At 44.7% G+C, this 72,089-nt stretch overlaps 1 protein-coding gene across 1 annotated transcript; it reads left to right on the forward strand.

Annotated features, from left to right (window-relative positions):
• The first annotated feature begins 15,962 nt into the window (after nt 1-15,962).
• Nucleotides 15,963-45,731, forward strand: COPG1 (COPI coat complex subunit gamma 1). Its single transcript, XM_058566363.1, has 24 exons — nt 15,963-16,084; nt 17,038-17,090; nt 17,565-17,645; nt 17,896-17,967; nt 18,152-18,231; nt 19,396-19,471; nt 19,711-19,803; nt 20,243-20,329; nt 21,654-21,811; nt 21,909-22,042; nt 24,025-24,092; nt 24,347-24,535; nt 26,661-26,756; nt 31,349-31,592; nt 32,838-32,913; nt 34,963-35,066; nt 35,542-35,667; nt 35,982-36,050; nt 39,532-39,674; nt 40,010-40,181; nt 40,862-40,959; nt 42,767-42,905; nt 43,118-43,216; nt 45,253-45,731. The coding sequence occupies exons 1-24, from the start codon at nt 16,048-16,050 to the stop codon at nt 45,381-45,383; spliced, it is 2,625 nt and encodes an 874-aa protein (XP_058422346.1). The 5' UTR covers nt 15,963-16,047; the 3' UTR covers nt 45,384-45,731.
• Nucleotides 45,732-72,089: the final 26,358 nt, after the last annotated feature.

Below are 72,089 nucleotides of genomic sequence, written 5' to 3' on the forward strand. Positions count from 1 at the left end.
CCCAGGTCTTTTCAATGGGAGATCTGGGTGGGAGCAACTTGACTGAGGAAGGAAAGGAAGCTCTAGCAGGAGGAAATTCCTTGCTGTGTTAAATTAATAAAGAACGTGCTGAACTAATACTTCACTCTTCCCACCTCTGCCGGCTCCGGCCACAGGGGAGTCTTCCTGCCCTGGAAGGCTTTTGCAGAACCCTATTGTGCATTCTCAGATAGGATGGTGGGCCCGCCCTGTGGTTTAGCGGCTGAGTGCGCACGCTCCGCTGCCGGCGGCAGGGGTTCAGATCCCAGGCACGCACCGATGCACCGCTTCTCCGGCCATGCTGAGGCCGCATCCCACATACAGCAACCAGAAGGATGTGCAGCTATGACATACAACTATCTACTGGGGCTTTGGGGGAACAAATAAATAAATAAATAATTTAAGATAGGATGGAGCCCGCAGTCCTAACTCCTTCCTCCTACTCCTCTCACTCCCTCTCCACCCCCCCCACAGACTGTTTTTCTTTATTTGAGTCCCTAAATGTCCTCATCCGTATACTGTAGCCCGTGATATCTGCTTGCAGGGCAATTCTCAGGCAGGGCTACATGGAGTGGTGGGGGTGAATGTGTCTGACACAGTGTCAGGCAGTTAATTACACGTCCTGTAATTAGAACAGGCCCGAAGTAAATGGTATCTGAATCATTTCCTGAGGATCCCCTGCTCTTGAGGAAACTATATTTCCGAGGCTTGCCACATGGCTCATGGCTGGGTTCAGCCAATGGGAGATGCAAGTGGGAGATTGGCAGGTAGGAGGAACGGAGGAGGAGGAAGGGTATTTCTCCCTTTCTCCCTCTTCTAGGGGGTGGGATGGCTGCTGACCCTCCTCTGTAGTTCTGGCTCCCGCCAGACAGCCCCTCCTTCTGTGGCCCCAGTGTCCACTGGGGTGCCCCCACACATCAGTTCCCACAGATGACTCCAGCCTCTTGGTCTGGTGACACCACATCTAGCCCTAGAGGCAGCAGAGGCTTCCTGTTGCTGCTGCTGGTTTCTGAGTTCCTTCACTGTCTGCTGCTTAGCTTCCCAGCTCTTCTATCACCTGTGGAATCAACTCCTTCTATTAAATTCCTCTCTTTTAAATAACTACAGTGGTTTTGATTTTCCTGACTGGACTCTGGCTGACACATATGGTAATTGTTCAGACCAAGTATGCAGTGAAGGGATAACTCAGGAGGCTTGGAGTGCTAAAACCCTGTACATTCCAGAGAAAGGACTGGCCCTTGACTGGCTCCTGGGAGATAACCTACAAACCTTTGGACTAAATGCCTGATAAGAGTGTCTTTGTACACCTGGGACCTTGGGCCATGCCAGATAGCTAACACTAACAATGTGATTTATGGTGAATACCTGTTTCTATTTGCCTGGTGCCTTGCACCATGATGTTTTAGTTTGACTTGGTTGAGGGGGGTAGTAGTGGAGACTGAATACCTGTGGTCAGTCATGCGGGTGCCCCATGCCTATGTGACTGACCCTCAATAAAGACCCTGAACAGCAAGGCTCAGAGGAGCTTCCCTGGTTGGCAACATTTTCTGCATATTGTCACACATCATTGCTGGGAGCATTAAGCACTGTCTGGAGGACTCCTCTGGGTGAGGACAACCGGAACCTCACATCTGGTCTCCCCTGGACTCTGCCCAAGGCACTTTTTCCTTTGCTGATTTTAATCTTTATTCTTTTGCTATAATAAACTGTAACCATGAGTATAATAGCTTTTCTGAGTTGAGTCCTTCTAGCAAATCATTGAACCTAAGGGTGGTCCCAGGGACCCCCAACACACCAATTAAAAAGGAAACTTTTTTTTCTTTTTGCAGACAAAACGTCTAGGGCCCCTAGAATTTAAGTAACTTAGCTGAACTCAATGCAAGTTTTACTTGATTCTAAAGCCCTGGCTCCCATCACCAGGCCACAGTGCCTTTCATAAGCCTTTCATAAGGACAGAGCAGGGGGGTGAGGAATGTGGGAGCAGAAAGACCACTGGACTGAAAATTTGAAGTAGATGGCTGTTAAGGCCTCTTCTGGCTCCAACAGCTTGTAAATCTGTAAGTCAATAAACACCTATTGAACTCTTAGACTAAGCAATTATTTGCTTGCCAGGGAGTGACTGGAGGTCTGCGCGGGCAAGGCCACTCTAGCTGCAGAGTGAGGGAGGACTGACGAGGAATGAATCAGGGTGGAGGCTATTGCAGAAGTCCAGGGAGACAGGCTGGGAGCCTGGACTAGGGGTTGGCAGTGGGGAGGGAGACAGGGTGAATTCAGCGACTGGGCAGGAAATGGGCTACTGAACAGCTCCACTGGGAACCTTGTTTTCCACCTCTCCCCCATACCAGGTAGTGTCCTAGGCGTCCCCATTTCAATAAATAATATTGCCTAATTAAAGCCAGAGACACAGCATCCTCTCTGATCCCTCCCTTTCTCTTGCTTCATCCACCCGCAGCAAATCATGTCAATTCTACTTCTGAAATATATCTGACATGGGTCCTCTCTTCTCTCTCCCCACTTCCTCCACCTTCATGCAGACCAGCCTTTGTCTTTGCACTGGTTGTTCTCTCCCCAACTGCCTGCCTGGCTGGTCCCTTCTCATCCCTCTGGTTTCATCCAGAACATGGCCTCCGCACAGAAGCCTTCCCTGCCCACCCCAGTGAGAGGAGGAGGTCTGCTCTCTTCTTCTCTTCTACAGCATCTTCCTTTTGCTCTTCCTTTAAGGGTTTTCTCACTCTCTCTAACAATAACAATAGCACTGGTTGAGCACACTTGCAGTGAGCCAGACACTGTTCCAAGCATGTTACATTATATTAATTCATTCAGCCCTCACTTACCCAACTCTGTTTTAAATTAATTTTAAAGCTAAGGAAACAAGTTTTAAACTATTGCCTTAGCTAGACTGTGGGCACTATGAGGGCAGAGATCTTGCCTGTCCTGTTTGTTGCTGATCCCCAAAAGCCAAGCATACAGCCTGGTCCCTAAGGAGGAACTCTGTATGTACTTGCTGAAGAGACAAAGAAGAATGTAGGTGGATTGGACGTGGAGAATGAGGGGAAAGAAGACGTCAAGGATGGCTCCCAGTTTCTGCATCATGCAACTGGGTGGTGCCATTAACAGAGGTGAGACGCTCTGCAGAGGGAGTCAATGGGTAGACTGGAGACAAGGCAATGCGTCGGGTTAGGGTAATGTGGAGTGGAGACGTCAGTTATTATGTTGCATTGGGCCTGGAGCTCAGTTTGGGGTGGTAGTTCTGGATTTAGGAGTGGTCAGCATGTAGGTAGGTATTTCATATAAGTGGAAATATACTGTATTTGTCTTTTTGTGTGTGTGTGTGTGAGGAAGATCAGCCCTGAGCTAACATCCATGCCAATCCTTTTTTTTAAATTTTTTTTGCTGAGGAAGACCGGTCCTGAGCTAACATCTATTGCCAATCCTCCTCCCGTTTGTTTTTTTTTTCCTTTTTCTCCCCAAAGCCCCAGTAGATAGTTGTATGTCATAGCTGTGTATCCTTCTAGTTGCTGTATGTGGGACGCCACCTCAGCATGGCCGAATAAGCAGTGCGTTGATGCGCGCCCGGGATCCGAACCCGGGCTGCCAGTAGCAGAGCACGTGCACTTAACCGCTAAGCCATGGGGCCGGCCCCTGTATTTGTCTTTTTGTGACTTGCTTATTTCACTTAGCATAATGTCTTCAACGTTCGTCCATGTTGCAGCATGTGTCAAAATTTCCTTCCTTTTTAAGGCTGAATAATACTCCATCGTATGCATAGAGCACATTTTGGTTATCCATTTATCCATCGATGGACACTTGGGTTGCTTCCACCTTTGGCTACTGTGACTAATGCTGCTGTGCATACGGGTGTGCAAACACCTCTTTGAGACCCTGCTTTCCATTCTTTTGGATATACACCCAGAAGTGGAGTTGCTAGACCATATGGTAATTCAGTTTAACCTTTTGAGGAACCACCATACTATTTTCCACAATGGCTGCACCATTTCACATTCCCACTGGCAATGCACAAATGTTATAATTTCTCCATATCCTTGCCAACAGTTGTTTTTTTTTTTTTTTTGACTGTGGCTATCCTGAAGGGCATGAGGTGGTATCTCACTGTTATTTTAAGCAGCTAAGTTTTGGGATGATTTCTATGTGCCAATAGATAAGTAAGACATCATTTCATTTTGTGAGTTCCAAGAAGGGAGTGGTTATTGGTTTCAAATGCAGCTGAAAGGTTGAGCAAGAGGAGAAGTGAAACAAAAGTCCTCTGGAGTCATCAAGGAACAAAGGCTGAGGACGTTAGGCAGAGCATATCCAGTGGAGGTGGGGGTGGGGGTGGGGTAGGGGAGTGGTGGCAAGCCTGGCGGCAAAGAGTAAGGGCAACTTTTTCAAGGAGTCGTCTATATAATCTTTATGGGTTGTCTATATTCTTTCCTGTGAGGGAGAGAGAACTGGAAGGAGGGAGTAGTCAGATGGTGGGTTTTATTATCTTTTCACTTTTAAGATAGGAAACAGTTGATCACGTTTAAACACCTACGGCACCTAAGCACCTTTGGCAGGGCGGCCAGAGCCCAGGCTGAATGGCTCCTGAGCGTCCACCGTCACCAGACTGTGTTGCTGGCTTGCCCAGTTCTGAGGCAAAATAAAACCCAAGTCTAATACAAACCAGTAATACGCTGATTTTTTTCCCCTTGATGACTACTTTGAATCTTCTTTGGGTGGTAAATATCAAATATTTAATTATTTCAAGTATTCTCTCTCTCTCTTCCTCTCCCTCCTTGATGCCCCTGCTTGGCTGGGGTGCAGATACATGTTTAATCTGTCTCTTGGGCAATCCAGCTCCATGCCCTTCCTCCCCCATGCACCAACTCTTGTTCAGGACTCTTCTGAGCAAAACGCAATGCATGGTGGGTCCCTAATGACGTTTTTTGAAAGAGAAAACAAAATCACCCCTATGGCTAAACTTCCTGGGGGTTTCCAAGTCAAAGGCCCTTTACAAACTGTACCATAAACACCCTCCAGGGGGATGCCAGGACTGGGTCCTTGCACATGAAATGTGTTCTTGCTTTATTCATACAAGTGTGATTTGTGTACACTCTACCATATCATGCATGTGTATTTTAGCTGTTCATGTAAAGGCAGACTTGTTCTGGGGGCCTTCTGATTACAAAATCCCCAGACCAGGCAAAATCCAATGTTTACTGGGCCCAGGCATTATGGTTTGTATGAAGAAGCTCACGGCAGGGTTAGTGCAGGCCTCCAGGCTCATCACAGACACTCCCTTTGAGTTTATTGGACCATCATTATTCTGCAGTCTGCTGGTGGGTGGAGATGTTCTAAACCCTTTCTATTCATTGTCACCAGCTCCTGATGAGTCACTAATAACTATGCAGCCACACCACTCCTCCTGGAGGGTGGAGAGCGCCTGTAGATGGCTGCTTCTCCTCCTACTTTGCAATGACAGGAAAACCGTCTCTCAGGAACCTTGAAGCTTTCGTGCAGGCCTATTCGACTCACAATCACACTCGGAGAAGAGCAGAATGGGTGTTAATTCTGCTGCTTGGGAACTGAGGGTCCCCAAGAAGCAGAGTAGTGCCCTCAGACTCCCAGTCCAGGGCTCTTTCATCACAGACAAGAAAATCACACATTTGCACAGGGACATTGATTTGACTTTAGCTGTTATGTTCATCTTTTCAGTAAACCATCAGTGATCAACATGAAAGAATTTCCTATTGCAGAAAAAGGATAAACGTGGAGTTGCTTAGACGAGGGCCGAAACCTGGGTTTCATCACTCATTCATTCAACTACTATTTACTGAGAACCTACTATGTGCCAGGTGCCATGGATATGGCAGACAAGGAGCTGCCTTAGCAGCTAAAGGTGGAGAGATGACAATAAGCAAGTGTGATGATTAATTTTATGTGTCAACTTGACTGGGTCATGGGGTGTTCAGATATCTGCTCAAACATTATTTTGGGTGTTTCTGTGAGGGTGTTTTTGGATGAGATTAACATTTATATCAGTAGACTGAGTAAAGCAGACTGCCCTCCCCAATGTGGATGGGCCTCATCCAATCAGTTGAAGGCCTGAATAAAACAGAAAGGCTGAATAAGAGGGAACTACACCTGCCTGACTGCCTTCAAACTGAGACATCAGCTTTTTTCCTGCCTTTGGACTCGAATTGAAACATCAGCTCTTCCTGACCCTTGAGCCTGCCAGCCTTCGGATGGCAACTACATCGGCTCTCCCGGTTCTCAGACCTCTGGACTTGGATTGGAACTAAATCATTGGCTCTCTTGGGTCTCCAGATTGCTGACTCACCCTGCAGATCTTGGGACTTGCCCTCTTCCAAAATCCCGTGAGCCAATTCCTTATAATAAATCTCTCTCTCTCTCCCTCCACACAAACACACACACCCACACACACACCCTCGATAGTTTCTGTTTCTCTGGAGAACCCTGACCAATACAACGAGCAAACAAATGATCAATCTGGACAGTGATAAATTGCCATGAAGAAAATAAAACAAGATTGTTGAAAACAGAGGTGGTGGTAGCAACAGAGGTTAGGATTTCCTCCCTGAGGAGGCGCCTTTCAGCTGAGCCAGAGCGGGAGAGCAACAGCCATGTAAAAGATGGGGGGGATGGCTGGGCAAAGGCCCTGTGGTGGGCAGGATTGTGGATAGTTGGAGGAAACAAAAGAATACCAGTATGGCTGAGGGGAGAGGGAGGCCGGATGCAGGGCATTAGGGCCTCACGGGCCATGAGGAGGAGTTTGGATTTTATTCTGAGGGCAAGGGGAATCCTTTGGAAAGTTTTAACAAGGCGTGTAACCCTCTGGCTGCTTTGCATCCCTAGCTTGCTATGCAATCTTGGGCAAATGAATGTAGCTCTCTGAGCTTTAGTTTCCTGGCACTGCAGTGAGGATCAAATGAGACAACATAAGAGAATGAATTAGTACCGTGTCTGGCCCAAAGAAGTGGCTGTGGAAATGTCAGTTTCTTTTCCCGGTTGTTCACTAGGGGCAATGATTGGCGAATGCTGACACTAAAACAGGCTGGTGAAGTGGAACTGACATGAAATTTCTGGAAGGCAGTATAAGCATATCCTCTAACAAGCGACTCCTCTGCTATGATTGTAGCCTAGGGAAACAATGGGAAATAGGGACAAAAGATATACCAAAGATGTTCATCACAATGTCATTTACACATGGAAAAACTGGAAACAACTGAATGTCTGAGATAAGGGATGGTTTAAAGACACTTGGGTACATGAAAACTAGAGCTTTGGAGTCAAAGGGACTTGGGCTTGAATTTTGGCTCTTCAACTGCAGCCCCTGGGTGATTTCTGGCAAGTCATCCAATTCCGTAACCCTCAGTTAACTTGGAAAATGGGGATGACAAGAGCAACCCCCACCAGCCAGGGTTGTGTGAGAACTGAATGAGAGTGCATGTATAACCACCACACGGCACCCGACCCCAGCAGGCCCCCAATCCAGGGGAGCTGCCTACTTTAAAAAAGCAGAAAGTCATATTTATATAATGATGGTTATGCTACAGATTGCTTAAGTTGATCTATAGATTTAATGCAGTTCTAATTAAAATCCCACAGCTTTGTTTACGGAACAAGCTTTATTGGGAGGATTTGTATGGAGGAGTAAAGGCCAAAAGAGGCAAGACATGCTCTAAGAAGAATAAGATGGAAGGACTTACCCTACTAGATATTGATATCAAGCCTTATTCTAAGACTATGATAATTAAGACAGTGGCATTGAGGGGCCGGCCTGGTGGCATAGCAGTTAAGTGTGTGCGCTCTGCTTCAGCGGCCGGGGGTTTGCAGGTTCAGATCCCGGGCGCACACCGACGCACCACTTGTCAAGCCATGCGGTGGTGGCGTTCCATATAAAATAGAGGAAGATGGGCACAGATGTTAGCCCAGGACCAGTCCTTCTCAGCAAAAAAGAGCAGGATTGGCATTGGATGTTAGCTCAGGGCCAATCTTCCTCACACACACACAAAAAAGACAGTGGCATTGACACAGGGATAGACAGATTGACAATGATACAGAATAGGCAGCCCAGAAACAGACCCATTGAAATGGGCCTTTGATATAAGACATGCAAACAGAACATAAATGGAAGTTTGACATAGGACAAAAGTAGCATTGCAGATCAGTGTGGAAAGAAAAGATTATTCAATAAATTGTGTTGGGGCAATTGATTATCCACCTGGGAAAAAAATGAAATTGGCTCCTTACTTTACACCATATAAAACAAACTTCAGATGAAGTCAGAACTTAAGTGTGAAAAGCAAAATTTTAAATCTTTAGAAGAAAACATAAAACTGTAGGCATTAGCCAAATGTGGCTATTTAAATTTAATTTAAAAATATAAAGGGGGACCGGCCCCATGGCCTACTCTCCACTTCGGCAGCCCGGGTTCGGATCCCAGGCGTGAACATACACCACTCATCTGCCATGCTGTGGTGGTGACCCACATACAAAATAGAGGAAGACTGGCAGGAAGATCTTCCTCAAGCAAAAAAAAAAAATTTATTTATTTATTTATTTATTTTTATTTTTTGTGAGGAAGATCAGCTCTGAGCTAACATCCATGCTAATTCTCCTGTTTTTTTTGCTGAGGAAGACCGGCTCTGAGCTGACACCTATTGCCAATCCTCCTCCTTTTTTTTTTCCCCAAAGCCCCAGTAGATAGTTGTATGTCATAGTTGCACATCCTTCTAGTTGCTGTATGTGGGACGCAGGCTCAGCATGGCCGGAGAAGCGGTGCGTCAGTGCACGCCTGGGATCCGAACCTCGGCCGCCAGTAACAGAGCACGCGCACTTAACCACTAAGCCACAGGGCCGGCCCCAAAAAAATTTTAAATAAGTAAATAAAAATAAAAAATAAATTCAATTTTAAAGTAATTAAATTAAATTAATAAAATTCAGTCCTTAAGTCACACTAGCCACATTTCAAGTGTTTGGTAGCCACATGTGGCTAGTGGCTACTGTACTGGGCAGCACAGATAGAGAACATTTCTCTTTTTTTTTTTTTTAATTTTTATTTATTTATTTTTTTCCCCCAAAGCCCCAGTAGATAGCTGTATGTCATAGTTGCACATCCTTCTAGTTGCTGTATGTGGGATGCGGCCTCAGCATGGCTGGAGAAGTGGTGCGTCGGTGGGTGCCCGGGATCCGAACCCGGGCCGCCAGCCCCAGAGCACACGCACTTAACCACTAAGCCACGGGCTGGCCCGAGGACATTTCCATCATTGCAGAAAGTTCTACTGGACAGCACTGATATAGAAGAATATCCTTCCAATGTTGGGATAGGGAAAGATTTTTTAAAAAAAACAAAAAATGCTATCCACAAAAGAAAATATTGATAATTCAACAATATTAAAATTTTAAGTTTTTTTTATTTATTTATTTTTTCCCCCCAAAGCCACAGTAGATAGTTGTGTGTCATAGCTGCACATCTTTCCAGTTGCTGTATGTGGGACGCGGCCTCAGCATGGCCTGAGAAGCGGTGCGTCGGTGCGCGCCTGGGATCCGAACCCGGGCCGCCAGCAGCGGAGTGCGAGCACCCAACCGCTAAGCCACGGGGCCGGCCAAACAATATTAAAATTTTAAACTTCCATTTATCAAAATATACTATAAAGAAAATGAAAAGACAAGTCACGGACTGAAAGAAGATAACTGCAGTAAATGCAATCCTCAAAGATTAGCATGCACAGTACATAGAAAACTCCTACACATCGGCTACTGGAAACAACAGCAACACACATGAATGTCGGAGAAGGATCATGATTGTCCAATAAACAGATAAAAGATTTTCAAACATCAGGGAAAAGCAAATTAAACCCCAATGAGATTCCATTTATAACCACTAGATCAGCAAAAAATAAGTTTAACAATACCTAGTTGGAGAGGATGTGGATTCACACTGGGAATATAAATTGGTACAAAAACTCTGGGAAACAATTGGTATTATCTTTTGAGGTTGAATATCCTAGCCAATTCCTCTCCTTGTGTATATCCAAGAGGCATTCCTGCATTTATGCATCAGAAGACAGGCACAAGAATGTTCCTAGCAGAATTTTTTTTGTAATAAAAATACCAGAAACAAATTAAATGCCCAGCAAGAAGAAAACAGGTAAATACATTGTGGTATATTCACAATAGAATATTATACAGCAGTGAAAAGGATGAACTTCAGCTACATATCTTCAAGATGAATCTTAGATAATGCTGAGTACAGAAATTCCTTGAATGCTACCTATGGTGAGACACTATTTTTATAAAGCTCAAAAACAAGCAAAAATGACAAAGTTCATTGTTTAAGCCTGCATACATACATACTTTTTTTTTCAAAAGGCAGGGAGACAACAAACTAAAAATTCAGGATGGTAGTTACCTCTGGGGGTGGGCAGGGCATGATAATGCAGGGGTACTCTGGTTATTGGTAATGTTCTAGACCTGCATTTGGGAGGTGAGTTCATGGGTGCCATTGCATTATCATGCCCTAAAACTTACACATTACATATACCCTTTTCTATGCATCAAATATAAATAAAAATGTAATAAAGCCAAAAAAAGAATGGCTGATTTTCTCCTTTTCTTTTTACTTTGCTGTATTATCCTAAAGTTCCCTCCCCCTAAATATATATGCTTTTTTTTTTTCTAATCAGAAAAAAAGAAATATATTAAATTACCTGGGAAATGTCTCTTGCTCAATTTGGGAATCATTTACAAGCAGAATTGTGTTAGGACGCTCAGAAGAAAAGGTATAAGGAAAGTATATTTAGGAGGCTGACCCAATTCCCCAGGTCACCTACTACCCATGTGTTCAGCTCAAACCTTCCTGGAGATGGCTTCACTCTCAGATTGCCCTTCAGTTAATGGCTTGTGATTCAAGAGAAGCAGCAGCCTTTGGAAACCTGGAACCCTAGTTCTGAATGCCAGCTCTGTCATTCAGTAGCTCTGTGTCCCTTGGCAATGTACATAACTTCTCTGAGATTCAGTTTTTGTGACTGTAAAAAGCACAGTGATGTTTACTTTGAACTTGCTTTGGGTGGGTTAAGGATAAAATACATAAAGTGTCACCATATACTCCTGGTGAGTCCTTGATAAATGTCAGCACTTTTATTGTGATCCCCCTGCCCCAATAATGATCATACCTTATTACAGTGTAGCCCTTTACAGTTTGCAAAGGTGTGGGGGGGTAACATTCAGTATCTGATCCTGAAAAAGTCTCATTTTTATTAATAATAATAGCTTACATGTAGAGTACAGGTACTTGCTATGTTTATAAGAATTATGTAATAGTGGGTGCTCAATAAGTGCTGAATGAATGAATGAATGAATGAATGCTTTCAAACGTGGATGTGAGCAGAGAAGAAATAGAGGACTTCTTCTTTGACTGGAGAACTCATTTTACAAGGCCAGAAGCTGCCCCTAAAGCAAAGGTAGCCCTGAGTCTCTCTTATATTGCGAGGACCCTCAGGGCCGGCCCAGGACTCTGAAACTGCCCTGAGTCATCCTGGTGGACCGCCAGAACCGGGCAAGGCGCCCTGCTCTTGGCAAGATGCCCTGGCAGAGCCTCTTCCTGCTCTGGCTTCTGAAAAACTAGAGGTAAAAAGAGAGAGTTGGTGCCACCTGGAGGGCAAGAGTGGGTGCCTCAGATGAAGGCTGGAAAAATTCTTAGAACACAATAGTTCTTTTAGCTGGGGGCGTTGGGGTGGGGGTGGTTGTGGTGAGGGTGGTGAGAAGGTACCATAGAAATAATCTCTGCTTTTTTTAAATTAAAATTTTATTGAGATAATTGTAGATTCATGAGCAGTTGTAAGAAATAATACAGAGAGATGCTGTGTACTTTACCCAGTTTCCCCCAATGGTAACGTCTTGCAGAACTATAGTATACAGATCAACGGAATAGAAGCAAGAGTCCAGAAACAAACCTATACCTTATGGTCAATTGATTTTTGACAAAGGTGATGACACAATTCAATAAGGGAAAGAATAGTCTTTTCAACAAATGGTGCTAGGACAACTGGACATCAAGAAGCAAAAGAATGAAGTTGGACCCCTATCTCACACCATATACAAAAACTAACTCAAAACTGACCAAAGACCTAAATGTAAGAGGTAAAACTATAAAACTCTTAGAAAAAAACATAGAGATAAATCTTCATGACCTTGGTTTAAGCAATGATTTGTGTGTGTGTGTGTGTGAGGAAGATCAGCCCTGAGCTAATACCTGATGCCAATTCTCCTCTTTTTTTTTTGCTGAGGAAGACTGGCCCTGGGCTAACATCCGTGCCCATCTTCCTCTACTTTATACGGGATGCCGCCACAGCACGGCTTGACAAGCAGTGCATTGGTCCATGCCTGGGATCCAAACCTGTGAACCCCGGGCTGCCAAAGCAGAGCATGCAAACTTAACCACTACGCCCCGGGGTGGCTCTGAAGCAATGATTTCTTATATATGACACCAAAAGCACAAGCAACAAAGAAAAATAAATAAATCGGACCTCATCAAAATAAAAAACTTCTGGGGGCCAGCCCTGTGGCATAGTGGTTAAGTGTGTGCGCTCTGTTGCTGGCGGCCTGGGTTTGGATCCCGGGTGCGCACTGATGCACTGCTTGTCAGGCCATGCTGTGGCGGCGTCCCATATGAAGTGGAGGAAGATAGTCACAGATGTTAGCCCAGGGCCAGTCTTCCTCAGCAAAAAAGAGGAGGATTGCCATGGATGTTAGCTCAGGGCTGATCTTCCTCACACACACACACACACACACACACACACACACACACAAATAAATTAAATAAATAAATAAATAAAACACTTCTGTGCTTCAAAGCGCACTATAAAGAAAGTGAAAAGACAACCCATAGAATGGGAGAAAATATTTGCAAATCCTATATCTGATAAGGGTCTAGCATCCAGAATATATAAAGAACTCTTACAACTCTAAGGTAAAAAGATAAGTAACCCGGAGCTGGCCCTGTGGCACAGCGGTTAAGTGCGTGTGCTCCGCTTCCGTGGCCCTGGGTTTGCAGGTTCGGATCCCGGACGTGCACAGATGACTGCTTGTCAAGCCATGCTGTGGCGGCGTCCCACATAAAGTAAAGGAAGATGGGCATGGATGTTAGCCCAGGGCCAGTCTTCCTCAGCAAAAAAGAGGAGGGTTGGCGTTGGATATTATCTCAGGGCTGGTCTTCCTCACACACACAAAAAAGAAAAGATAAGTAACCCAATTTTGAAACGGGCAAAGGATGTGAATAGACATTTCTTCAAAGAAGATATACAAATGGCCAGTAAGCACCTGAAAAGATGTTCAACATCTTTAACCATCAGGGAAATGCAAATTAAAACTACAATGAGGTACTACATCATACCCACTAGGATGGCTATAACCAAAAAGACAATAACAAGTGTGAGCAAGGATGTAGAGAAATTGGAACCCTTATTGCTGGTGGGAATATAAAGTGGTGCTGATGCAGTTTCTCAAAAAGTTAAATATAGTTATCATATGACCCAGCATTTTTACTCCTAGGTATATACTCAAGAGAAAACATACGTCACACAAAAACTTGTACACAAATGTTTGAAACAGCATTATTCACAGCCAAAAAGTGGAAACCCAAATGTCCATCAACTGATATATGGATAAACAAAATACGGTACATCCATAAAATGGAATATTATTCAGCAATAAAAAGGAATGAAGTACTGATTCATGCTACGACATGGACAGACCTTGAAAACATTATGCTAAGTGAAAGAAGCCAGACACACAATAGGCCACATATTGTATGATTTCATTTATATGAAATATTCAGAATAGGCAAATCCATAGAGACAGAAAGTAGATTCACAGTTTTGGGGGTATCAGGAAGGAGAGTGAGGAATGGAAAAAGACCGCTAATGCATACAGGTTTCTTTTGGGCATGATGAAAATGTCCTGGAATTAGTGATGACGGGTACACAGCTTTTTGAATATACTAGGAACCACTGAATTGTATACTTTAAAAGGGTGAATTTTATGGTATGTGGATTATTTCTCAATTTTTAAATACTAGTAAAATTATTAAATACTATCATAACCAGGATATGGATATTGGTACAACCTCCCAATCGTCTTAAAATGTCCCTGGTTTCTCCTGTACTTTCAGTGTTCTCTGTTTCTACAAAGGACTTAGTGATTATCTACAAAGGACTTAGTGACTATCACGAAGAATGTATATTACATTTAAAAAATAATAAAAACCCTACAATTATACATACTTAGAGCTGGAGTCACAACACACAATTCTCATTCTCAGAAAGGTATTGTCAAAATTGTCCTTGGTATCTAGTTTTATAGAATTAATATCATAACAGGATATTTTAACCTAACACAACTCATCTGTATTTCATCATCTTAACACAACAATCCAAATCTCTGGGGTTCTTTTCTGGTTTTTAACCACGAGGCATCTTTATTTCACCTTAATTATGAATACTTTTACACTCTGCTTTTCTTGTTTAATGTCTCATTTATTATAAGAAGTTTGCATATTGCCTCCCAAGTGGTCAGAAATTCATTTATCCCTTTATAAAGGGTGTGGAATATTTCATCCAATAGACATACCATAATTCCCTTAATCATCCCCTTATTGCTGGGCATTTAGAGTGTTTTCAATTATCTTGCTGCAAACTGCTGCAGTGGGCACCTTTATTTTCTTCTTTTGGATGATTTCCCCGGATAAGGGGTGGGGTTTCTGGTTAAAGATTTTGAACATCTTTCCGGCTCTTGACAATTTCACGTTGGCACAAGATCTCCTCTCCCCATCCCCTGCTTTTCCCCAGCCACCAGACTCAGCCTCCGCAAAGTCTGACCCCAAAGGGTGGCCCCTCTGCCATCACCCCTCCTCCCACTTTGCTGTCACCCCCTTCTGCTTCACCCGCCAGCCTCTGCCCCCGCCTCCTGCCGCGCCTCTCCACCTCTGGCTCACCAGGGCTCCTTCTCCTCGTCGCTGGGCTTCAGGCTGCCCTCTCCCCAGGAAAGCTGGTGCCACGCGTCGCAGCGCTGGGTCATCCTGACTCGGCTTTGCCGTAGCAAATGCAATTTGGCACGTCTGCACGCACCGTCCTTACCTTGGCCTCGAGGTGTTCTGCGTAGGTCCCCAGGAAGATACACCCTGCGTGACGTTTCGTTTTCCCCTTCCAGTCCCTTCCTGTCCCCAGCGCTAAGCGGCGGATCTAGTAAGGTGCTCGATAAATACCCAAAAAAGCAACATTGAAGTCTCTATGCTGATCTTTTATTTTAGTTGGATTCCTGAAAGTCAACAAAATACAAAACAATTTGCACCAAGAGCAGATGTGATAGGGAGTGGGCAGATATGAATTATAAGAGCAAGTTCATGCATTAATTCGCTCAAGAATTTACTGAGCACCTGCTACATGCCAACGTCATCCACGGCAGAGAATAAAAGACAATAAAAGCAATAAAGTAAGAATACAGTGTTAGGTGGTGATTCGAGCTAGGAAAAAAAATCAGGCAGGAGAAGGGGACTGAAAGTGAGGAGTGGCTAGCGAGAGCTCCCGAGAATGTGACAATAATAACAACCACAGGTATCATTAACTGGGTGTCTGCTCCGGGCCGGTGTGCTGCGGGGCCTCACCTCCGAAAGCCAGTTTAAACTCCCGCCACAACGCAGTGAGGCAGGGACGACTACTACTCCCACTGTACGATAAGGGGGGCTCAAGGCGCAGAGTTAGGGTGCCCAGTCTGAGGCCTCCACCTGCCTGCCGCCCCCCCCAGCCCTCGGCCCCGGCTCCCCAGCCTCCCCGGCCGGGACAGGGTTAACGTCGGACGGGGCTGCGCGTCCGGAATATGCGCGTGCGCAGAGCTCAGAGTGCGCGTGCGCAGAGCGCAGGGCTACGTGGCCAGCCGGAAGTGGCCTGTGCGGAACCGCCGCAGTGTCTCTGTTGGTCGCTGCTACGTCCCAGGACAGAGTTACTGTGTTGCGCCCTCGCCGGCACCACCATGCTGAAGAAATTCGACAAGAAGGACGAGGAATCAGGTGAGGAGTCCCATGCCTGTGCTTAGGCCTAGGGGAGGCCGGACCCCCGCGCAGGCTCTCAGCATCCTCCCTGGGAGCCCTCCGTTGGGGCCTCTGTCCTATCCGAGGCCGAGGCCCAATGAGGGGGCCCCCTCGGCAGGGGCATGTGCGAAGGTCCACCGCTGGTCAGTGGCAGGCCTCGGAGAGCCCGAGCATGCTCCACGGCCCTTCCACTCGCAAGCTTGGGCTGCGATTCTCTGGGTGACCATGGGCGCGTCACGCGCCTCTCTGGGCCTCAGTTTCCCCATCTGTCAGGGGAGGGGACCGAGCCAGATGCTCCTTTGTTGTTTTCTCCATCCGAACTCTTGGGATTCGCCGGGGCTGCGTTGGTGTTGTCCAAACTGGGGCGCAGTCTGCGGAGCCGGTGTCCAGTGGCTGAGAACCCTGACTCTTTCATTCTTTTACTCAGCAAACGTATGTTGAGTGCTTACTGCATGCCACGCACGGTATTGTGTCCTGATACTGCAGTAGAACAAGTGAGACACTCAGTGCTTGAGCTGGGAATTTTAGAATGATAGCAGGCATAGTGGAGAAGGCAGAGATGGATCAGATAATCACACATGTAATTAATTACAAATGTGACACGTGCTGTGAAGGAACCCTAGTTACTGGGGAGATGGTGGTCCCTGCACACAGTAGGGACTCAGTTAGGTACCAATTGCATAAATGAATGCAAAGCAGGACACTATGAGAGGAACAGAAGGATGGTCCCAGGGCCGCTAGGTGACTGTGAGTAAGTGGTTTGGGGTAGAGTGGAGCCCCCTTGCAGGAGAGCTGTTGTATCTATAGGCAGATTGTAAAGCTTTGATTGCCATGCCAGAGGAGTTGCAACTTGACTAGGTAGACGATAGGGACATCTTGCTAGAATTCAGGGTCATAACCTGAATTTGGTCTTCTCTGTTCTCTGACTGTAGGTGGAGGCTCCAACCCATTCCAGCACCTTGAGAAGAGTGCAGTACTCCAGGAGGCAAGTGTCGTTTGCTCCCCTGTATCTTCCATCATAAATGTTCATGATTGCATAAATGTTCATGATTGATGCGATCGAAATACTAATACATTCAAACTGCTGGTTTAAAAAACAATAGGAGAGAAACCTGTTCCTGGAAAGACAGAAAAACTTTGTTCCTGAAGAGAGTTCGTTATGCTGACACTTTTGTTGTTGTTGTTCTTCATTTCTCTTTCTAGTTAACAAGTGTTTACTAGTATCTGTTAGTCAATAAGTCAGCGCATTCCTAATTAATATTTAGGGAAGATTTCAGGAGTTGTTAATAGATGAATTAAGAGGAAAAAACCAAAACTCTTTCCTTATGAGAATAAGCTTGTCTAGGCAAGTGTATTTATGTATTCCAGGTCTTCTCAGACATTGAATGTGCTTGAGGGGAGTCAATGGAAGGGAAATAAGTTGGGCTGGAGGTTAATATCCTTGGTCACTTCTTCTCAGGCCCGTGTATTTAACGAAACTCCCATCAACCCTCGGAAATGTGCCCATATCCTCACCAAGATCCTTTACCTCATAAACCAGGTAACAGGGTGAGACTTGAGGTTGGGGAAAACGGTATTGGGGGATGTTGGGAGTTGCCTAAGGGCTGTTTGACAGCCACCGTGTGGTTATAACCAATGGCCCAGCTCTGGGTCCCCTCAGCGTCCAACTCTGATATGTTGCCTTTAATGGAACCTCTGCACGGTCTGAGGATCCATCCTGGGCTGATTTGGCAGGAAGGGCCTTCTGGCCCCTTTGTCCCAGGCTGAGACTTCTTTCTTGATTAAAATAGGGGGAGCACCTGGGGACCACTGAAGCAACGGAGGCCTTCTTTGCCATGACCAAGCTCTTTCAGTCCAACGATGTAAGTGCCCCACCCCCAGATTTCCTCAAGAGGGGACAGCTGTGACAGGGTGGTGGGAGGGCCAGGGGAAGGTGACTCCATCTGTCAGTGTGGACTGCCTTTGTGTCGATTGGAGTTTTCTTTTCCTTTCCCTGGCCCTCATGCTGAGCCAGGGGTCATAGGGCTTTTCCCATCTCTTTTCCAGCCCACCCTCCGTCGGATGTGCTACTTAACCATCAAGGAGATGTCTTGCATCGCAGAGGATGTCATCATTGTCACCAGCAGGTGAGTCTTGGGTCTGTGGATGGCTCCTCTGATGGGTTCCATTGATACAGAGGCCATTTTTTGCCATGTGTACCAGGTCATGAGACTTTTGTTTGACATATTGCCAGGCACCCTTTCCTCTTCTGTCTCCCTCATCCTTCAGTTACTGCTGTCCATCCCATAGCAGCCTCCAGAGTGTGTGCTGTTTCCCTTTTCATTCTCTGGTCTTAACTTGGGAGCAAACCCTTCATTTACTTGATTCCTCTTAGTCAACTGAGCCAGCGTGGAACTTTCACAAAGACTTTAGTGAGTGTTCAGAGAGAACACAAGAAAAACAGACATAGAGAATGCAAGAGTATACAATTAGGCTTGCTTACCCAGTACTGGTTTCTGCATTAGGCTGAGTGATTCAGGGGACAGATGTGACTGAGGTATAGTCCCTCCCCTTAAGAACTGGGGCTTAATTCTCTTATTTCTTCCTGCAACATGTTTTGTGGGGGGATGTTATATATTCACTTGTAGGTCTATTTACAAAATAGTTATTGAGTGTTTACCAGTCCCTGTGGGTAGCTCTGGGAATAGAGCAGCAAACAAGACAGACATGGCCTCTGCAGCCCCAGAATTTACAGAGAAATAAGCAGGCAGTGGGCCCTTAAGATTGAGTAGATTACGGTTTATTGTGGGAAGTATGATGGGCTGTGAGAGCAGACCACGGGGCTCCCCAACTTGAATTCGGATCAGGAAAGGCCTCCTAGAACTGTCTGAGTGGCGTCTTGAAGGATGAGTGAGAGATAGCAGGACGGTGGTGGAAGTGAGGGGTAGGGTGTGCTCCAGGCTGAGGAAACAGCATGTGCAAAGGCCTGGAGAGGAGAGAGCACAGCCTGTTTGGGGACTTCTCTGTCAAGGAGTTTACACTTGAGGGAAATGGCAGTCAGAAGCCTCGGAAATGTTTTAGTCAAAGCAGAGGAATGACCTGGTCAGTTTTGAGTTTTATAAAAATCCCTCTGGCTGCTATGTGGAGTTTGGCTTGGAAGGGTTAAGAATACAGAGAAAATGCTTGCTAGGAGACTGGTGTAGTAATCGAGGCAAGTGAGGGGATGGGAGCTGGAGAGGAGTGGGTGGGGATTTGGGCTTGGGGAGGGCAGGCTTCCACATGTGGACAACGCCTTCTCCCCCACCCCACAGCCTGACAAAGGACATGACTGGGAAAGAAGACAACTACCGGGGCCCGGCCGTGCGAGCCCTCTGCCAGATCACTGATGTGAGTCTGCTGCCCTGCTGAGCCAGTCCTCCCTTTCCCTGCTTCTTGTCAAGGCTTCAGCTTATGCTTTGCACCCTTTAGGTGGTCCCATCTCCTGGGCAAAGCACTGAGCGAGGTGATGGGGTGGGGGGCGGTGCAGGAACACAGGAAACATGTTTGCTTCCTTTCTCCACGCCCCATCACCTGCCCTTCTAAGGGCTGCTGAGGACGGGTTGGGTCCCCCCGCCTTGTCCCCACAGAGCACCATGCTGCAGGCTATTGAGCGCTACATGAAACAGGCCATCGTGGACAAGGTGCCCAGTGTCTCCAGCTCTGCCCTGGTGTCTTCTCTGGTGTGTAGCTGCGGCCGGGGCCCTGTGAGGCAGGGGGCAGGGGGAGATTGGGAAACTGAAGAAAATGAGCTGGTTTCCAATAGAGAAAAGAAGTGCTTCCGTATCCCCAGATCTGAGAGTCCTACCCACCTTCTCAGTGACGAATGCCTGGGGAACTTTGGGTTGATTGAGGAGGGACTGGTTGGACAGCCTTCACCCGTACCTTGGGGTGACAGATTGTTGGAGTTTGGGCCTGGCGGGAAATCTGCCAGGGCAGGGAGAGTGAGGGTGGGAGCCGTCCTGAGTTTATGCACTGTCTCAGAGGACCAGGCCAACGGAGAGGCCCTAGGCTGTGTCTGAGGGAAGACCTAGAGCTGGGCTGAGCTGAGAGCTGGGCCCAGGAGGTGTGAGGGGAGAGCCTTCTGCTTGCCTGGTCCTTAATGTGCCCTGTTGCCCATAGCACCTGCTGAAGTGCAGCTTTGACGTGGTCAAGCGCTGGGTGAATGAGGCCCAGGAGGCGGCATCCAGTGATAACATCATGGTCCAGGTGAGGTATGAGTGGAGCAGTGGCATTTACAATACTGAGGCAGATAGCATGGCACTGGCCAGTTGGAATGGACACTCACCATGGAGATCCTGGTGGCCTCTAGCCAAAGCAGGCTTTAATCCTTTTTTCATTGGGTTGTGAGGAGACTTGAGCGTTTTAGTAAAGAATCCAGGGCACCACTTGGGGAAGAAGGGGGCCTGGGGGAGATTGGGTTAGAGACTGCTTACCACCTAGTGCCGAAATAGTCAAGTATGTTGATAACCAGCTGAGTATTGTTTTGAGTATGTGATGTAGCATACCTGGCCCAGGCAGGCAGAGGGCCTTTGCCAAGCTGGTGGTGTTGGTGAAGCATGGAGATAATCTTGGCAGGGCTTTCATCTACATTACTTTTCTTTAGTGACTCAGGCGAGGAATTCCTTTGAGCTCTCTGAGTTGTGGTTTCCTTGTCTGTAAAATGTGAATGAAAGTTCCTGCCTCACAAAGCTGTGAGGATAAAATGCAACGGCATCTGTAACATCTGACCCATCTGCTGCACACCTGTAGGTGCTCCTTGTGTGTTTATCTGCTCTCTTTCTCCTCACCCTTTATGCTGATTCTCTTCTCCAGGGCCAGCTGTGGCCCCTCAAAAGACTTCCCAGGGTAAGAGAAGCTTCCCACATAGAAGGCCCACATAGCTGCCATGTCTTAGCCTTTGAATGCCACTCTGGTAAGGAAACAGAAAAGAGCAGAAGGGACAGGAAATAACTCTGTGCACTTTACATCTCCAGAGGGGCAGTCCCTGGACTTCAGGCCCTCCAGACCTAGCTTTGCCAGTACCAGCCACGAGGCCTTGGGCAAGTCAGTTGGGATAAGAGTATCTACCTTCAGGGTGTCATAGGGTTTACCGTATGTAAGGTTTATCCTATGTTGTAAGGTCTTGTGTCTGAGGCACCTTACAGCACATGTCCATGCTCAGGGCCTGGCTCCCACTTTCCCTTTCTTGTCAAAAGACACCTGGTCTCCTCCCATTGTTTCCCTCTGTGGTGTCTGTGGTCCCCCAGCACATCTGCACTCATGATGCCCGTTAAGGCCCTTGCTGAAATCGGGTGGTGAGAATGACAACTACAGACATACTCATGTGGTTTGTTGAGCATTGTGCCGGGGGCTCTCTATGTAGAGCATCTGGGGGAATTGTCACAGCCATTTTGTGAGGTAGCTGCTACGAGGCCCATTTTAGAAATGAGAAGGCTCAAACCCAGAGAGATGCAGTGGCCACCCAGGGCCTTATTGCTGGAAGACCTGGGCTTCACATGTCTATGCTCTGCTGCTGTCTCCTGTCCTCTAGTACCATGCCCTGGGGCTCCTGTACCATGTGCGTAAGAATGACCGCCTGGCCGTCAATAAGATGATCAGCAAGTTCACCCGGCATGGCCTCAAGTCTCCCTTCGCCTACTGCATGATGATCCGTGTGGCCAGCAAGCAGCTGGAGGAGGAGGACGGCAGGTAACGGCTCTTGTCTCCTCTGGCTGGATGATGCCTCATTCAGCCTACCATGCTGGGCCATCACCAGCTTCTACTTGCCGCCCATGTTCTTTTGTAGCCGTGACAGCCCACTGTTTGACTTCATCGAGAGCTGTTTGCGCAACAAGCACGAGATGGTGGTGTATGAAGCTGCCTCGGCCATCGTCAATCTGCCAGGCTGCAACGCCAAAGAGCTGGCCCCAGCTGTGTCAGGTTACCAGACATTCCTTCACCCCAGCCTTACGTTTGTGTTTGCTGGGAACTAGGCTCTGGGCTGCGGGTCGGGGGAAGGAAAGAAAATGTCCTCAAATAGGCCACAGTCTTATGGTAAGAAAAGGCATTAGTACCTGGTAAGCCCTGCTCTGTGCCCAGCACTGTTCCGGGGCCTCTCCCATGGGTTACATATTGGGGGATGGGGTACTTTTAGTCCCATCTTAACCACTGACGAGGCTGAGGCTGGTGAGTGGCAGAGATGAGGTTCAAAGCCGTTCTGTAGCCTGTTGGGCTGACTAGCCATGGCAAGAGGGCCTGATGGAGGAACCCAGGATTTATGGCCAGTGCGTGCTCACTAGGGCCTGAACCATCTCAGGTCAAGGAGACAACAATACATAGGAGTCATTTGGATCCTGCATGCTGGAGCCCGATAGCCCAGGTTGGAGTCCCGCCTCTGCCACTTACCAGCTCGGTGAGCCTGGGCAAGTCATCCACCCTCTCTGTGCTCCACCTTCTTCTCTAAAATGTGCATAGTAATAGCGCCTGTTACGTAGGGTCATGGTAGGCAGTAAACTCGTGTGATCTATACAAATGGCTCAGAACAGTGCCTTGCACAGTGGTAAACTGAGCATAAATGTTCTCTGCGGTTATTCAGGAGGATCCACCAGGCTCGAGTTGTTTGGATCCAGTGCGTAAGTAATCAGGGCCTTGTTTATGCAGGGCCCTGCACTGGGTGTTGAGATCTCACCACGTATAAGAGTAGCAAGTATGTGATGATATGTGAAGTGGGTGGAAACTGGAAAGTGGGTACATTGAGAGGTTAGAAAATAAGAGATTCTTAGGGGTACTAAGCCCAGTTTCAAAAAGTGGGAGATAAGGGGAGAGCGTTCTAGAAGGACAAACCCAATGAAAGCCAAGATTTTATGTCAGGAGCGTTCAAGTTGCAGATTTTTAGGAATGATTGGATCTCCTGTTTTTCTAATATTCTCCATAATAATGGTATTGTAAACCTGCTCAGGCAGAGAGGGGCTCGTGTTTGAAGAGAGAAGTCTCCCTTCCTCCGTGGAGACAAACACAAAAGAACTAAATGAATCCATTCGCTGGTTTAGATGGGTGTTTTTTCTCATTACAGTCCCCATATTTCCAGAATAATGAAAGACAAAAGTAAGATAGAGCCTTTGAAATAAGGGTTATCTTATTTAAGGAAAACAGAACTAAGTGCTGAAGAAGTATAAGAGAATAAAAGCCAAGTAACAAAGCAAGGAACATGGATCCTGCAGAGAACAGCAGTCTTGTTCACCTCACAGCGAGTGTGGATTGGAGCCATGGGCTTCCTGATGACCAAGGCGAGGGAGGCATGTGCCGCCTGCCGTGAGCTTACATAGGAGGGCAACTGAGGCAGTTGTTTAAGCCAAGACTGAGGAAGTTCTGCTGCTTCTGCACGCGCCCCCGGAGAGAGGAGTGGAGTTTCATGTCACAGGGTCCAGGGCTCAGGCGTCAGATGTGGGCAGTCCTGGACTTCAGTCCTGCTCCTGCCACTCACTGTTTGCTAATCCATTACTCTGCCCCTTTGTGCCTCAGTCTCTGTATCCTTTCAACGAGGATAAGAACAGTAGCTGCTTCATGGGCTTGTGAGGAGGCACTGAGGTGAGGCGCAGCAGCTCCTCCGCATAGTGCCTGGCACCCAGCAGCTGCTTACGAACAGCAGCTGTCCTCACTCCTGAGAACCACTGGGCTCTCAGGAGCATATTAAGGCCTCTCTGCTCTGGGCTCCGGTACCGGGGAGAAGGGAACTCTCTTTCTTGGTTGGGGTGGGGGTGCCAGCAGGGAAAGGAGCCAAGCAGAGAGTTTGAGTCTGAGCAGCTTCAGAGCCCTTGCATGCCCTTGCAGCCCTGTTCCTACCCCTCCCTGGAGGCCTCCCTGGGTATTCCCACCTGCCAGGCAGTGAAGCAGCCTGCCTCGTGGCATCTGTCTCCCCACAGTGCTCCAGCTCTTCTGCAGCTCACCCAAGGCCGCTCTCCGCTATGCTGCCGTCCGCACCCTCAATAAGGTAAGAGTCCAGGGGTGGGCAGAATGGGGGCCAGGCCTTTGGAGAGGGTTGGGGGAGGTGGCCTGATCCAGTTAGAGGTATTTCCTAGCCCCTGACCTGGGCTGCGAAAGGTGTAGCCCTGGTCACTTACTTCTGGATGTTGAGATGAGCTCATCCAAAGGACATCTGACTGGGCCAAACCTATCCAGTGGAATGACAGAAGTCTTTTTTTTTTTCTCGTCCCTGTCCTCTTTATCTCTTTCCTCCTAAAACAGGTTGCCATGAAGCATCCGTCAGCAGTCACAGCCTGTAATCTGGACCTGGAGAACCTGGTTACAGATTCAAATCGCAGCATTGCCACACTGGCCATCACCACCCTCCTCAAGACGGGCAGTGAGAGCAGCATTGACCGTCTCATGAAGCAGATCTCCTCCTTTATGTCAGAAATCTCAGATGAATTCAAGGTACCTGGGGCACCTCTGGAACACCCACAGTTCCGGGAGTAAGGAAGAGGCTCTGTGCCTGCCCTCTGTGTCCCCCAGCCACCATGCTGGATTGACCTGAGGAGCTGGTTGGGCCTGAGGACTCATGGAGAAGGCTGGCACATCGCCCTTCACAGGATTTGGTCTTGGGAGATGCGTGCAGTCCTGCCTCCAGGCCTTTGTCCATATTGTTCCTTTGTACTGCCAGACCAGTAGCTTCCAGATCATTTGGATTCATGTATTAATTCCTGAAGTATTTTTGCGCACTTGCTGTATACTTTGTAGAGTTTTCAGAAGGGGGAACATAGCAGTGATCAAGACAGGGACCTGCTGTCATGGAGCTTACTTTCTAGTGAGGGGAGGTAAACGGTAAACAAGTAAACAAATGTGCAGATGAGATAATTTCAGACACTGGTGGAGCAGAGAAGAAAATAGAAATGCAGTAGGGGTTCCCAGGAGGAGCATGGTCTAGGAATGTGAGAGAGCCGGCTGTGGGAAGATCCAGGAGAAAAGGCAGGAGCACAGTTGTTGTGAACAGGAGAGAGAGAGGCAGCCCGTGAGGGGGTTGGGAGCTTTGGGGCTAGTGGTAGGCCATGAAGCCAGAGAGTAGGGAGGAGCTGGGTCATGTAGGCCCTTGTGGGTTATGATAGAGAGTTTTGATTTTAAGGAAGATATTGCAGAGTTTTTTGGTTTTGTTTTGAAATAATTCATAGGAGGTTACAAAGAAATATACTGAGAAGTCCTGTGTACCCCTTCCCCAACTCTCTCCTCCAGTACCCACATGACCACAGTACAATGTCAACCAGCATTGGCACAATCCACAGTTTATTCACACAGTTATACATGTACTCATGTATGTGTATGAAGCTCTGTGCAATTTTGTCATATTGTGTAGCCTTGCAAAATTACCACCACAATCAAGATACTCAGCTGTACCATCACCAGAAGACTCTGTTGTGCAGTTACCCTATATAGCCACACCCATTCCCTCCTCCTCATCTGTAACCCCTGGCAACCACTACTCTGTTCTCAATTGTATAATTATGTTATGTTACAATTGTTACATAAATGGGATTATGTAGTATGTCACTGGAGAATTTTAATCATGGCAGACAGTAATATGAATAATTATAGAGTGGTAAATTCTATAGCATGGATTATGCAAAGTAGGCAGAAATAAACTCTCCCTGTTGGTTATAAGAATGCTTTGTAGACTGTGAAATGACACAGTGATATTTGCATATTAGAAAGATCCTTCTGGAGCAGCTTGGAGGATCGACTGGAGTGAGACTTCGTTGCAGGAGTTCAGAAGAGAGATGATGGCACCTAAACCAGGCTGTGGAAGTGGGAGAGGAGGGATGGTTTGAGAGCTCTTCAAGGAGCAGAGCCAGCTGGCAGGGCATGTGTGAAGGCTGAGGAATTGAATTTTGTCAGAGCTGACACTGTTTTCTAGTTTGGGCTGATGTGGTGATCAGTTTTGGGAAGGAGGGAGAGGGTCAGGTCTTGGATGAGGGAAGAGGGAAGGTAATGATGGTGATTACAGACGTGTTGAGTTTGAGGTGCCTGTGGGCACCAGGTGAAGTTGTCTGGTATAGACTTTTGGAAACACTTGTCTTGAGCTCAGACAAGAAAGATTTGGGAGTCAGTGGCACAGAAGAGGTGATTAAAACCATGGGAAGAGATAAGATTGCTGAAGAGACTATGAGAAGAGAAGAGGGCCAAGGACGGAAAATGCAGAGGCAGGCTTGATGAAAGAGGAGCCAGAAAAGCTGGAGGGTGGGAATCATCGGAGTGGGGGGAGGGAAGAGAAGTGGGATGGAGGGGGCCTCATAGACTTACGTTGAGCTCTGAGTAGAAAAGCAGAGTTTGGGCTACCCAGAGTCTAGATCTGGGGCTGTTGGGACTGCTGTGCATGCCACCCTGCCCTGGATGGGCTCAGGTTGCATGCTCTCTGAGGGTGGGCATGGAGCTCCTCTCATCTCCGTACCCTTGTGTCACGTCCAGGGCCTGGCCTTGCCTAAGGGAGGACTCCTTTGGCACTTAGTGAACTAAGTGACTTGATCCTGGTGGCAGGGGGCTGCTGCTCATGCATGTCTGTTTGACTCAGGTGGTGGTCGTCCAGGCCATCAGTGCTCTGTGTCAGAAGTATCCTCGCAAACACGCCGTCCTCATGAACTTCCTGTTCACCATGCTGCGGGAAGAGGTAAGAGGAAGGGGCATTCGGGGCATGCCAGGTCTCCTGGTGTGGGGAGTGACTTGGCTCCTGGCTCCTGGCTCCATGCTCAATGCTGAACTTGGAGCCAGGAGCCTGTTCTTGGGTGAACTCAGATCAGCCTGTTAACCGGGTGGATTTCCTGGTGCCTGCAGCCGTTTAAACTTCTCATGGACCGACAGTAAAAACATGCAGTGGTTACTAGTAATTACAGTAATAACTATAATGACTCACCACCCTGGCTTTAAAGACACAGCAGGTTCCCTGAGGCAATGCTTGTGCAGAAGATGGGAAAACACATGTTCTGTACTGGTGTCGTGTAGCATAGAAGTATTCTTGGCCATTCCAAGAGCTCTAGGGGTTATTTCTTGTGAATCTGGTGCTTATACTGTGACATTGGTTCTGTTTTTGTTCCTTGGCATAAGTTCACTTATGCCACTTTTCTTGCATGTCTAAACAAAACTGGCTAATTCAGAGGAGCAGAAGCAAAGTGTTCAAGGACTAGCTTTGGTCCCCAGATATTCGGTGCTCTTTTGCCCCAGCCTCAGAGTGGCCCTTGGCCTGAGGCAGGAGAGGAACCGTTGCCTTGGGTGTCTTTGGGTTTCCCAGGAATATTAGAAGGGAGGAGGGCACTAATGCTTAGGGAGCCTTCAGCTAATGGGCCTGGCACTTTGGAGACTCTACACAGTGTACACAGTCTTGTGATCCTCATGACAGGCCTTGTCATCAGACATTATTTTCTCCCTTTATTTTATTTTTTGTGAGGAAAATCAGCTCTGAGCTAACATCTGCCAATCCTCCTCTTTTTGCTGAGGAAGACCGGCCCTGAGCTAACATCTGTGCCCATCTTCCTCCACTTTATGTGGGACACTGCCACAGCTTGGCTTAACAAGCGGTGCATCGGTGCATGCCCAGGATCCGAACCCGGGCCGCCAGCAGTGGAGCGCGCGCACTTAACTGCTACGCCACAGGGCTGGCCCCTATTTTCTCCCTTTAAAAATCAGGGATCTGAGACTTAGAGAGGTGAAGTGACCTACCTGTGGTCACCTCATCAGGAAGTTTCTGAGCCAAGATCTATCTGGCTCCAAAGCCCATGGTTTTCTCCCAACCTCCCTGCCTCCTAGAACAACACATGGTTCCGGCGAACAACACATGGTTCCTTATAACGGTTAAGTGTAAGACCTTCACTCATTAGAGCGTAGCACTCAGACACAGAACCTTGTCTTCTGGAAATGGCTTGTCGCTCCTGCGGTGGGGCGTCATTTTCTAGTCAGAGCAGCTGCCAGCAAAGCCTTGATGCAGTTACTCTGAACTTGTTGCCCCCCAGGCTGTTTGGCTGGCTGTAGAACTGATACTGAAAGTAATGTTTGAAGGTTTACAGGGCACCTGCTCACACAGCAGCCTTACTGAAATGTAGCTCACTCACACACACACACACACACACGCACACACGGAATTCACACTGTGCAAGTAACATCTTATTTGTTCTTCAAAGTAACCTGCGAGCTAAGCACACTAATGGTCATTGTTATGAAGGTGCCTGAGGCTCAGACAAGGAAAGTGACTTACAGCCGTAAACAGAAACCATCTGAGAACAGGGGCCTGATTTGACCCACAGACAAGTTTCACTTGGGTTGTACAAAGTTTTAAACATTTCAGATTAGTAGCCATTATTTAAAAATCAGGAAACGACCACCACCACTACCACAACAGATTTCCAGTTTCTCTTGAAAAACTTGTAAGATTTGGCCACACTATGCTGAGTAGAATTTCCCTCTGTAGATGGGATGGGAACTGTCCATTGCCCACCATTCCCATCCAGGCCTCTTCATGTTGCCAGGTTAGTTACATACCTGGCACTTCTAGACATCTCAGTTGCCACTTCTGTCTCTAAAGTCTGTAAGTAGCAGAACAGAGATTTGATCAGGGATCTTCCGATTCCCCACTGCCCCGTTCTGCCTTTTTAAAAAAATTGTGGGGCCGGCCCCGTGGCTTAGTGGTTAAGTGCGTGCGCTCCGCTGCTGGTGGCCTGGGTTCGGATCCCAGGCATGCACCAACTCACCGCTTCTCTGGCCATGCTGAGACCGCGTCCCACATACAGCAACTGGAAGGATATGCAGCTGTGACATACAACTATCTACTGGGGCTTTGGGGGAAAAATAAATAAATAAAAAGTATATATTTATTTATTTATTTTTAATTTTTTGTTTATTGCAATAACATTGGTTTATAACATTGTATAAATTTCAGGTGTACATCATTATACTTCTATTTCTGCATAGATTACATCATGTTCACCACCCAAATACTAATTACAACCCATCACCACACACATATGCCAAATTATCCCTTTTGCCCTCCTCCCTCCCCCCTTCCCCTCTGGTAACCACCAATCTAATCTCTGTCTTTATGTGTTTGTTTATTGTTGTTGTTATCTACTACTTAATGAAGGAAATTATACGGTATCTGATCTTCTCCCTCTGACCTATTTCACTCCGCATAACACCCTCAGTGTCCATCCACGTTGTCACAAATGGCTGGATTTCATCGTTTCTTATGGCTGAGTAGTATTCCATTGTGTATATATACCACATCTTCTTTATCCATTGGTCCCTTGATGGGCACTTAGGTTGCTTCCAAGTCTTGGCTATTGTGAATAACGCTGCAGTGAACACAGGGGTGCATGTATCTTTACGCATTGGTGTTTTCAAGTTCTTTGGATAAATACCCAGCAGTGGAATAGCTGGATCATATGGTAGTTCTATCCTTGATTTTTTGAGGAATCTCCATACTGTTTTCCATAGTGGCTGCACCAGTTTGCACTCCCACCATGTTGTTTCCTGTCTTGTTAATTATAGCCATTCTGATGGGCGTGAGGTGATATCTCATTGTAGTTTTGATTTGCATTTTCCTGATAGTTAATGATTTTGAACATCTTTTCATGTGTCTGTTGGCCATCTGTATATCTTCTTTGGAGAAATGTCTGTTCAGGTCTTTTGCCCAGTTTTTGATTGGGTTGTTAGTTTTTTTGTTGTTGAGATGCATGAGTTCTTTGTATATTTTGGAGATTAAGCCCTTATCAGATATATGGTTTGCAAATATCTTCTCCCAGTTGTTAGGTTGTCTTTTCATTTTGTTGATGGTTTCCTTTGCTGTGCAGAAGCTTTTTAGTTTGATGTAGTCCCATTTGTTTATTTTTTCTATTGTTTCTCTTGCCCGGTCAGACATGGTGCTTGAAAATATGTTGCTAAGACCGATGTCGAAGAGTGTACTAAAAAAAAAAAAAATTGTGGTACAATACACACAACATAAGTATATTCACATTGTTGTACAGCTAATCTCCAGAACCTTTGCATCCTGTAAAACTGAAACTCCATAGCCCTTAAACAGTGACTCTCTGTTTCCTTTTACCCCTAACCCCTGGCAACCTCCATTCTACTTTCTGTCTCTATGAATTTGACTACTCTAGATATTTTATGTAAGTGGAATCATGTAGTATTTGTCTTTTTGTGTCTGGCTTATTTCACTTAGCATAATGCCCTCAAAGTTCATCCGTATTGGAGCATGAGTCAGAATTTCCTTCCCTTTGAAGGCTGAATAACATTCCATTGTATGTATAGACCATATTTTGTTTACCAATTAATCCATCAGTGGACAGTTGGGTTGCTCTCACCTTTTGGCTATTGTGAATAATGCTGCTATGAAAATGAGTGTGCAAAGATCTCTTTGAGACCCTGCTTTAAATTCTTTGGGGTATAAACCCAGAAGTGGACTTGCCAGATCACATGGTAATTATATTTTTTAAAAATTTCTTTTTTTTTTTTTTGCTGAGAAAGATTTGCCGTGAGCTAACATCTGTTGCCGGTCTTCCTTTTGTATGTGAGCCACCACCACAGCATGGCCACTGACAGACCAGTGGTGTAGGTCTGCGCCCAGGAACTGAACCTGGGTCGCCAAAGTGGAGCGTGGTATGCTTAACCACTAGGCAACCCAGCCTGACCCTTAAAAGTTTGTTTTTTTGTGCATGTGTCTGAGGAAGATTGGCCCTGGGCCGACATCTGTTGCCAATCTTTCTCTTTTTGCTGAGGAAGATTGGCTCTAAGCTAGCATCTGTGCCCGTCTTCCTTTATTTTGTGTATGGGATGCCGCCACAGCATGACTTAACAGGCACTGCTTTGGTCTGCGCCCGGGATTCGAGCCTGCAAACTCTGGGCTGCCGAAGTGGATCGCGCCACGCCACCAGGGTGGCCCGTGGCCCATAAAAGTTTTTAAGGAACCTCCATACTGTTTTCCATAGCATCTGCACCACCCATTCTGCCTTTTATCTCAAAGTTAGGAAGAAAAGTAAGACCCAAAAGGTTTCTGTTAAACCATCTACAGTTAAATTGGGAAGGGCCCCAGTGAGCATTTAGTCTAAGGCTTTTATTTTACACCAAAAGGAGATAGAGGCCTAGAGAGCCAGGTCCCTTACCTCCAGGTTCCGTGTTTGGACCACTGTGCCTGTTCCTGGTTAGGCTCTGGGCCTCACAGCTCACCTCTGGAATGAGCAGCCTCCTTGCTCATCTCGACCCCTCCCGCTGCAGGGTGGCTTTGAGTACAAGCGGGCCATCGTGGACTGCATCATCAGCATCATTGAGGAGAACTCAGAGAGCAAGGAGACAGGGCTGTCACACCTGTGCGAATTCATTGAGGACTGTGAGTTCACTGTGCTGGCCACTCGCATCCTGCATCTCCTGGGTCAGGAGGGGCCCAAGACCAACAACCCCTCCAAGTACATCCGCTTCATCTATAACCGAGTGGTCTTGGAGCACGAGGAGGTCCGGGCAGGTGGGTCTGGGCAGGGCTGAACTTGGGCTCTTAGCTGTTTCTTAAGTAGACTATGCAGCAAAGGGGCTGAAGTCCCCAGTGGGTACTGGCACTTGGTGTTCTTGTCTTACAAGATCAGTTTTTTATAATATTGTAGGAAGGACCTCCAATGCTTAGATGTCGTCTAGTTGAATGGTTCTTGACCTCTCTAATTAGTTTTGTTGATTTTTTTTAAGTTTCACTATATGTTGGCGTTAAACTTTTTTCTTCTCTTGGTGTTTAGCTATTTTTTTTGCTGAGGAAGATTTGCCTCTAACCTCTGTTGCTAATCTTCCTCTTTTTTTTGCTTGAGGAAGATTAGCCCTGAGCTAACATCTGTGTCAGTCTTCCTCTATTTTGTATGTGGGTTGCTGCCACAGCATGGCTGAGAAATGATGTAGGCCCGCACCCAGAATCTGAACCCATGAACCCGGGCCACTGAAGCAGAGCATGTGGAACTTAACCACTATGTCGTGGGGCTGGCCCCCTAGCTTTTTTTTTTTTTTTTGCTGAGGAAGGTTGGCCCTGGGCTAACATCCATGCCCATCTTCCTCTACTTTATGTGGGATGCCGCCACAGCATGGCTTGACGAGGCACGTCGGTGCGGGACCGGAATCCAAACCTGTGAACCCCGGGCCGCCGAAGCAGAGCACGTGCACTTAACTGCTGTGCCACTGGGCCGGTCCCCCCCAGCTTTTTTTTTTTAATAATAGCTTTATTGAGATATAATTCACATACCATAAAATTCACTCTTTTAAATGAGTGTACAATTCAGTGTGCAACCATCGTATTCTTAATTTTATTTTTAATTTACTATTCTTTTCTCCTCATGCCCACTGGACATATTTTCCTCTTTCAGTAATTGATATTCACTAAATAATAGTTCATTTTTTTCCTTTATATTAATCTAAAACTTGACTGAGGCCATTTGGGTATAGAAGCTGAGAGGCCAGCTTCTGTGGCCTTGTCGTAGTTAATGCTGAAAATGGCTCCTGGAACCCGAGAATGGGACTGCCTTCTCTGTGAAACAGACGAGGAAGTTGAGGCTGGATGGTGCCAAGATCCACCCAGAGCCACTCGTTGCCTCGTTGGTGGGTTTGGGCCTCTGGCTCCAGACTGCTTGGCTCTGGGGCTCTTCTGCTCAAAGACCCATTCCGAGCACTGGAAGTGCCCAAGCGGTGAGCTGTCAGATACATCAGGTAAATCATATGTGCTTCATAAACACAGGTGCTGTGAGTGCTCTGGCCAAGTTTGGAGCGCAGAATGAAGAGATGTTACCCAGTATCTTGGTGTTGTTAAAGAGGTGAGTCTGGGCCGTAGGGCCCTGGTGGATGATAGTGTTCCCTGGGGCCCATGTGGCTTTCCTTTGTCTCTTTTTAACTAAAAAGGGGGAGAAAGATTATACAATTATGAATTGTAAGTAAAAAATAGAAAGCATAGAAAAGCATGAAAAACAATGTCATGCAAAAATCCCTCCACCCAGATGCGACCATATTAGAGTTCTTTTCTTTTTTTTTTTTGTGAGGAGATCAGCCCTGTGCTAACATCTGCCAATCCTCCTCTTTTTTTTGCTGAGGAAGACTGGCCCTGGGCTGACATCCATGCCCATCTTCCTCCACTTTATATGGGGCGCCGCCACAGCATGGCTTGACAGGCGATGCAACGGTGCACGCCCGGGATCCAAACTGGCGAACCCCAGGCTGCCACAGCAGAGCACACGCACTTAACCACTTGCGCTGCTGGGCCGGCTCCTATTGTCTTTTTTTAAAAACAGCTTTATTGAGGAGCCAGCCCTGTGGCCTGGTAGTTAAGTTCCCTGTGCTCCGCTTTAGCAGCGTGGGTTTGGATCCCGGGTGTGGACCTACACCACTTGTCAGCCATGCTGTGGTGGTGACCCACATACAAAATAGAGGAAGATTGGCACAGATGTTAGCTCAGGGCTAATCTTCCTCAAGTCAAAAAACAGAAGAGGGTTGGCAACGGATGTAAGGGTGAAGCTTTCTCAGCAAAAAAATAAAACAGCTTTATTGAGATATTATTCACGAACCATAAAATTCAGTCATTTAAAATGTATAATATGACAGTTTTTAGTATATTCACGAAGTTGTGCAATCATCACCACAATGTATGTTTAAAAGCATTTTTTTTTTTTTGCTGAGAAAGATTCACCTTGAGCTAACATCTGTTGCCAATCCTCCTCTTTTTTTTTTGTGAGGAAGATCAGCCCTGAGCTAACATCCATGCCAATCCTCCTCTTTTTGGTGAGGAAGACTGGCCCTGGGCTAACATTCATGCCCATCTTCCTCCACTTTATGTGGGACGCCGCCACAGCACGGCGTGACAAGTGGTGCGTCGGTGCGCGCCCTGGGATCTGAACCCGGGCCACCAGCAGCGGAGTGCGTGCACTTAACCGCTACGCCATGGGGCTGGCCCCCAATCCTCCTTTTTTTGCTTGAGAGAGATTAGCCCTGAGCTAACATCTGTGCCAGTCTTCCACTATTTTGTATGTGGGTCACTGCCACAGCATGGCTGACGAGTGGTGTAGGTCCACGCCTGGGATCCGAACCTGCAAACCTGGGCCACCAAAGCGGAGTGTGCCGAATTTAACTACTACATGACGGGGCTAGCCCCTTAAAAGCATTTTTCTCACCCCAAAAAGAAACCCTATATGCTTTAGTAGTCACTTCTCCCTCCCCTCAAACCTCCCTCCCCCCAGCCCTAGACAACCACTAATCTACTTTCTATCTCTATGGATTTGCCTATTCTGGACATTTCCTGTAAATGCAGTCATACAATATGTGGCCTTTTGTGTGTCTGGCTTCTTCACAGTGTTTTCAGGTCTCACCCATGTTGCAGCATGTACCAGTACTTCATTCTTTTTTATTGAGAAATAACATTTCATTGTATGTTTGGTTTATCCATTCATCATTGATGGACATTTGGGTTGTTTCCACTTCTGGCTCTTGTAAATAATGCTGCTATGAAGATTCGTGTGCAAGTTTTTGTGTGACGTTTTCAGTTCTCTTGGGGATATATCTAGGAGTAGAATTGTTGGGTCATTTTAAATTCTTTTTTGACATATGCTGTTGGACACAGGAGATTGCCTCCCTTACTGGATGGGCTTTAGGGAAAAAGTCCAGGGAATATGACTATGGCTACCACCTACTTACTTACAGTCATAACGGTAAGGGCCCCTCTGTGTGTTTAATGCCTGGATACCATATCTGGGAGCTGAGCTCTCAGAGCTTTAAGAGACCTGCTTCCTCTCACCACCTTCTGATGAAGACCTGCAGGATCCTTCCTGTCACCCCTCTGGGGCCCCAGTCAAGAGTACTTTGTGTTCTGGCTGCAGGTGTGTGATGGATGATGACAATGAAGTAAGGGACCGAGCCACCTTCTATCTCAATGTCCTGGAGCAGAAGCAGAAGGCCCTCAATGCAGGCTATATCCTAAATGGTGAGTCTCCCTGGCTGTCTTTGACCCAGCCGCCTACCGGAGCTGTGGCTCTTCTCATCACTCCAGAGCAGGCACATCCTCCTTTGGCAGGGAAACTCTGAGGCAAGATGCTCTTGGCTGGACTTTCATGGCAACTTCATGGCATCACTGTGACCTCAGGAGACCTAGGGTCATGTAGTTCACACCAGTGTAGGTAGAAACAGCCCAGTGAATTGAAACACTAGTCATTCATAAAAACCTCTGTGGTATTTGCATAGTACTTTACCCTTTTTAAGTCACTCTTGTATATACTTTACTCCCCACACGAATTCTATGAAGGAGGATGTAGATGAGAAAGTGGAGGCTCAGAGGGTTAGGTGGTTTTCTCAGGGTCATACAACCTAGACCGCAGGGCCCCAGTCTTCCATGGGGGATCCCTGGTGCTCATTCTGTCACGTGTTCCAGGCAGAGTGACCTCTCTCCCACTGGCCTGTAGGTCTGACTGTGTCCATCCCTGGTCTGGAGAGGGCTCTGCAGCAGTACACTCTAGAACCATCAGAAAAACCTTTTGACCTCAAGTCTGTGCCCCTGGCCACCATGCCCATGGCAGAGCAGAGAACAGGTAAGTAACACCTGTGTTCCTTTCAGAGGCCCTCAGGTCCAGGCCTCCATTGGAGGGTTAGCATTGGCTGTGAGGCCACTAAACCCAACTAGGAGGGGTGGGGTTGTGCTGGGAGGAGGGAATAATCCTTTCTCCCCCCGGCTCCAGGAAATGGAGACACAGACACATGAACACTTGCTCTCTTTCTCGTATATTTTGTACTTCACACTCTCAGGAAGGTTGGAAATTATAATCCCTAAGTGATTGCACCGTGGTCAACACCACGCTGCCCCATAACTGGAGTTATTGGTCACCACATGTATTTGCTCCTGCAGAAAGCACCCCCATCACGGCAGCCAAGCAGCCCGAGAAAGTGGCAGCCACCCGGCAGGAGATCTTCCAGGGTGAGTAGCAGTGCTCAGTGGAGTACTTGGGACCTGGACTTGGTCTCCTCAGCTTTGGGGTAGCTGCTCTCCTCAGGAATTAAGAGTAAGAACTGTCATTTGTGGGGTCTGTCCTGAGTGCTGTCCCCTGAGAGTACTTTAGACAGCACATTTGACCCTCAGGTGGAGGTTATGAGGTCCGTTTGGTACCTGAGGAGTTGGAAGTTCAGAGGAAGTGATTTGCCCAAGCTTGCACAGCAAGAAAGTGGAGGGTCTGGAATTAAGATCCAGAACAAACTGCTCAGAGCTGCCTCTCAGCCTTGGTTCTGAGGGCTCAGGTCCCGGGAGCCCAGGCCAGTTCAGAATGTCTGATTCAGCACAGTTGGGTCCCAAGACACTGGTACTTTTCTTGGATTCCAAATGTGTTCAGTCCACGTTGTCTTGTAAGTTTTTGTTTAGGTATTCATCTATTCCTCTGGTCTTGAATTTTTTTTTTTTTTTGATGAGGAAGATTAGCCCTCAGCTAACCTCCGTTGCTAATCCTCCTCTTTTTCCTGAGGAAGGTTGGCCCTGAGCTAACATCTGTGCCCATCTTCCTCTATTTTATGTGTGGGATGCCTGCCACAGCGTGGCTTGATAAGCGATGCATAGGTCTGCGTCCAGGATCTGAAGCTGCAAACCCTGGGCCCCCAAAGCAGAGTGCATGAACTTAACCACTATGCCACCAGGCCGGCCCCCTGGTCTTGTATTTTTTAAGAGGTGAGGCTGTGTATCTAACTGGCAGACAATTTTATCCATTGACTTCCTACTTTCAAGGACTAGTACGTACCCCTCTTCCTTCTCGAAGCCCTCCCTGATCTCCTAAGCTCATCACTTCTACTCTGGCTCTTATGTCTTCTCTTAAATAGTTCTGTGTGGTTCTTCACACGTCCTTGTATTTATTTCTTACAGCACTTGGTACAGTGCTTTCTTTCCTCACAGTAGGCTCTCAGTTATTGTTGAATTAAATTAAATCCCCCTTTTCCATTCCATTCCAGAATCCTGTCTTTTGTCAACATATTATCTTTCAGATTCAGCAAAGCTAGGATCCTGACCTAACTGGGATCACTCTAACGCGAAATTTTTCCTTCTGTATTTGTTCACTCTTGCTGCTATCACAAATCACCAAAAACTTCGTTCCTTAACATGACGCAAATTTATCATCTTACAATTCTAAGGTCACAAGTCCAGAATGAGTTTCACTATGTTGATGGTGCTGAGCTCCCTCTGGAGGCTTAGGGGAGAATCATTTCCTTGCCTTTTCTAGTTTCTGGAGGCCACTTACATTCCTTGCCTAGTGACTCCTTCCTCCATCTTCAAACTAGCATAGCCTCTTCACATCTCTCTGACTCTGACCCTTCTGTCTCTCTCTCAAAAGGACCCTTGTGATTACACTGGGCCCACCCAAACAATCCAGGGTAATCTCCTCATCTCAAGATCCAACTTAATCATATCTGCAAAGTCCCTTTTACCATGTGATATAACATAGTCCCAGGTTCTGGAAATTAGCTCGTGGACGTCTTGGGGGCCATTATTCTGCCACACCTTCCAAGGGAGATGACTCCTAACCCTCTTAGAGGATATCAATTCCATTTTTAAACCATCTTCCAAAGGCTAACATTTATTGATCACATGTTAAGTGCCAGAGACTTTGCTAGATCTTGACAGTTATTGCCTCATTTATCTTCAACAGCCCTGTGAACAAGATTATTATACCTATTTTATTGATGAAGAGTCTGCAACTCAGAGCCATTAACTGAGAGCTACTAGGAGAATCCCCCGGGTAGTAAGCCTCAGGTCTAGAAACTTGATGCCCAGTGAAATAAATTCCCATAGAAAAGCACTCTGATGACTGGTGATGATGGTGGTCCAAAAGTTCCTCCTAATATCTAAGCTGGTTCTTTCTGGGCTTTTTTTTTTGCCTGCACATTCATTAGATACAGTCCTTCAGGCAGCAGCGGGCTGAAGCAGTCATGTAGGCTGACTCTTTGTCGGGGGAGAAAGCAAAACAATAACAATAATGCCTCCTTTGTCTCTATCCGTGAAACATGAATTGTGTACATACTGAGTACAGGGCAAAATAGCAGATCCCTGGCCTCGGGGTACAATTCGTGTCCCGAGTTCAATTTCATTGGGAAAATAAGTTGAAAATCTTAGCAAAGTGGTCTTCAAATATCAGTATACCTAAGAGTCATCTGAGGAAAGTTGTTAGAAATGCTGATTCCTGGGTCCCAAACCTGGAGATTCTGATAGAGCAGATTTGGGATGGGTCCAGGAATCTGACTTTTTTTTTTTTTAATTTTATTTATTTATTTTTTCCCCCAAAGCCTCAGCAGATAGTTGTAGGTCATAGCTGTACATCCTTCTAGTTGTTGTATGTGGGACACGGCCTCAGCATGGCCGGAGAAGCGGTGTGTTGGTGCTTGCCTGGGATCGAACCCGGGCCGCCAGCAGCGGAGCGCGCGCACCCAACCGCTAAGCCACAGGGCCGGCCCAGGAATCTGAGTTTTTAACAAGCCCCCAGCCCCAGATAATTTTGACACAGGTGATCTATGCCCGTCGTTTGAAGAATACTGCCCCTGCCGTAGAAGAGGGTAGAGAGCAGTGGCTGTAGCCATTGTAGGTGGACGCCATATGCAGACAGCTGCCAGATGCCTCATTCACCTGAATGGGCCAGAAGGCCCAGCCCAGCACTGGAACCTGGCTGTGGGGTGTAGGGGTAGGCTTTACCAGACACCCACAGGCCACTTCAAGTTGTATTTTCTGTAACACTCTGAATCTGAAACATTTCCTTATTGGCCATTTGTTGTAACTGACAAATGTATAGGACCAGTTTGTTCTTTTGCCTGATTCTGTGGCTATAACAGCATTCATGTCATCCTCTTAGTCTTTTCCTAGTCTCCACCTTTTTTTTTTTTTAATTAATTAATTAATTTATTTTCCCCCCCAAAGCCCCGGTAGATAGCTGTATGTCATAGCTGCACATCCTTCTAGTTGCTGTATGTGGGACGCGGCCTCAGCATGGCCGGAGAAGCGGTGCGTCGGTGCGCGCCCGGGATCCGAACCTGGGCCGCCAGCAGCGGAGCGCACGCACTTAACCGCTAAGCCACGGGCCGGCCCTCCACCTTTTTATAAAAATCCTTGCTGAACTAAAGTTGAGGGAGTCTCCAAATGGATTAGGCCTAGGACAGTGGGGTCTCCCAGTCAGTTTATTGCTTCTGAGGTCTTTAGTGGGTCAGAGGGGAGGAGAGTATTCCTTGGGGGTGGTACAACTTAAGCAAAGTTAGAGAGATGAGAAAATGCATCAGTATATTTAGGAAACAGTAACCAGTTGTATATACATGTTTATCCATCTCAGTAGAGTGAAAGACCTTGAGAATTGGGCATGAGCGTTTATTAGAAACCATCACAAGTTGGTCTGGGAATTGAAAAGCTTAGTAAATGTGTGACCTGTGGGTTTCAGAGCAGTTGGCGGCAGTGCCAGAGTTCCATGGGCTGGGGCCCCTCTTCAAGTCCTCGCCTGAACCTGTGGCCCTCACTGAGTCAGAGACAGAGTATGTCGTCCGCTGCACCAAACACACCTTCACTGACCACATGGTGTTCCAGGTGAGCAGGGAGGGCTGAGGCCCTGCTGGGGCTTGGGAACAGGGAAAGGTCTCAGGGCAATGGGTCCTATAGGGTCATGGCCCCCCACACTGAGTTCATTGGGAGCCCAGTTTGATGACAGGATCTGTCACCAGCTGGTATGTCTCGTGCACCCTTGATCTGTGACCTCTCTGGCTCTGGAGTATCAGCATGGAGACAGGGAGCCTGGGCAGGGGGACTAGGATGGGAGTCAGTTTGGCCCACAGGGTGAGCGGTGGGGACCTCTGGGCTCTTCTTCTGCAGCAGGAGTTGGACCTAGAGCAGTGTCTAAGCAACCCCTCTCCTCTATGGTCCAGTTTGATTGCACGAACACACTCAACGACCAGACCTTGGAGAATGTCACGGTGCAGATGGAGCCCACTGAGGCCTATGAAGTGCTCTGTTATGTGCCTGCCCGGAGCCTTCCCTACAACCAGCCAGGGACCTGTTACACACTGGTGGCACTGCCCAAGGAAGACCCCACAGCTGGTGAGCCCCTCTCCAGATATCACCCTGGCCTCATGGGAGCCCTTGGGATCAGGATGAGGTGGGTAGCTTGTGTACTAGCCGTTGGTCTCCTATGAAAGCTTCAACTCCTTGATTTTAGTCCTGAGAAGAAGAAGAATGATGGCTAAGTCCCGGGTACTTCTCATACATTGTCTCATCCTCATAGAAGACCTAAGAGGATAAGTACTGCTATCCCTATTCCTAGATGAGGTGAAATGACTTGTCTAAGTTCACATGGCTGGTAAGAGGCAAAACCCAGGTCTCTCTGGTCCTCAAACCAGTACTCATTACACCATGAAAGTACAAAGACAGGCACTAATCCTGAAACTTCCCAAATCCACTCCTCCCAAGGAAACCACCAACTTCCTTTTCCAGACCTTGGACAGTGGGCCTGTGAGTATTATGTGGACATAGCCATCCTACAGCATGTCTGCTTCCCTCCTTCCTTCCCTATGAGGAGCCTCCTGGTACCCATGATTTCACTCTCCTGCCCTTCTACAAGGTGGCGTCCCCTGTCCAGATTTGTGGGGTGGGATAGTAAGCTGCTGCTACTGATAATGTAGCAGAGATCTAGAGAGCAGGCTATGGCCACCTGCCCTGTGGAGGAGCTCATCCCTGCTGTGTTGGGGACATCCTGACCACGCAGCCTTTCTTCCCTGCAGTGGCCTGCACATTCAGCTGCGTGATGAAGTTCACTATCAAGGACTGCGACCCCACCACAGGGGAGACTGACGATGAAGGCTATGAGGATGAATATGTGGTAAGAAGCTAGTGTCAGGAGGCTCAATTTTGTGCCTGAGGCTGCAGAGCAACTCCCTCCAGGAGCTGACAAACAGACATGAAGCATTTTCTTGCTGTTTTTGGCTTTACAGCTCTCTTTGAAAGAAACTTTTTGTGAGGAAGATTAGCCCTGAGCTAACACCTGTTGCCAATCCGCCTCTTTTTTGCTGAGGAAGATTGGCCCTGGGCTAACATCTGTGCCCATCTTCCTCTACTTTATGTGGGACACCTGCCACAGGGTGGCTAGATGAGCGGTACGTAGGTCCACGCCCAGGATCCAAACCTGCGAACCCTGGGCCATCAGAAGCGGAGCATGCGAACTTAACCACTACACCACTGGGCCGGCCCCAAGAAACTTTTTTTTAACTTAAAAAAATACATGCTCATGTGTAAAAAGAAAACTTGGGAAATACAAAAACAAAGTGTAAACAAACAGGAAAACATTACCCATAGTCCTTGGGAGTTTTGGGAGAGGGGGGAGTTGTACAGTTGAGGTCATTCTGTACATTATACATCTTGCTGTTTTCACTTAAAACCATAGTGTAAGTATTTTCCTGTGTCACTACAAATACCTCATAAACACAATTCTAATGACTTGGAAATACTTGTTATATAGATAAATCACAACTCACTTGACTGTGTATTCCTTTAATGTTAGGCATTTAGGATTCCAAACTTTCACTATAAATGCTGCATTAAACATTCTTTTGGGTACAAATTTTTATCTGCATTTCAGATTATCTCCTTAGGATAGATTCCTTGAGGTAGAATAATTGGGTCAAAGGACAAGCGTGATTTTAAGACTTTTTGATTCATTTTGTCAAATTGCTTTCTAGAGAAATTGGATCTGTTTGCATCTGCTGGGTAGTCCTTTGAGCACTGAAATAGCCCTTCAAATTCCACCTCTCTGAGCTTGGATGGAATTGAGTGCAGGATTGTTCTGGGGTTTGACCATGGGGCAGTGGCTCAGTGCCATCTGAGAGCAGACTGTTACGCTCAGCCTAGGGATGGACATGTTAGAACTCCTCATGACTAGGGGGACAGTCACCGTGGAATATAACTGACACGGTTGTGTCATCCTAGAGCCGTTGTTGAGGAGGGGCCATCCTGAGCCAGCAGTGACCATAAGGGCAGGAACTGCCCTAGGACAAGTGAGCTCCTTGGGAGAGCTGGGTCTGAGGCAGTGCCTCTGTGTAGGAGTCGAGTGCTACTTATGTATACCTTGCACATCCACAAGTGAAGGGGCTCAGTGAAGCTCTGTTGGGGGAATGGATGGGGAACCTTTAAGTATACTCAGTCCAAAGTGGGGGGAAGTATTATGTGTCAAGTTCAGGAGGACACAGCTAGGATGGAGGTGGGGGTCCAGGTTTTTCAGGCCCAGAGGACACAGCTGAGGGGGTGGAATCTGCTGAGTCATAGGAGTGACAGAGCCATAGGAGGCAGACCTCTGTGAGTGCTCCCTACAGTCCTGGATCCTTGAGGCACTGACTCTAGGTGGGCTTCAGAAGGGGTGTGATCTTGCAGCTGACACCCTAAGGTGAGTACTTGGTCAGGGTGTTTTCTGTTGAAGGGACACCACTTGGCTGTGAGCACCTTGAGGACAGGTAACCGGTCAAGTTGCTGCATGTCCCCAGAGCCTAGCACAGCGCTCAGCGCCCAGCAAGCAGCTGCTGAATGTGCTGCAGGAAAGGATGAGCAGTGAGTTCAGAGCAGAGGCCCAGAGGTGCACAGAGCAGGGAGTTTCTCCCCTGGAAGTGTGTGCCTAAATGCACCCCCCATCTCCCCAGCTGGAAGATCTGGAAGTCACTGTAGCTGATCACATCCAAAAGGTCATGAAGCTGAACTTCGAAGCAGCCTGGGATGAGGTAGGAGATGAGTTTGAGAAGGAGGAAACATTCACCTTGTCTACCATCAAGACACTTGAAGGTAAAAATCCTTGGCTACTGTTGACATGCTTCTCCCTTTTCTCCCTTCCCCGCCCCCTGCCCCCAAGGATCCAGGGCCATGTCAAGAGCACATACTTCAGGTGACACTTCATTAAAAGCCCCTCAGAGCTGGGTTAGGGAATGGAGGTATGGTGGTGGCACAAAAAGGAGACAAGATCTATGGCTTAATGATACTGGGATTTCTCCGTACAGAGGCTGTGGGCAATATTGTGAAGTTCCTGGGGATGCACCCTTGTGAGAGGACGGACAAAGTGCCAGATAACAAGAACACCCACACGCTGCTCCTGGCTGGTAAGCAGCATTTCTGGGTGGGAAGGGCCTGGGTAGCTCGCAGCCCAGATGCCACTGCATCCTGGGAAGGCTCTCCCACTGGGAACACAGGAATTCCAAACTCACAGTGTTGATGGCTCACCAGGTGCAAAAAGACCTGCAGTGAAATGTCCCCCTCCCGACCCTTGCTGCCATCATCCAGTTCCCTTCCACAGGCAACCAGTGTCACTACTACAGGCAATGCCACTATGTCCTCCAGGGATTTTATGGGTAGAAAAGCAAATATAGACACATTTCCCTTTTTTAATTGAAATGTTTATGTACAAACGGTATATACATTGTTCTGGACCTTGCTTTTCACTTGACAGTGCATCTTGGAGATCTTCCCTATCAGTGCATAGAGTTTTCTCATTCTTTCTTCTTTTTTTTTAAATTATGGTAAAATATACATAACATAAAATTTACCGTTTTAACCATTTTTAGGCGTACAGTTCAGTGGCATTGAGTACATTCACACTGTTGTGCGATTATCACCACCATCCATCTCCAGAACTTCTTCATCATCCCAAACTGAATCCTTGTTCTTTTTTTTTTTTTTTTTTTTTAATTTTTTCCCCCAAAGCCCCAGTAGATAGTTGTATGTCATAGCTGCACATCCTTCTAGTTGCTGTATGTGGGATGCAGCCTCAGCATGGCCAGACAAGCGGTGCGTTGGTGCGCGCCTGGGATTCGAACCCGTGCCGCCAGCAGCGGAGCATGTGCACTTAACCGCTAAGCCACGGGGCCGGCCCTGAATCCTTGTTCTTGTGTGTAGCTGCCCTGTATCACACTATATAGATGTTCCATATGTTACAGAACTGGCCATATCGATGAACACTTAGATCGTTCCAGTCTTTTGCTGTTAAAGACAGGGCTACAGTGAATAATCCCAGACATACACATATGCATATATACACACATACTTTATTTTGCACGTGTGCACGGAGGATAAGTTTCCCAAGGCATTACCAGGTCAAAGTACATTTCTCATTGTGATAAATATTTCCAGTTGCCTTCCGTAGGAATTATATGCCTTTCCTCCCACACTCTGGACAACATAGTATATTATCAGATTTTGTGATCTTTGCCAGTCTGGGTGAAAAATGATATCTTAATGTAGTTTATTTTACATTTCTTGTCTATTGAATGAAGTTAAGCATCTTCTCAAACGTGTAGTGCCATTTGTATTTCCTTTTCTATGAATTGTTTTCATATCCTTCGTCTAATTTTCCACTGGGTTGGTTGGTCTTTTCAAAAAGGAATGGGATTTTAAGCCTTCATCATGGAAATTTTCAAACACACACAAAAATTGAATAGTATAATGAACCCCCATGTGCTCATCTTCCAGCTTCAACAACTAACAGCATCTATACCCCCACTCATTCTCCCCCCCATTATTTTAAAGCAAATTCCAGATAAAGCATTTTGTATGTAAATATTGCTGTATCTGTATGTTTCTCTAAGAGATAATGACCCTTTGTTTAAGGGGAAGGGCACTACAGTTATCACACCTTAAACAGTGAAAGAAGGAAATGGGAGATGCTTTTTGCTGAGTGTGTATAAACAGGTACCTCTGCTTCAGTGCCCTGCTCACAGGTGACAGCCCCCAAGCCCAGTGAAGCCCTTCAGTCCCTGGGTCTTGCAGACACCTGCTCTGCAGTTTTGTCATGGTGGGGGCTGTCCCTTCATCTGTGCTCTTAGATCCAGCCAATGTGTGAGAGCCTCTGTGACATCATGTACAAGCCTTATATGTCCACTAATTATTTGAGCTTGGCAGAAGCTTGAAATATGGTTAGTATTATTATCTCTTCCACCTTGTAGTTGAGGATACCACAGCTCAGAGAGGTAAAGTGACTTGCAGAGGGCCTCAGGGATTTCACCCCAGCTCTCCTGGTTCCTGGCCCACTCCCATTGCACTGCACCAGAGCTGCCCTCATCAGCTGCTGCCCACGCCACCCTCAGCCCGGCCTCTGCAGCCCCCTTCTGCCTTGTACATTGTATTCTCTCTCCCCTTCTAGGTGTGTTCCGGGGTGGTCATGACATCCTCGTGTGCTCCCGGCTGCTGCTTTTGGACACAGTAACAATGCAGGTGACAGCCAGAAGTTCGGAGGAGCTGCCAGTAGACATCATCTTGGCCTCTGTGGGCTAAGAGGCCAGCCTGCATAGGCCCTACTCCTACTCTTCGCCCCGCAACACTACGAAAAGGCCACACCTTCCTCCTGAACCCAGTGGAAACTCCTCAAATCTCTGTATTCAAAAACAATTAGGAATCATTGAGGATTTTTTTTTTTTTTTAATTTAACCCCTGCCCCAGGACTGCTAGGGTGGTAATTTTTTTTTTTTAAATAGGGGGTGATTTTAGCTTGTCCTAGAACTTGCTGCCCTGCCTGCCAAGGAAGGGTCATCGCAAATGAACAAATTGCTTGCACCTCCTCTTGAATTTATCCCCAAAGAAACCATCTTGTCCCTAGAAGTAAATCGGCATGTATTTACTGAATGACTGCTACTTCTGCAAACTCACCCTGAGGGCCTCCACCTTCCCCTCCGAGGCCTCCCCCCACCGAGAAGAACACCTGATCTATCCCTTTGCACCCACAGCCCTTCGGCTGCTGTACTTACCATGAGGCAGGATCCTCTCCTCCTCCTCTCCATCCCAGCCCCGTGCCCAGGAACAGGAGCAGTGCAGGTGTGCTGAGGGAATGAGGGCAGGCATTGAGTTCACACGCTTATTCTCGCATTCTCACAACCACCCTCCTTTTCCAGGTGATGAACTGAGGCCCCGCAGGGTTTGGGTCGATTTCCTGGGTGTTCCCCAGCATCAGGTCTGACTGAGCTGGAGTGTGCACCCGGGTTTGCCTGCTCCCAGTTCAGTCCAGTTCAGTGACTGCACAGAGGGAAGAACAGCCCTTCCAGAGCGCTCTCTGTCGGCCGCAGATGCAGAAAGCCCTGGTTTATGTCCCAAGGGAGCAGGCTCAGGGGCCACTCAGCTGCTCTTTTAAACTCAAGCCAGGTGGTCTCACCAACTTTGTGGCTGAAATACACCTGTAAAGCTTGTTTAGAAAAATCCAAGCCTCCCCTTATAGATTCAGATTTGGGGGTGGAGGGGAGGGTGAGGGCCCTGGAAAGTCTCATTCTGGTGCCCACTGGAGTTGGAGAGTGACTTGTGTGATTCATGGAAGTTTTCCTGATCGTTTCTCAATTTGTACCCCAAACTCGGAGGCAGTTAGCAGCACGAGGAAGTAAAGAAACTGTTTCCTGCTCTCACCCCTACAACCCCCTGGTGCCCTAGTTACGGTTCCCGCTGTACAGAGCAGGGCACTGCAGGCTCCCTGGGACGCGTCTAGGGTCTCGGCTAGCCGGGAGACGAGGCTGGTCCTTCCAGACCCTTCCCCAGCCCCATTCCTCGGTTGGCCCTGGGGGCAGAGGTGAGCCCCGCAGGGGAACCGGGGACTATGGCGGAAAGCGGAGCTCTGAGAACCGTGGGATCGGGGAGTCTGCAAAGGCAAGCATAGTTTCCCTCCTCGTGGGGCACTTTCGGGAGGTTCAGATTCGGGCCACCCGGGTGGTGGGGGGGAGAAGCAGCGCCGGCAGCGGAGTCTGAGGACCCGGCGGGAGGAGAGCGACGTGGGCGGGGCCGCAGTGGGCGTGAGGCGACGCGGCGCTGAGCGGGCGGCACGGCGAAGTGGGGGTCAGGCGGCGCGCGGTGGGCGCACCCCACCCCGGCGCGGAGGGGCGAGGCGGCGGGACGGCAGCCTCGGGCCACCTGCTCGGCGGGCCGGCGCCGGTGTCAGAGGGGCGGCGGCCCGGGCCGGGCGTGAGGGGGGAGAGGATCCGCGACGCGCAGGGCGGGGCCGAGTTTCCTCACCCGGGCGGCCCCCGCGGCCCGCGCTGCCGTCCTCGGGTGCGCAGGTGCTCGCTGGTGTGAGGCGCGCGTCTCTCCCGGGAGGGGAGGGGAGGAAAGGGGGGGGCAAGACAGCGAGGACAGACAGACGCACCCACCGAGGGGGCCGGTGGCTGCACGGTGACCGCAGACACCCCTGAGCCTTCCTGGGCCGTTGAGCCGAAGGAATGAAGCTCCCCAGGGCAGTCTGCTTTCCCGCATCCGGTCAGATGTTTCTGGAGCGCCTCCTGGCGCTCTGCTGGGTGCCTTGCGCGGAGCTGGACGCCGGGCCTGGGGAGGGAGCACGACAGGCAGAGGCCTGTTTTCTGGAGAAAGACTGGACAGCTGGCGACACAGACCCACAGTGGGTGCTCTGAAGTCGAGTCCCGTGGGAATCTTGAGAGAATGCTGTGACTGAAGGAATAAGACCTAATGTTTGAGCCATATAAACCTTCTCCTCATGTTTTGTGACCTAAAGGGGGTGAGAGGCAGCGCTGACCGTGTTGGCGAACGTCCTGTCACTTTCCTAGAGGTGTGCTCACAAGAGCTTGTGCCTCCCGGGACAGCAGGGCCAGCAGCGCTCGCAGAGGGGAAGGGCCCTGTCAAGTATTGCCCCTCTCACAGCAAGAGTCCTCAGTCCAACAGCCCGGAGCTTCTGTCTCCACTGCACTTGGAGAAGGTAACCACTTTATCTGCACCATGCTAGCTCCTGGAGGGACGTTGTGATGGTCATCTACTTCTGTTTGGTTTGGTGTATGCTCAGCTTCTGAGATGACACTAAAAACCCGCCTTTACTGATATATTCTTTTTTTTATATAATTTTATTTTTATTTTATTTATTTTTCCCCCAAAGCCCCAGTAGATAGTTGTATGTCATAGTTGCACATCCTTCCAGTTGCTGCATGTGGGACGCGGCCTCAGCGTGCCCGGAGAAGCGGTGCGTCGGGGCGCACCCGGGATCCGAACCCCGGCCACCAGTAGCGGAGCTCGAGCACTTAACCGCTAAGCCACGCGGCCAGCCCTGTGATGTTTCATTAGTGACATTTTTCAAATCAAATTTAACTAATCCTTGGTTCAGTCTCCAACAGGAAACCGGTTCAGTGAGCAGGGATCCAAATGACAAAAGAACTGCTCACTTAGAGGATGCTCTAAAATACTCTGCTCATTGAAAAAAAAATGCAAACCTCCAGATTTTGCTGACCTTAATGCTCTGATTTTTCAGTTTGGATTTAACTGAATGAAAAACTTTGAAAAGCCATATAATCCATCAATATATTTGCTAGAGCCTGAGTTTCACACAACATCAAAGTTTTTCTATAGCTTTGATAGTTTTTCCTCCCTTAATTATGTCAGCCCTAGATATGTTGCATTTAATACCTTCTCCTGTCTTGCTCTTGTTAGCAGTTAATACTTTATGAAGAACATCTCTAGACTTCCTGACATCAGTTACTTGACCTTTTTTGACTGATAAGTATGATAGTGTTGAATTTAGGGCAAGAAGAGAACACATTTTCAAATTTCACATGTAAATTGAAGATTATCTTTTCTCTGTAGCTACATGTATGTGTGATAAGCAGATATATGTGTATAAAAACTAGCACTTTATGATAACAGACCCTTTATTAAAAATCAAAATCAAAATAACTAAAAATTTAGTTTACCAAAAAACAAGTTAAATTGGAAAACTTCAAAGAAACTCAGGATCACAGCAGTCAGAAAAGGTCTTTTTAAGATGTAAACAGAAACATCTCACTACCCTGCTAAAAAACCTTTGATTACTTCTATTTGCATTTAGAACAAAATGCAAACCCTTAAACTTTGCATATAAGAACCTAAATGGCATGGCTCTTGTCCTCAAGGAAATTAGGGTCAAGTCTGGGACACAGTCATTAAACAAATACACTTAAGTATGCAGTTATAAATTGTGTTAAGTGAGAAAAAGAGAATGAAAAGGGACCATGAGAGAGTTTAATTTGAGGAACTGCAATTAGATTGGTGGGTCAAGGAAAATCTGAGAAAGTGATATTTAAGTTAAGATCTGAGATATGGAAGAAGAGTCCAGAGAGGAGCATTCCAGAGGAGAGAAGAGTTTGTGTAAGAACCTGAGAAAGGAAAGACCCTAAGCTGGAGGAACAGAAAGCTCTTGATGATGGATTATCCAAAATAAATGCCATAATATCATAAAATATGTTCAATTTTATTAGTCAGATATCATTCTTTACATACTTCAGTATTTCCTCTGTGCATTTCATAGTGTTTGCTATATATTAGATGACCAATAAACATTTAATGAATAAGTGCGTAAACAAGTTAATGATAACAATAACTAAAAGGGGTGGGGAGGTAATTGTAGTGTCATATGATTGTGAGTCATAAATGAGATCACTAATAAAAGGTGCTGATCTCAGAGAATGGCACATAGAAAAGGCTTAATAAATGCTAATTCAAAAAAAATCAAAGTTCCTACTTTGTCTTGAACTGTTCTCAATGACTGTTATATGTGTGGGAGATCAAAATTTGGCCACCTCAAAATATCTCTTTACCTTGATTATTTTCTCTGGAAGAAACTTTAACCTTTCCCCAAACTTACGCCTAAAAGTGACAGACTGGGAGGGTTCTTGCTAAGTCCATTCTTTTCAAAGTTCTGTTGACCAAAACATTTACATTTGTAAGGGAAATCTCCATTTGTAAATGTATCTCCCTCTCTGTACTGGGAAGAGGGGGGATGACCTCATCTCTAGAAACTCTTATAAGTACCGAAGGAAAGGACTTAAATCTGCATACTCTTGCTTACCGTGATTTCTGTCTCCCTCCCCACCCCCAACATCCTCCTTTGTCTTTATCTAAGTCTATTTAAGAGGAAACCTCCGCCATTTTGTCAAGAAACTCAGTTTCCCTGGTTTCTCTCATGTATACATGTTATTAAACTTTGTTTGATTTTCTCCTGCTATTCGGCCTCATTTTAATTTAATTTGTAGCCCAGCCAGGAAGGACCCAGAGTGGGTAGAGGACACTCTTCCTCCCCCAACACATGAAATGTTGGAAGACCAACAAAGTTTACAACTTTTAAGTGAAATAATCCCTGTGTAGTACCACGAAATTCTTATTAATTACTTGAATTGGATGCTATCACTGTATTTTCCTCCCTTGTTCCTACATGGTTGGCAGAGGTAAAGTCCTTTCCTTTCACATTCAAACACATACACATTTTGATGGTTGGTAGACAGAGCATCATCAGTAATGGTTTTGGGGTAAATGATGGCCTCAAAGCTTGTGTGGGAGATCAAAATTGACCACCCCGAAATATGTCTCTTTACCTTGATTATTTTCTCTGACGGACATTTGACCTCCCCCACACTGCCTAAAGAATTTAACATAGAAGGCCTGTTTCAGGAAGGAGCCACGACCATATGATGGCTGTAATATAATGTAACATAGATGCTACAATAGGAAAGGCACCAACAAGCCCATCTTATCAAAAATTCTGTCTCTCCCAGGCTACATTCTCTAGGTGGCCCTGTAAAGGATTGTCAGACAATCATTTACATTTATAAGCGAAATCTCCATTTGTGAAAGTATCTCCCTCTCTGTACTGGGAAGAGGGGGATGACCTCATCTCTGGAAACTTATCAGTGTGGAAGGTGAGGCGTTAAATCTGCATAATAACCTTACTCTTGTTTACTGTGCTTTTCTGGTAATCTCCCATAACTGACTCCCGCCACTCCCAATATCCTCCTTTGTCTTTAGTTGAAGGTAGTATTTAAGATGAGAACCTCCCCCCTTTTGTTGAGAAACTCAGTTTCCCTGGTTTCTCCCATGTATACATGTTATTAAACTTGGTATTATTTTCTCCTGCTAATGTGTCTTTTAATTATGTGGCCAGCCATAAGAACCTTAAGGGAATGGGTGGAGGGGGATTCTCCCTCTTCCCCAACACTTGTATCTCCCTTCTGAGTATCAAAATGTGTGTCATTTTCAGGAGCAAAAGCCCAATTATAAGCTTAGTTTTACATACAGTTCTGAAGCTCTCTCAACTCATTTGTCTTGGCTCTGCTCTGGAAGACTAAATCTAGCAATTCTTATATGTGGACATGAAGTCCTTGCCTCCTCGTTATTGAAGGAGGGGCTCTATACTTCAAATCATGCAATTTGCTATTTCTTTGTTTCTGAATCAAACTATGAAGATTCCTGTTGCTGAAAGAAAATCTGTTTTGGAATTATTATTCTCAGTGCTTAAATCTCTTGCCAAATGGTAAGCAAAGTACCCAGAAAAATACATTCATTTTTATTAGCCACCAATATAATGCATTACCCAAATATGGTCCAACATTGTCAATCACTTAGATTATTCAAAAATAAAACATTGAATCCTATGGATAAAATTGAAATATGTTCCATGGTTTCTAGGAAATTACGTTCTTGTAGGTCATTTGTATATTTTTATTTCATGAACTATGGCTGTTAAGTTCAGTGCCTTCAACTAGACCATACCATTCATGGTTAGGTGAGTTCAGTTTCCTCTGTTGCTTCAGTTTGAACTTGAAACCCCAATCAAGCATCTTGCAAATGCCTGCCATTGATCCCCAAAACCGAGCTGGGAAATATGGATGGCTCAGTGTGAATTCGTTACTCTTATTAGAAAAATGACACACAGCCCTACTGGGTAAAACACAGTAGAATCACTTTCATGTATTATCTACAGAGAAGTGTTCTTATTATATTATCACTTCTTTTTTTTTTGTGAGGAAGATCAGCGCTGAGCTAACATCCGTGCTAATCCTCCTCTTTTTGCTGAGGAAGACCGGCTCTGAGCTAACATCTATTGCCAATCCTCCTCCTTTTTTTTCCCCCAAAGCCCCAGTAGATAGTTGTATGTCATAGTTGCACATCGTTCTAGTTGCTGTATGTGGGACGTGGCCTCAGCATGGCTGGACAAGTGGTGCGTCGGTGCGTGCATGGGATCTGAACCTGGGCCGCCAGTAGTGGAGTGCGCGCACTTAATCACTGAGCCACGGGGCCGGCCCTATATTATCACTTTTACATCCAAATATGAAAAGAAAATTAAATGTTAAAAATAAGACAAAAAGTAAAGATATACTAGACAAAATAATCCTTCCATTGTGTTCTGAGACAGTGATGTTAAATCATTCCTTATTTGTGAGAGATTGCTAGTGATCAGTAATATCCATGTTCTCCTTTTCTTCTTGGGCACAGAGAAGTCAGTTCTGGATAATGAATTATGAACTAAAATGATGACCATTTTCAGGCTGTCCCATTAAACCTCTACCTGAATAGAGAGAATAACAAGGAGGGGACCCACAAGATGGAAGGCCTGGATCCCTGAATGACTACATGGATCACCATCCTTCCTCCCACCCCCCAGCTTACCCTTCGTGCCAACCTACATTGAACTGTGAGTGACAAATAAGCTTTTGTTGCCTAATACTACTGATATTTTTGCATTATTTGTTATAAAAGTTAGCCTACCCTGACCAATCCAATACCCAATTTTCTATAGATAATACTATTGCTGAGTTTAATCGGAATCCATGAGTATTAGAGCTTCTAGATCCATGGATTCTCAATAAATTAAATAGTGGCAAGACCTTCAAAATATTTACCATAGAAAGATTAATCACACCACAGAGCTGATAGGGACAAGTTTAATGGAATTGCATACAAAGTGTTGACAGTCATATTTCTGTGTAATGGAAGATCTATTTTCAAGTGTTCTAAATAGTGAACTCTTTCTTCCCAAAAGGAATGCTGCCTCCCATCACTCTGATGGTGTTTTGTAGCATATAATCTTCACAGACTGCAGGACCCAGGAAATGTTCTGTGGAAAAAAGCTGATCCCACGGGGAGCTGGTAATTGGCAGAAAAAAGCTCAAACCCAAAACACTTGAGTAAGAAAGGTAGCGAGCAGTGGCATCACACAGCTTCATTCAGCAACCTGAAGCATATGGGAGCCAAGCATTTCCTAGAATTTAAGACTTACCACTTTCGGACTGAGTTTTAAGGAAAACAAAAGCAAAGGTTGGTGCCTTGACGTAAGCAAACATCCTTCCTCAGGTTAGACCTAGAAAAACAGTAATGCAGCACACGCAGAAGAGAATCCAAACTGGGACAAATCTCTCTCCTTAGCCACCTAGGGTAATGGTTTTCACCATTTCCTTAGAAAGGAGGAAAAAAGAGGTTGATAACAGAACCCATATGTATTACGATGTATTACTTACACTATTGTACACAACGATGTAGAAAATATTCTTTTTAATAAGTGAAGCTTCAGTCATTTTCGGTAAATTGTTCTGGTGTTCACATTATGCCTTGAATTCAGGGCTCTCCCCTGCTTCCAGTATTAGAGTTGACACTTGGTGCTCAAAAGGGCAAAACCAGGCAATGCTTATAGAATTCTGTTTTTACAATGCTTATCTCTGACAGGGTATGCAGAGTAGTCATTGCATGGTACCTTGCACAGCTCTTATCAACAAACATCTCCAAACCCAATTGTTGTCCACTGCCTGTTTCCTCAGAACTGTAGTGTATCAAGCACAGGTTCAGAAAAACATGAGCAAGATATGAAAAGGACATCTGCAAAAACATTTAAGGACCTGTCCTGACCAATTAAAGAATAAATTTTAAAAGTCATTGCTGTCATTAACCCCTGACAATTTCATAACCACCTTAAAGAGACCTAAGGTGGGCACTGTGGCAGTCATCCATGAAACATGGAAATTCCAGCTGAAATAGCATCATCTATGTCTTTTCTTTCTTGGTCTTCTTGCAAGCTAGTGACTATAAGGAGACAGAGGATGTTTGGCAAAGGCCTTCAGAATTCATCTGCTGGGCCACACTACAAATCTCTGGTGGTTTTGCTCAAACTGCACGTTAGATTTGCCTGGTTGGAATGAGAATGAGCAACGTGAGCTCAGCATGGACGTTTTGCACAGCCTTCTGACTGCGCTTTTTACTCGGTATAGTTCAGAAAGAGAATTATCCTTTAAAACTTTGGTTCATAAATACTAAAGAAAGACCTGGGCCTTTCTCCATTGGGTTATGACCGGAAGACTGTGGTCTGTCAGTCAGTATCTACATGAAGACTGAAGGTTCCAAAGACCAATCTCAAAGAGAAGAAACAAAATGAAAAAAGAATAAGGAGCAGAATGACCACACAGCCCATCAGGCCCATTCTGGCCCACAACTTCCCAAGGAGAGGTACATGAATGACCAATGAATCTATTTACAAAGAAATGAAAATTCAATAAACCAACCCATTTTGTTTTTTGTTTGGCTTAATTTTGTTGTTGTTGTTGTCAATATGATAAGAATACCTTGTATCATTGAATTTTTTCCATTGGAGACAATTCATTGACTGAATTGACTAGTTATTTATAATGCTGGGTTGATACAAAAGTGGATGATTGAAACCTTTCAGAGCAATTTCCCCCATAAGGTGAATCAGTGATCACAGAAATGCATACAGTAGTTTCTACAACTATTTATTGGTATATTGCCAATCCAGAATAAAGGCTGTTTAAATACTGCATCTAAGCAATTATCAAAGGTGAAGAATGAAGTTTGTTCACTTGTCATTGGATCTGTATTATGCTGTAACAAATCAACTGGTAAGTGTTTAGGTAATTTTTACCTTCTCGCGACTTATTTAAAAAAACCTGAACAGAGAAAATAAAACAGGCACTTTGTATCTTGTGCCATTGTATGAATCTGGTCTTTTCACAAAGTAATGTATGTTTCTCTCTAGGTTCCTCTGGAATGTTTATTTACAATTGAAAATTCTTAATTGTGGCAGATTTCTTTGTCATGCACTCTGGCTCCTACTTCAACCAGGATATTACTGTGTATGAACTACTCTTGGGAGTGCTCTCCTTTTGGGGAAAGCTGGACTAGCTCTCTAAGAAATCTAACTTTGCCTGACGACTCTGCCCTTGCCTCCAGCATTAAAATGCAGTTCATTGGTTTTGGCCGTTGTCTCCTCAGGTCTTTGCAATTGATTTGGCTAAAATATTTATACCTGATATACAGCAAAGATATAACCATAATACATTTGAACTTTAAAACCTTTCCCTGTGTGTTAATAATAAATACTCACTAGTTTATATTCATAAGTGATTAACATAACTGAAATTTTCCATTTATATTATTATAAAGCAAATATTACTGAAATAATGTTTCAATGGTACTTTTTAAAATTCATCCACATAAATAACGAAGCACTAGAAATCACAGAAATGAAAAGCTCCATTCTCCGTTTTTACACCTAAGATCAGAGCATCACAATCCTGAAGCTGAATTCCAGGTTTCCTGTTGATCCACTTTATGGAATTTAAGATCTCTAGACCTCACTCATAATACATTAAAAGAAAAACTCAGTCGTTAAGTTGGTCATTGTCCAGGATAGGTTGCTCTTTATTGCTGTATGATACAGACCAACCACAGCTTTGACTCAGTTCACTCCTACGCCCTGGTTATATGCGGAGCCAACGTAAGACAACCCGTTATTTCCAATAGTTTCAGTGTTGTCAATGGGGATTTCATTCTGGAAAACTTACTTTATTCCATAAAACACAAAAATTGATCATTAAAGGAAATAAATACAAATATATGATGTTTATAATTTCTTAAGTATGTAAAATCAAATTATCTTAAAAAGTAAGATCCAAATATTCCTTTGTGGGGCTTTTCTGCATGAACTATACTAGTAAAGACTCCTTAAAATAAGATCAGTAAAATCTAGAATGAAGAAACCATCTTCTTACCTGGTAAATCTTTCTGTGATAAACAGAAACATTTTTCATTTTTCCAAGGACATTTTGAACTACTTCCAACATTTGTGTTATCTGTCTCAAAAATTTCCATTGACAATTTTATGACCACGAAGATTTGGAATGGTAAATTATGGGGGGGAAGGGCCGTTTCCATGGTAATTCTTTTTCCTAAAGTGTCTCTTGTTCTTCCATTTCATTATGAGCTTCCTTGCTGAGCTCCTGGGAGTAAATGGAATTCTTAGAGTACAACGACCAACAAGCTCAGCTGAGCCATCCCCCCAGGGTTAGCCAGGTGGTGTTGCCAGCGGGATTAGCAGAGTGTGTGAGTCCTCACTGGCCCCAGTTCTTAGCCGGTTGTCATGTCAAGTTTTGATCTTTACCAAGGAGACCTAGACAAGATAAGAAAGATTGTAAAATGTGTAGCTCACAAGTTATAAACTGGAAGCAACCCATATTTCAGAATATTTTATTATCAAATACTTTGTGTTTTTTAGTTGCAAGTACCATCTAGTTATATTATAGGACACAGCTGCTATAATGAATTCACCTTTCAAAAAGCCTTAATTTAGAACTGCAGAGAGAAGATAAAGCAAATCTAGTCCAAACTGCTACACAAGGCAGGAGTCCCCAAGAGATGTTCATTGATCCTATTAATGGATCTGAGCATACGTTTCCTGAAACAGGAAATATATTTTATATACCATCACCAACAAAACAACTATACTTTTGCTAGTTTTTGGCCTTATAGGCTCATTCTACTTACTAAACATGAATCATAATTTTGCCTTTGTTTTGAGAAATATGTTTTTATGATATTCAAATATGATATTAAGAAAATAGCTATCTTCTTTTTTTTTTTTTACTAACAGACATTGAATTTTTATCAAAAGAGTTTTCTAAATCTGTTGACATCATCACATTTTTTTCCTCCTTTGCCTTATCAAGGTAAAATTATATTAATAGATGTCCAAATATAGAACCATCTATCAGTCAGAATAGCCTATATTATGTTGTAGTAACAAAAATCCTTCTATCTCCATGATTTAAAACAGGATTTCTCACACTTGGCACTATTGACATCTTAGGTTGGGTAGTGCTTTGTTGCGGGGGCTGTTCTGTGCATTATAGGATGTTTAGCAGAATCCCCGACCTCTATCCACTAGGTGCCATTAACTGCCACCCCCCAATATAAGTCGCGGCAACCAAAAATGTTTCCAGACATTGCTAAATGTTCTTTGGGGGTGGGGGGAAAATGGCCCCCAGTTGAGAACTGTTGTTTTAAAACAGTGAGGTTTTGTTTTCATTCACAGTACCTGCCCATCAAAAATCAGTTGACGGCTCCCCTTTACACCCTTCTCTCTGGAATGCAGGCTGATAGAACTGCCACCATCTGGAGCCTTGCTGGACACAGTGACAGAGGGAAAAAGAGAGGATATACAAATTGCACACCAGCTCTTAAAACTTCTCCCTGGAAGTGACTCCTGTCACTTCCACTCTCATAAATTTGCCCAAAGCAAATCACATGAGTATAGCTAAATTCAAATGGACCTGGGAATGTACCATGTGCCTGCACGAAAGACAGCAAGCCAGCTGTCTTGGTGATCTGACATATTAACATCACAATATTATTTTAGAATCTGTTTTGAAGCATAAATTCTAACAGGCATATTTTCTCAGAAAGAGTGTAAACAGCACACTGCATGTCTAAAATCCTCTCACTTAGTCTGTTTTGTTGTTCACGCCTTCAGACCTACAGGGTGGTTGTATTCAGTTGATGTATTTTTTATTGCTCTTTCACTTATAGAAACTACTTTTCTTTTCAGTTAACAATTTACACTTGTGCAATCCATGGTAGAACATCAATATTTATGGTTTTGGTTATTTAATTAATGTATGTGAGAAATGTAAAAAATAAACCATCAAAAAACTTCAGAAGGAAATCTAAATCTATGCTTAATGGAATGACTTCATACTTGATTATGTAGAGTTCAGACTGGCAGGTTTGAGTGTAGAACTGCTCTTCCCAGCCCTCTGTAACCACGACCCTCTTCCCACGCTTGTTTCTAGCCTGGGGCTCCTTGCCTCTTCTGTTCTCCTTTGATGATGGTCTATAGTTGTGCTACTGTAGTAAAGCTCACTTACTATTAAAAAGTGCAGCTGTAGATAATTATGTAAGGTGTTATTCATATAAAGTGGTGCAAATAAAATATATAAATTGTAATTGCATTTTCACAGTATTTTAAGGCTGGAAACTGGAAATGTGGGGTAGACAACATTTTCTGTGTGATCATGATGTAAAGACTTTATCTACCATTTTCAGTGATTCCCTGTTTAATCCCAAGGATGTAATGCCATCACAGTTTTATAAATGTCACCCAAAGTTACACAACCAGCAAGGGATAAAGTCTGCATTCAAACTTAGCCGAAACTTGTTCAACTTTCCTTATTTCTTCTCTAATGTTTCTTATAGGTGTTATAATGAATCTGGGCTTATTCATAATGACTAATTTTACCCCAGATATTTTGGGATTAGCATTTGTAAAAAATTGTACTAATTAAAAAATACTTATTCACTGTGTGAGTTAGTAATATATGTTTACTATGGAAAATTTAGGAAACAGAATTATACAATGTGGAAAAGAATTCAGCAGAAATATGTCCAGATGAGATAATCATTGTGAAAATTTGGTGTACGACATTTTCTGCATATTTTAAAAAATAAAATAGGGATAATTTCTCATATTCTAAAATATAATTTTAACAACTAGATAATTTTCCATTTTAGGGATGTGCCATAGTAATTTAACTGTCCTCTTTTTTTTTTTTTTTTTGCACATCAAGATTGTTTCTAAAGGTCAGCTATTAAAAATAATGCTGTAGTGAGGGCTGGCCCCGTGGTGTAGTGATTAAGTCCAGTGTGCTCTGCTTCAGCGACCCAGGTTCACGGGTTTGGATCCCAGGCACAGACCTACACCACTCGTCAGCCATGCTGTGGTGGGGACCCATATACAAAAAATAGAGAAAGATTGGCACAGATGTTACCTCAGGGCTAATCTTCCTCAAGAAAAAAAAAAAAAAGATCGGTAACAGATGTTAGCTCAGAGCGAATCTTCCTCACCCCACCAAAAATTTAATAATAATGATGACAATAATGCTGCAGTGATATCCTCGTATACACTTTTATGCCCCACTCGGACGGTTTTCTAAGGTAAACTTCCAGAAATAAGATATGTACCCTTACGCTTTTCATGCATACTCCTGACAGAAAAGTTTACAAAATTATGCTCTTAGCAAGAGTACCTGTTGCTCAGCAATTTCTCCAATATAAAGGAAAATAATTTATACTCCCCCCAAAACAGCCAATTAAAAAGCAGAAAATATTATCTTGTTTTGATTTGCATCTCTTTGATTATTGCATTTAAACTTTTTTTAGCCATTAATATTTCCTTCTGTGTGAGTTGCTTTACCTGCCCTCTGCCCATTTTCCTGTGTGGAGGACTTCTCCCCGGAGGCCTCTGCCACAGCATTCTATTCCAACCAGTTCTCTTCTCCCAGCCACCATTTTTGCCTTCCAGGATAGCAGCTGATTAATATTTAGAAAATCAAAGCTGTCTTTTTCTGTGTGTAACTCATCTCTAATTTCCTAGTTTTATAGGTTGCTAGAATATAACATTTGGAGTCAGACATCTTGGGTTTGAATCCAAGCTCAAATACTGAGCCAGCTGTGGGAGCTTGGGCAAGTCAGTTTATTCCTCAAGGTTTAATTTTTTTTCTGTAAAACATGCATAATAATTTGTACCTCATGACAGTGGTGTACATAGTACCTGGCATAATAAAGACAGAGTAAACTTTGTTATTGTTTGCATTGTTGTTGGTGTTATTATTTTTGAAAATGATGACACTGAGCTCCAGGAAGACAAAGTGATGTGTTAACTAATCTTCAGGGATCTTCTTTCACTTTTGTGAATCCTTTGCGCTTTGTTACTCTGCTTTTTGTAGAGAGTGCCTAACCTCAAAGGAGGGATTCTAGTAAATAAATAAATAATGGAGCAGGTATCTTTAAAGGAGTGAGGCCTCGTATCATGTCTCGGATATTACCAAGCAAGGCAGCCACTCTTGTGCCTGTGTGTGTGGTTGACTCATACATTTAGCAGTAACATCCTACTACCTAGAAAGAGCTTCTGATTTTTAAAGGAGACCTAGAGGCACATGTAGAATTTTCTGTTTGACAAATTTAGGGACCCAAAACAAACACATAAACAAAAAAAATAAAGAAACAAAACCCAGGATACCAAGAATTAAGATTGCCAGAAGTGAGAAAATACACTTGATTTATTTTACTGGATGAGTGATACTATTTCATGCAAAATATATAATATTATTCTAAATTATCTATTGTCTATCTATCTATTGATTTATCAATTAATTGCTCAATAGCTCTATCTATCTAGCTATCTAGATAGAGAGAGAAACATAGATATACATTCTTAAGTATATTTCCATGTTTGCAATTGGTAAACAGGTTGAGTGTCTATTTCTGCCTCTCATATGGGACTTGTTATAACACTTTTTCATTAAAAAAAAAACATGGATCCTACATATGACCACACCCATTTTTTGATATTTGTAAAGGACCACAGGTAGATTTAATGTGCCAACCAAAAAGGGCTAGAAAGAGTCACTGTTTAGTCTTAGTAAAATATGCAAAATGTTTGAAGAGTAATGAAGTCACAGTGGCAGTCAATATCATTCATCTTACATGGATTTTTCAATCTTTGCTGAGAAACCGTGCAGCAGTAACAGGAAATTATTGGCTACTTAGATAATTGAAGTTGTGGGGAGAGAGGGAGAATCCCCCTCTGCCCTTTCCCTTAAGATTCTTATGGCTGGCCAAATAATCAACAAGACAGGTTAGCAGGAGAAAATAATACCAAGCTTAATAACATGTATACATGGGAGAAACTCAGAAATGAGCAAGTCGTCCCTCTGTCTAAGCTGCTTGCTTAAATATTGTAGCTAAAGGCGAGGAAGGTATTGGGGGTGGGTGATGGTCTGGGACTTCAGAGGGCAAGAAGACAATTCTTTTCAGGGTCATCTATAGATAATGTGGTCAGGGAGAGATAGAGTTTTTTGATAAAAGGGGCTTGGTGCCCCTCCCATTGTAACATCTACCTTACATTATCATTACAGCCATCATGACAGGAGATCTGTTCTAGGAAGGAGCCACCATGTCAATTTCTTTAGGCAGTTAGTGGGGGAGGTCAAATGTCCCTCAGAGAAAACAATCAAGGTAAAGAGATATATTTCAGGGTGGCCAAATCTTGATCTCCCACAAAGTCAAATTTAATAGATTCTGCTATTAACCAAAATTGAAAGATTTCTTAAGTTGTTTACCTAAGATGAACAAAGAATAAATCAAATATATGTTTGTGGTACTTACGTAGCTCAAATTAATGTTCCTCATAACCATTTTACCCTAGTTTTTTATTTTACCAAGTCTTAGGGAGAGAATAGTGGACAAATAGGAGATTTTTATCCTTCAGGAGTTTACAGTATAGTGAAAGTATTAAAAAAAATGAAAGGAAACAAATGAATAAACTATATAAAAACAAACTGTTATCAGTACTAGGAAGGAAACCAACAAAGGGCTAAGATGGAGGATCTACGGGGAACCTACCCTAGATAGGATGCCAGGAGGAACTGAGGGAAGGCCGGCCAGATGGGGACAGTGACCCAAGAGAAGGAAGTCTCACATAGAGCTACAGAGGCAAACAAACCACACTTTACATGACCTCTGGGAAGGATGGGGTGGGATTTTCTGTCAGCTGTAATGAGAAGGTCTTAAATGGCTTTAATCAGGGGAGTGGCATCATGTAAGGATACTTCAAGGAACACCATGGTTATATGCAAACATTAAAAGGAAACAAGACTTAAATGGAGGTATTAGTGCGAAGCTTTCCCGGAGGGAAAAGGGAATCCCTGAATGGAAAAGTGTGAAGTGGAGCACTTTCCTAGGTTTCCATCCTGTTAGATCCAGTTCAATTTAATTCAACCAGAGCTTACTGAGGGCTGATTACGTGCCAGACACTGTTCTTGGCACTGAAGATAAAGAAGTGAACAAAACTGACCCAAATCCCTGCCTTATTAAGCTTACGTTCTAGTGAGGTGTCAACAATAAAAACGATAAATAATAAAATACATAAGAGTGAGCAATACATTGTATACTAATAAGCGCTAAAGAAAAAATACAAAGTGGGAAAGAGAAATACGAAATGTATGTGTGTGTGGAGGGGAGTGAGGGAAGAAAGTTGAGATGGGATGAAAGATGGGTGGGATGGTCAGAAAGGGCCTCTGTTTAGAAGGTAAGTTTGGAATCAAGATCTAAAAAGAATGCGGAAGCTGGCCAAGTGGATATCTAGGAGAAGAGCATTCCAGGCAGAGGGAACATTAATTACAAAGGCCTCATAGTGGAGTCCGCCTGCTGTTCTAGAAGGGCCATAAGGAGGCCAGTGTGGCCAGAACCCAGTGAACAATGAGAGGTAAGCAAACTGTGAAGGGCCTCATAAAACATATTATGACATTGGTTTTCCCTCTGAGTGAGATGGGAAGTCTTTGGGGTTAAAAAGAACTAATAGGATCTGATTTATGTTTTAACAAGGTCAACACTCTGGCTGAGAAGACAGCAGAAATGAGGAGACCAGTTAGGCTACTGCCATAATCCAGATTAGACATGAGAGTAACTTGTTGGTAGTGGGAGCAGTGAAAAAGGATTAGATTCTGTCTGGATCTGTCGGGAAGGTACAGCTGACAGGATTTGCTGACAGATTTGCTGTGGGGACTGCAAGACAGCGAGGAGGCAAGGGTGACACCAAGGTTTTTCTCAGAGTACCTGGAAGCATAGGGCTGCTTTTAAGGGGTTCACGGGTCTTTTGAGGGGTTCGTGGGTGTCATAGTGCTTAACTCCCACCTCGAATGTACACGCAATCCGTAGATGTCCAGTAGACCCCTTCTCTGTCTCTCTCCAGCTCACATTCTTAATGTGTAGTTGTCTAGGGTATGAAATATTAACCAGGGAAGGGTCCAGGCGTAATTTGCACAGAGCGGAAAAGAAACTCTTCTCATCCTTGTTCTTTACTGTTACATCATATTGTGGGACACTTCAGGTTTCCTCTAAAACTGCATAAAGTTTTAAAATTGGAAGAGATCATAAAACCTATCTTGTCCAACTCTTCACTTTATAGATATGGACACTTAGCTCAAACAAGTTAGATGACACACACATAGGACAGGAAAGAGGAGAAATAAATAGCATGGCTTTCTCAAAAGCAAGGAGTAAAGATATGGCAATGAGAAGAGCAAGTTTGGGAGTAAATGACGTAGTTTTAAATCCCAAAAAAGAAAATCAAATAACAGAGTACTAATAAAAATGTTATATGTGTGCCCAGAGAGGAAAAGTGAGTGGTATCAAAAGCAGCATTTTTGACACGCTGGCAAAATAGACAATTCATTGTTCAAAGCTTTTGTTAAGAGCTTTTCAATTCAATAATTTTTTTAAAAATACCAATCTGTAATTTCTTCTCGTTAATACCTCTTAGGACTTTTCCATATTTGTAGGAATTAAAATATAACACTTCCACAACTTTGTACTATCGGCCTGTACAGCCAATAAAAAGAGTTTCTAAAATAAAAATATTCAATCTCCATTTTGTTTGCAAATTCAGACTTGCATAAACCTAATTTACTGGTAAAGAAACTTAGTTGGAGCACAACGAAATTAAAAGCATTCCTTTTATGTAGACTTTTATCTCCTTTTAAAATATTTTAATTGGTGTCATTTTGTTTTGATTTTCCAAAATTAAATGATAACTTCAAAATTATATTGTAAAAAAGCTCTGGGGTGATAACTTTATTATTTCCTTGGTTAGTTTGAATTTTTGTGTGCATTTTACATCAATGAGTATATATAATTTTATTTATTTATTTTTTTCCCCCAAAGCCCCAGTAGATAGTTGCATGTCATAGCTGCACATCCTTCTAGTTGCTGTATGTGGGACACGGCCTCAGCATGGCCGGAGAAGCGGTGCGTCGGTGCGCGCCCGGGATCTGAACCCGGACCGCCAGCAGCAGAGCGCGTGCACTTAACCGCTAAGCCATGGGGCCGGCCCCATCAATGAGTATATAAATATAAATGTAAGTAAAGGGATATAGAAAACACCTTTTTCCCCATAACTTTACATGTATCCATGAAGAAAAGGCTTGTTTATCTTAACACAGGCACCATGCATGCCTACTTGGAACCTTTAGAATGATGCTAAAAATAATTCTTAGCTATTGCATTATTTAATGGTAAAGAAAAATACAGGGAAAAAAATCCCCTTTTTACACTTTTACACTTAATCTTAACCTTTCTGAACTTCAGTTTTCTTACCTGAATAACTGGCTTAGTTACCTGATTGGATGGTTAGAATGATCACATGGGATAATGCCTTTGAAAGCTCCCTTATACACTATGACAGTGCTGTTGGTATGACTGTTCAGAACACATGGTCAACTTATCTTTTCCCTGATGGGAAAAGACTATATCCTAGAGTCAATCAAAGAAGGAAAGGAGTGTTTCCATTTCTTCAAATAAAATGTGCCTCTGTGCTTGACATTTCAAAGAAGTAGGCCACATCTTGTGTGCTAGAATAGAAATATGGTGAGTTTATGTTCAATTCTTAAATATAATTTCACTACAGTAGTTATTTTGCTATTTCTTCTTCTTCTTCTTTTTTTTTTTTTTTTGGTGAGGAAGATTAGCCCTGAGCTAACATCTGTTGCCAATCCTCCTCTTTTTGCTGAGGAAGATTGGCCCTGGGCTCACGTCCGTGCCCATCTTCCTCTACTTTATATGTGGGATGCCTGCCACAGCATGGCGTGGTAAGTGGTATGCAGGTCCACACCTGGGATCTGAACCTGTGAACCCTAGGCTGCCAAAGCAGAGTGCATGAACTTAACCACTACACCACCGGGCTGGCCTCTATTTTGCTATTTCTTAATAGCAAAGGTGTTCATTGGTACCGTGCTGCTCTCCAAAAACCTGGGCCTGGGACTCAGCACTGATAGGTGTGGGTGCCTGAGGAAAGAGAGTTCCTTAACCTGAGAGCCAGCAATTGGCACCTTGTGGATTCGCCTGTTGTAACTCAATTACATTTTATTGAATTCCCATGGGGAAAACCCATAGGGGGCAAAGCTCCAAGCTCCTATACCGTGGAACTTCCTTCCAAAAACAATGGAAACCAATTTAAAAACTTACTGTTTCCAAAATAGCACTGTAAATGAATAGGGACAGCTATCAAGGGACAGCTATAATTATGTTCTTTCACATCATGTGAACACACATACACTTATAAAGTGACACATTTAACCATCTCCAAGTCAAATCGGCATCCTCCAAAGATAAAGTTGACATGGCTTTATGTCATGAATCTGGAAAACGTTCCTTGTCCTGCTGCTGGCCATTTCAGGACACCCTTTAGATTTTATTTTAGCATCAAAATTTTGTTTTGTTATTAAAAGATACTCTAATCTTTATTCAAGTACATGTCTAAGTCTCTGTAGTCATTGTAATTGATCACCTGGGTGATTCTATCTTAAAGAGCAATAGTAAGATGACCAATTAACCCACACATATTAGTTAGTACCTGTTATTTCCGGGCTAGGTGCTGTGGGGGATATAAAAGCGCAAGAGACATAGTTCTTACCTTCAAGATGTTTGCAGACTAGTTGGAAGATGAGAATAAAAATGTAAAAAATGGAGGCCGGCCCCATGGCTTGGCGGTTGGGTGCATGCTCCGCTACTGGCAGCCCGGGTTCGGATCCCCGGCGTGCATCGATGCACCGCTTCTCCGGCCATGCTGAGGCCACGTCCCACATACAGCAACTAGAAGGATGTGCAGCTATGACATACAACTATCTACTGGGGCTTTGGGGGAAAAAAAAGGAGGAGGATTAGCAATAGATGTTAGCTCAGAGCCAGTCTTCCTCAGCAAAAAGAGGAGGATTAGCGGGGGCCAGCCCGGTGGTGCAAGCAGTTAAGTACGCGCACTCCGCTGCGGTGGCCCGGGGTTCGCTGGTTCGGATCCCGGGCATGCACCGACGCACCACTTGTCAAGCCATGCTGTGGCGGCATCCCATATAAAGTAGAGGAAGATGGGCATGGATGTTAGCCCAGGGCCAGTCTTCCTCAGCAAAAAAAGAGGAGGATTGGCAGATGTTAGCTCAGGGCCAATCTTCCTCACACACAAAAAAATAAATGAAATAAAATAAAATAAAACAGGAGGATTAGCATAGATGTTAGCTCAGGGCTGATCTTCCACACACACACACACACACACACACACACACACAAATGTAAAAAATGCAATATGGTAAGAGTCACATTGTGGTATGGTCAAAGTTCAAAAACTGAAATGAGATAAGGAATCTCATTCCCTGAATCAGAATCTCCAAGGATGGGAGCTAAGAATATGTATTTTTAAAGCTCCCGAGAAGATTTTGAGAGAGAATCAGGTTTAGAAGCCACTGATATTCCACTTTCTTTCCTTCCAGTCTCTCCCCAGAGTGATCTGTTTAGTACTCTCAAAGTTTACAAAAAAATTCTCTTACGTGCCACATCCATCAACCTTTCCCCAGGCCTTCTCTGCTTGTCACAGGCAGTTTGTGACACAGTTGGACACGATCTCTTATTTTTCTTTTTTTCTGACAATCATTCTCAGTGTCATTTAATGGCTCTGAATCCTTTCCTGGCACTTCAAATATTGGTTTCCTTTTTTCTTTTCTTAGTCCAAGCCCCTACCTGGATGATGTCACCCCTTCTTACCACTTTAGCTAGAGGAATTAGTTATGCCCTGGATGCTCCCTAAATCTACATTCCCAGCTCTGACCCCTTCAGCATCTCCAACAGAATTTCTATCAGGTTCTCCAAACTCAAAATTGTTCAAAATCAAACTCATTTATTCCTCACCCCTTCATCAAAGGACTAATCCATCCCTCACTGCCTGTAGGATGTAAAATGGTAGGGTCAGTGATATGAAGTGGAGACAGGGAAGAATGGGAAGAGAGACCCACTAGACCCAAGCAAATGTTCTTACATAATACTCTTCACATTAATCCTCTGCTCTATTGTTACTTCTGTATGTCACAATCAGAAGAAATGAATAAGATGGAGTAAATTGTCTCAGCAATCGGAAGTCATTCCTCTACAATCCATCTGAGTATCATTTGCTAGGCAGTCTACACAAATGACAACTCCTCTGCTTGCTCTGGTGCCATGTAAATGATGCATGCAACTTCCCTGCAACGTGTCAGTCACCTTGCTTTTATTCCAGAGGAATTCAAACAGTTAAGGCACTGGAAGGGGAGAAGTAAGGAACGCAGGGCCATGGGATGTTTTGTTTTTCCTTTCTGTTCAGTTTCTCTAATGGCCCTTTGCTGAAACAGTACTGACAAATACACAATTGCCACCTGCTGATTTTCAGGAGGAACCCTGCCTTGTGGGTTCCTTGAAAACCTCATACATCTCATAAGAAATCTTACAAAGTATTCATTCAAAAGTGATATAAGAATCAACCAGTTTGTGGAAAGAAATAAGAAGGTCAGACTGGGAGCTTGAGGTCTTGTTTCCTGTATTTGCTGGACTATTGGCAGTTATATTTTGACTCTTAACGAGGTAGACTAGTAATCTGCATGAATGGCAAAGAAGGAGACTGATTAGGGCATAATTGAAACGCATGGCACTCACAGTTACTTGAAAAGCATTTGGACTGATATTTTGGCCTTTTATTTTTTTAAGAACCTTGAAATGGCATCTCAATTCAGGTTCACACACGCACAGAGTGATAAGCTGGAGATGGCTAGCACTGGCCTGAAAGAGCCATTTTTGCACATCTATTCCCAACTCCAGTTTGGTGACTTTAAGTTGATAGCTTGAAATTGGCTATGGTGGCACCTTTACTCTACAAAAATTAGTAAATGCTGCAAATCAGTTTGTTTCTGTTTTTTTTTTTGGTAGAGCCAGTTGTTAAACATTAAGCAACACATCAGTGCTATAACAGGGCGTATTTTCCTCAAATTTCCATGATTATTGCAAGACTCTTCACAGCTATCTGAAATATCATTGCAGAGTCATTCAATGAAGGTTTAATTTCTATTTAACTTTATTACCAATTTCTGTCCCAGAGGGTGGCAGCATGGTGCAGTAAAAAGTACCTGGGGCTTTCATAATGAAAGGTGTTATTAATCCCTGCTCTGTCCCTTCGCCTCTTTGACCTTGGGAAAGTCACTTAAGCTCACTGAGCCAAAAATACTTCCTTTTTAAAGTGGGGATGGCACTAGTACTGTGGAGATTGAATGGGATGATGTAGGTAACGCATGTAGCAGTCTCTGACTGAGCCACCCCTCCCCAGTATCGTGGGTTTGATATTGAAAGGACCTCAGGAAATGTTTTACTTCTTAATCTCGTGAAACCAAAATCTATGAGCTGGAAGAGATCTTGGGAAAAGTTCAGTATCTTCATTTTGTAGAGAAAGTCATGACATTAAATGAGTTATCCAAAGCCAGGTCTCCTGAATCCTAATAGAGTTCAATTGAATTCTCTCTATTCTCCTATGATACCATCCCCTGGCCTCTAGGTGGAACATGTAAATTTTTCTTCCCTCTCTTCCCTCCCTTCTATCCTCCCTCCTTTCTTTACCTTTACCTTCTGCCTCTTTCTCAATCCAATTTAATTTGATTTTGGTTTTATTAAGTTGCTCTGGTGCTTTGGGGAAAGTAGATTACTTGACTAAAGTTTAGACCCTCTGCAAAAGCACATCTTGCTTGAATAGTGAAACCTCTTATGCTGAAAGACACTAATGTAAAGGTCAGGTGAACTAAAGAGATGTGAGTGGAACAGGTGACCCATGAAAGATGACCCGTGGAAAATAGGCGCTATTTAGTAGGTGACTGACTACTCAGGAAGAGCGAAAAGGAAAGTTCTGTTTCCTGAGAGTCTATTATGTGCCAGATTCTGTGATAGCAATTTCATGGTTGCATTTACTTTTAGATATTATATTCTCTGTTTTACAGATGAGGAAATTAAGGCTTAGGAGCCTTAAGTTGCCTTGCCCAAAGTCACAGAATCAGTTTGTGGTGGAGTTACAGTTCAAACCCAAGGTGCCCATCCACTGCGCGTTTTTCTAAGGCCAGATCAGTCAAGTCAGAGTATATAGCTCCCACCCTATTCATTTTCCTTCATGATTTGAAATCGGGCTTTGTAAGAAATATGCTAAGTTCAGTTCACTTAGACATATTTAGACATATTTTAGGCCATGGTCTACAATTTCTAGAAATTATTTTTAGTTTCTACTTCCAAGGAATGTTTTCATTTTTAAGAGATTGTACAAACCATCCAAGTCACTAAGACAGTAAGTGTCCTTACATCAGGTAACAGATACAAATTTACGTAGTATATTCTACTAAATTTTGGTTTTATTATGAGATGAGAGTAAAAATCAGGAAGAACTCTGAAGGCAGTGGAGAAAGTGCCACTGAGTGATACAAAGGGCAGGGGAAGGAAAGGTAGAAGGTATGGACAGTAAATTGCACTCACTTCAAAATTTTGTCCATGCTCAGCCCAGGCAGTTTGTTTTCTAGAGCCGGAGGCCCCCGTATGCCCTATTTATGTCCACCTGAAAAAGTTCACAAGGTAAAGGAGATGAAGGGTGTGGAAGAGCATGAGCCACTGGAGAAAATAAAAGAGCACAGTTCAGCCTGGTTTACAGGAGTCAGAAGAGGGATGACTGATTATGAGATCAGAGATGCAGATCCATGAGGGACAGCTGCCAGCAATGGAATTTGTTTACACCCACTCGGTACAGTGGTGCTTTCATCTCTTCAGTTGCATGAGGCATATTCTCATGTGGATGGTTAATGCATGATGAATTATCTTAAGGGCACTTAGAAATCATCTAGGGAGCACCTTCCACGTGCAAGGTCTGATCCTGTGGCATGTTTGTGGAGAGGAAAGACTAATAGTGAAGAGGAAAGCATGTTAAGTTCTTTTTTACCTCATGTACTGAAAGGTATTTAAGTGTAAGCTTTTGTTTTGATTAGGGCCTATTGAAATATGATAGTGCATTCTGCATCAGGGTAATAGGCTCAGAGTATGCAATGTCATGAGCTGAAAACCAGTAAAAGAAAATATTATTACAATAATAATGGAAACTGCCATGTTTTGTGTGCTTATTTAGAGCAGTGCCTGGTACATGATAAATATTACTGATGATGAGTTAGAGGAGGATGATGATTATGATGGCGGTGGTGGTGATAAGGGTAATGATAATGACGTGGTGGTAATGGTGGTGTTGATGATGATGGTGGTGATAAGGGTGGTGGTAGTGATGGTGTGCTAAGCACCGTGCTTAGCACTTTATATGCATTATTTCACTTAACACATGACAACTCTATGCAACAGATATCATCACTGTTTTACAGATGAATAACTTGTCTAGTACCACAAAGCCAGGAAGTGGTGAAGTCAGGGTTGCTAAAGTCCCATGTATTTGATAGCACACTATATTTAAAGGCCATTCTTTTTTTTTTTTTTTGAGGAAGATTAGCCCTGAGCTGACATCTGTTGCCAATCCTCCTCTTTTTTGATGAGGAAGATTGGCCTTGGGCTAACATCCGTGCCCATCTTTCTCTACTTTATATGGGACACAGCATGGCTTTGATAAGCTGTGCATAGGTCCATGCCTGGGATCCGAACCTGTGAACCCTGGACCACAGATGTGGAGTGTGCGGACTTAACCGCCATGCCACAGGGTCAATCCCTAAAGGCCATTCTTAAAGCAACTGCTTTTTGACTGGTTAGTCAAGGCTAAAGAAAAACCCAAAGCAGGAATTTTCTGCATTTTGCTTTTCTTCTCTTAGAATAGGATAATCAAACTTTAACCATTGCCTATGATAATTATGCATGCGTGCACACACATATAAGTATCTTCAAGTAGAATAGGATACTTCTGACAGTGACTGAAAATGGATTAATTTGGCATAAATAGTCAAAAAGAGATGAGTTGTTTTTTTTTTGTATTTTTTTTTATTGATGTTTTAATGGTTTCTAACATTGTGAAATTTTGGGTTGTACATTTTTGTTTGTCCATCACCACATATATGACTCCCTTCACCCCTTGTGCCCCCCCACCCCCACTGCCCTGGTAACCACAGTCCAGTTTTCTCTGTCCATGGGTTGGTTTATATTCCACATATGAGTGAGATCATACAGTGTTTGTCTTTCTCTTTCTGGCTTATTTCACTTAACATAATACGCTCCAGGCCCATCCATGTTGTTGCAAATGGGACGATTTTGTCTTTTTTTATGGCTGAGTAGTATTCCATTGTATATATATACCACATTTTCTTAATCCAATCGTCAGTCGGGGGACACTTAGGTTGCTTCCACTTCTTGGCTATGGTGAATAATGCTGCAATGAACATAGGGGTGCATAAGCCTCTTTGGATTGTTGATTTCAGGTGCGTTGGATAGATTCCCAGTAGTGGGATGGCTGGATCATAGGGCATCTCTATTTTTAATTCTTTGAGGAATCTCCATACCGTTTTCCATAGAGGCTGCACCAATTTGCATTCCCACCAGCTGTGTATGAGGGTTCCTGTTTCTCCACATCCTCTCCAACATTTGTTGTTTTTTGTCTTGGTGATTATAGCCATTCTAACGGGCGTGAGGTGGTATCTTAGTGTTGTTTTGATTTGCATTTCCCTGATGATTAGTGATGTTGAGCATCTTTTCATGTGCCTATTGGCCATCTGTATATCTTCCTTGGAGAAGTGTCTGTTCATTTCCTCTGCCCATTTTTTGATCGGGTTGTTTGTTTTTTTGTTGTTCAATTGTGTGAGTTCTTTATATATTATGGAGATCAACCCCTTGTCAGATGTATGTTTTGCAAATATTCTCTCCCAGCTGGTTGGTTGTTTGTTCATCTTGATTCTGGTTTCATTTGTCTTATAAAAGCTCTTTAGTCTGATAAAGTCCCACTTGTTTATTTTTTCTTTAGTTTCCCTAGTCTGGGTAGGCATGTCATCCGAAAAGATTCCTTTAAAACCAATGTCAAATAGTGTGTTGCCTATATTTTCTTCTACGAGTTTTATAGTT

Source organism: Diceros bicornis, chromosome 2 (genome assembly GCF_020826845.1).
Source record: "Diceros bicornis minor isolate mBicDic1 chromosome 2, mDicBic1.mat.cur, whole genome shotgun sequence".
NCBI classification, from domain to species: Eukaryota; Metazoa; Chordata; class Mammalia; order Perissodactyla; family Rhinocerotidae; genus Diceros; species Diceros bicornis.

Coding starts and splice junctions, on each gene's coding strand:
- COPG1 (XM_058566363.1), top strand. CDS start 16,048: ATGCTGAAGAAATTCGACAAGAAGGACGAGGAATCAG. Junction 20,330..21,653: donor GTGATAACATCATGGTCCAG/GTGAGGTATGAG, acceptor CCTGTCCTCTAG/TACCATGCCCTGGGGCTCCT. Junction 35,067..35,541: donor TGCAGGCTATATCCTAAATG/GTGAGTCTCCCT, acceptor ACTGGCCTGTAG/GTCTGACTGTGTCCATCCCT.